General features: G+C 47.6%; 1 protein-coding gene across 2 annotated transcripts; it reads right to left on the bottom strand.

Moving 5' to 3' along the window:
* Positions 1 to 10919: 10919 nt before the first annotated feature.
* Positions 10920 to 34974, bottom strand: MKS1 (MKS transition zone complex subunit 1). Of its 2 annotated transcripts, XM_077836335.1 has the most exons (18): positions 34853 to 34973; positions 34432 to 34550; positions 32948 to 33012; positions 27745 to 27900; positions 26998 to 27095; positions 26552 to 26680; positions 26120 to 26224; positions 25589 to 25697; positions 23121 to 23177; positions 20921 to 20963; positions 20354 to 20416; positions 18326 to 18396; positions 17880 to 17949; positions 17463 to 17570; positions 16638 to 16771; positions 15824 to 15906; positions 15648 to 15745; positions 10920 to 12241 (listed from the first exon to the last, which is right to left on the bottom strand). In XM_077836335.1, the coding sequence occupies exons 1-18, from the start codon at positions 34930 to 34932 to the stop codon at positions 12144 to 12146; spliced, it is 1686 nt and encodes a 561-aa protein (XP_077692461.1). In that variant the 5' UTR covers positions 34933 to 34973; the 3' UTR covers positions 10920 to 12143. The 2 variants fall into 2 exon arrangements, with proteins under 2 accessions (XP_077692461.1, XP_077692460.1); XM_077836334.1 differs by having other exon boundaries at positions 10920 to 15745; positions 34853 to 34974.
* Positions 34975 to 71652: the final 36678 nt, after the last annotated feature.

Raw genomic sequence — 71652 nt, forward strand, 5'->3', positions numbered from 1 at the left:
TATTTTCATGAGAAAGGAGTATGCTTTCTGTTTACAAGGTAACCACAAACTCTCTAAAGAGAAATAAATTAAAAAGCACCAGTAAGTTAGTATTATACTACTATTGTTTTCATTAATAGACCAAATCCTTCTGTCTTCACCATAGGCAAAACTTCCAGTGAATATCATATTAAATATTTAAAGATATTAGCCATAGTTAAGCTCTAATTAGTTTTGAATTACAAGCCAAATTCTTCAAAACTATGGTCCATTTCTACTGATTTTGTTCGCAGCACATATATGTACATGAGGGCAGAAGTTGGCTCCAAATTTATTTTGAAAGTAAAGTAAAGCTAATAATAGCTAGATGAAACAAAAAGTTGAGGTGCCAGTATTTATTTTGGGCATATGGGTAGTGAGTTCTGAGGACAGGATTGAATCAGAGTGTAGGGCTTTGGTTACTAGAACCACCTGTTTATTGATGGTCACTAACAGCAACATGCAATTAAATAGCCAATCAGACTTCTGAGTTTTACTGAGGCCCAATTTTCACAGGTAGGGACCTTAATGAAATGTCCAAATCCCACATTTGGATGCTGAAATAGGTGCTAAGGTGCATAAAGTGAGCAGCATTACATAGTCAGTGGGACAGAAGTAGAGCTGCTGTGTAATTATTTATTAATACTTTATATTGACTGGGTTATCAGGATGGTCACTCTATGGATACGCTGGGTCAGTTTAATAGTGGGATGTGACGCTGTATGGAACATGTGGGACACTTTAGAATATTGTTGATACCAATATTATAAAGTTGCAAGGAATCTGATTAGATATGCCATGTGTGGTGTTTGTGAGATGTTATAATTTTCCAAATATGGTAATCTTGCATATATGTTTGTATCATTTTTGTATTATGAGTTAGACGAGTAGGATCACAGAATATCAGGGTTGGAAGGGACCTCAAGAGGTCATCTAGTCTAACCCCCTGCTCAAAGCAGGACCAATCCACAATTAAATCATCCCAGCCAGGGCTTTGTCAAGCCTGATATATCTGTATTTCCAAACTTGTGTTGTGTTTCTGGGTGATGGCCCATTAAGGGTCATCAATTGTACAATGAACCCATTGAAAGGAACCAGGGAAGACACCTTATGAGTCAGCAAGGCATGTGGTATGCCTGTGGACAGAGAATCATAGAATATCAGGGTTGGAAAGGACCTCAGGAGGTCATCTACTCCAACCCCCTGCTCAAAAGCAGGACCAATTCCCAATTAAATCATCCCAGCCAGGGCTTTGTCAAGCCTGACCTTAAAAACTTCTAAGGAAGGAGATTCCACCACCACCCTAGGCAAAGCATTCCAGTGTTTCACCACCCTCCTAGTGAAAAAGTTTTTCCTAATATCCAACCTAAACCTCCCCCACTGCAACTTGAGACCATTACTCCTTGTCCTGTCCTCTTCTAGCACTGAGGATAGTCTAGAACCATCCTCTCTGGAACCACCTCTCAGGTAGTTGAAAGCAGCTATCAAATCCCCCCTCATTCTCCTCTTCTGCAGACTAAACAATCCCAGTTCCCTCAGCCTCTCCTCATAAGTCATGTGTTCCAGACCCCTAATCATTTTTGTTGCCCTTCGCTGGACTCTTTCCAATTTATCCACATCCTTCTTGTAGTGTGGGACCCAAAACTGGACACAGTACTCCAGATGAGGCCTCACCAATGTCGAATAGAGGGGGACGATTACATCCCTCGATCTGCTCGCTATGCCCCTACTTATACATCCCAAAATGCCATTGGCCTTCTTGGCAACAAGGGCACACTGCTGACTCATATCCAGCTTCTCGTCCACTGTCACCCCTAGGTCCTTTTCTGCAGAACTGCTGCCTAGCCATTCGGTCCCTAGTCTGTAGCTGTGCATTGGGTTCTTCCGTCCTAAGTGCAGGACCCTGCACTTATCCTTATTGAACCTCATCAGATTTCTTTTGGGCCAATCCTCTAATTTGTCTAGGTCCCTCTGGATCCCATCCCTGCCCTCCAGCATATCTACCACTCCTCCCAGTTTAGTATCATCTGCAAATTTGTTGAGAGTGCAATCCACACCATCCTCCAGATCATTTATGAAGATATTGAACAAAACCGGCCCCAGGACCGACCCCTGGGGCACTCCACTTGACACCGGCTGCCAACTAGACATGGAGCCATTGATCACTACCCGTTGAGCCCGACAATCTAGCCAACTTTCTACCCACCTTATAGTGCATTCATCCAGCCCATACTTCTTTAACTTGCTGACAAGAATACTGTGGGAGACCATGTCAAAAGCTTTGCTAAAGTCAAGAAACAATACATCCACGGCTTTCCCTTCATCCACAGAACCAGTAATCTCATCATAGAAGGCGATTAGATTAGTCAGGCATGACCTTCCCTTGGTGAATCCATGCTGACTGTTCCTGATCACTTTCCTCTCATGTAAGTGCATCAGGATTGATTCTTTGAGGATCTGCTCCATGATTTTTCCGGGGACTGAGGTGAGGCTGACTGGCCTGTAGTTCCTAGGATCCTCCTTCTTCCCTTTTTTAAAGATTGGCACTACATTAGTCTTTTTCCAGTCATCCGGGACTTCCCCCGTTCGCCACGAGTTTTCAAAGATAATTGCCAATGGCTCTGCAATCACAGCCGCCAATTCCTTTAGCACTCTCAGATGCAACTCGTCAGGCCCCATGGACTTGTGCACGTCCAGCTTTTCTAAATAGTCCCTAACCACCTCTTTCCCCACAGAGGGCTGGCCATCTATTCCCCATGTTGTGATGCCCAGCGCAGCAGTCTGGGAGCTGACCTTGTTAGTGAAGACAGAGGCAAAAAAAGCATTGAGTACATTAGCTTTTTCCACATCCTCTGTCACTAGGTTGCCTCCCTCATTCATTAAGGGGCCCACACTTTCCTTGGCTTTCTTCTTGTTGCCAACATACCTGAAGAAACCCTTCTTGTTACTCTTAACATCTCTCGCTAGCTGCAGCTCGAGGTGCGATTTGTAAGCTTCTTGTAAGCTTCTTTTTTATGTTTAAGATCCGCTAGGATTTCACCATTAAGCCAAGCTGGTCGCCTGCCATATTTACTGTTCTTTCGACACATCGGGATGGTTTGTCCCTGTAACCTCAACAAGGATTCCTTGAAATACAGCCAGCTCTCCTGGACTCCTTTCCCCTTCATGTTAGTCCCCCAGGGGATCCTACCCATCCGTTCCCTGAGGGAGTCGAAGTCTGCTTTCCTGAAGTCCAGGGTCCATATCCTGCTGCTTACCTTTCTTCCCTGTGTCAGGATCCTGAACTCAACCAACTCATGGTCACTGCCTCCCAGATTCCCATCCACTTTTGCTTCCCCTACTAATTCTTCCCAGTTTGTGAGTAGCAGGTCAAGAAAAGCTCCCCCCTAGTTGGCTCCTCTAGCACTTGCACCAGGAAATTGTCCCCTATGCTTTCCAAAAATTTCCTGGATTGTCTATGCACCGCTGTATTGCTCTCCCAGCAGATATCAGGAAAATTAAAGTCACCCATGAGAACCACGGCGTGTGATCTAGTAGTTTCTGCGAGCTGCCGGAAGAAAGCCTCATCCACCTCATCCCCCTGGTCCGGTGGTCTATAGCAGACTCCCACCACTACATCAGAGAATTCTAAGGCTTTCATGCCATGTGCTGGGCAGCTTGTGTTTGGGACAAAGCTGCATGGCAAAAGACTATAAAAGGCAGCTGCATCGTCTCCATTTGTCTTCAATCCTGCTTCTTACCTCTGGAGTAACTTTTCTACAAGCCAAGCTCTGAACAAAGGACTGACTGACCCATCCAAGCTGTGGATGTGTTCCAGAGGGACTTTCAAGCCAGCAAACTCACCAATACTGCTAAGAATCTGATATAAGGACATATGTATGTATGTGAATGCTTTACCATTTAACAACCCTCTTCTTGTTCTCTTTTTCTTTGTAATAAACCTTTCATTTTAGACACTAAAGGATTGGCTGGCAGAGTGGTATTTAGGGTAAGATCCAAACTAACATTGACCTGGTAACATGGCTGATCCTTTGGAGTCAGAAGAACATTTTGTATAGTGAGCAAAGTTTTCAAATAACCTCTCACTGTACTGGACCTATGTGCTGAGTGGGGGCCAGAGCCTGGAATGCAATGAAGGGGACTATGTGATTCCTTTTTCTTTTTTTGGGGGGGGGGGCGGGGGGGCGGGGGCGGCAGCTTCTTGATAACCAGTGTGGGGAATCACAGTTTGTGACTGGTTGAAGAGTTTAACTTCAGTGTTAACCACCAGTTTTGGGAGTGTCTCCTCTCCCTTTTGCAGCCTTCCCTGACCATGGCATTTCCAGTGAGGGCTGCCCCAGGCACCCCAGGTCACATGGGACATAAGGAAAAATAAGCAGGAAGGGAAGAAGAGTGTCTCAAGATAAGATGAAAAGGAGTACTTGTGGCACCTTAGAGACTAACCAATTTATTTGAGCATAAGCTTTCGTGAGCTACATCTCAGCATCCGATGAAGTGAGCTGTAGCTCACGAAAGCTTATGTTCAAATAAATTGGTTAGTCTCTAAGGTGCCACAAGTACTCCTTTTCTTTTTGCGAATACAGACTAACACGGCTGCTACTCTGAAATCTGTCAAGATAAGATGCCCCTCAGCAAACACTTGAGGGTTGTTACAAGACAGTGGCAGAGCCATTGGCTCCGAGGAGTCTGGCTTAACTTCCTGAAGGACCTACCAAACTGGTTTAGAGAAGCAGGGCTGGAGTTTGGGAAATTACAGGAACAAAGAAACTTGCTGGATAAAAAGGGACTCTTTCTAGGAGGCTATTTGGGAAAACCAGACTAATGCAGGCACCTCCTGGGGTGGCTGAAGAAGATTGGCTTGTGTAGGCCTCCATCATACAAGATTAGGGTTGGAAGAGATCTTAGGAGGTCATCTAGTCCAACCCCCTGCTCAAAGCAGGACCAACCCCAACTAAATCATCCCAGCCATGGCTTTGTCAAGCTGGGTCTTAAAAACCTCTAAGGATGGAGTTCCACCATCTCCCTAGGGAACCCATTTCAGTGCTTCACCATCCTCCTAGTGAAATAGTGTTTCCTAATATCCAACCTAGACCCCACCCCCCACTGCAACTTGAGACCATTACTCCTTGTTCTGTCATCTGCCACCACTGAGAACAGCCAAGCTCCAGCCTCTTTGGAACCCGCCTTCTTGTAGTTGAAGGCTATCATCAAATCCCCCCTCACTCGTCTCTTCTGCAGACTAAACAAGTCCAGTTCCCTCAGCTTCTCTTCATAAGTCATGTGCCCCAGCCCCCTAATCATTTTCATTGCCCTCCGCTGGACTCTCTCCAGTTTGTTCACATCCTTTCTGTAGTGGGGGGCCCAAAATTGGATGCAATACTCCAGATGTGGCCTCACCAGTGCCAAATAGAGGGGAATAATCACAGGCTGGACATGTATGTAAGACTGTTATTCTAAAACCTCTCTTAGTCTTTGTCCTTATGGATAAAATAAGTAACACTTTTATTTTAAGAAGTTTGTCTGGTCACTGTGTCACAGTTACCAAGTCTCATGAGATAAATAGGTTACCCTGCCTTTCAAAAACAAGCCCAAGCTGCCCAAAAACAACCAGCTTGGTAAGAGGTGACTTGAGCTCACCCCGGGCCAGTCGGCCACCTGCGGGCTCTGGCTGGTTCCCCTCCACCTCTTCTCATATCTGCTCCATCACCTCCTGCCAGGTTCCCAACTGCCCACCCCTCACACCTCTCAACCCCTCCCCCATCCACTGCTCACACATCTCCGGCCCCTCCTGCCAGGTTCCCAACCGCCCACCCCTCACCCCTCTCCAGGCTCTCCATCCAGGCTCCCCCATCCACTGCTCACACATATGTGGCCCCTCCCCACAACTGCCCACCGCTGGCTCACTCCTTTCTCTGCTTCCCCACCACCACCACCACCGTAGGAGCGCTAAGTAAACACATGGCCTGCAGATAAAGCGCTATGGTTTTAATTTAAAAGACAGGGTGTGTGGGGGCGGGGAGTAAACTGGCCCCTTCTAGTTGAATTTAGAAACCTGCCAAAGGCACTAATCAGATTAGGTTCCTTTGAAACAAATGGTTATGAAAGGACTAAACCTCCCATGGTTTAGCAGAAAGGGAACTCTGAGCCTTCCTCTGCACCGCATGTAGTCCTCCCCTCGCAGCTGCTAAGGCATCAACAGCATGCCAGGCTCTTTAGAAGGGTAATAAGATCCGGTCCCTGTAGGTTTACAGGAGGTAGGCAACATACCACTGCAGGGAGTTGGAAAGAAAGGCAAGAGAAAGCCACATACCTGAACATCAAAGTAAGGCGCAGTGTCTGGTTAGTTCCCTAATTTTTTTTTTTTTTTTAAACCATGCGTTGGGAGGGAAGTCAAAGGAATGGTGGGAAGATTAGGGTTTGAAGGAAGACAAGCTTATTAAAGTAGGGCATGGAAGAGAGAGTGGGTACATGGCAGCTTGATGCTGAAAGGGGGATCCAAAGAGCCTGGAGTAAGAGTTGGGGCTGCTCCTTTTCCTCCCACCCCTCCCCCAAAAATCTCTATGGCTCCTGAGGGGTAGGACACGAGTGCCTGCAATCTGTCCAGTGTCCCGTGGAGCACCTGGCACCTGCCTGTCTTACCCCATGGAATGGAACCTGCTTGTTGCTGGTTCTCATACAGCGCCTTGCATAATGGGGCCCCTGACTGGGGCCTCTAGGTCCACCCTAACACAGCTTACGACAGCCAGGGCTCAGCAGTTCTGGTCTCACTCCTCGGTGTCCCTTGGCAGGCCAAGGAAAGGGTTTGGATGCAGAGTTCAGATAATAGGCAGAGACCCTGGCCGCCAGGGAGGCCCCCCTACTGCTGAATGGCTCCCATGGCAGCACAGAGAGCCCCTAGCTGTGAGTGGAGCCATGACAGCCAAGATGCAGAGAGCTCCCTGTGCTGCTGCTTCTGCCTCTCAATTATCTCAATGAAATCCATGTCCCCTCTGGTGTTGTCTGGACTGGTGATCTAAGAGATCACACCAACCCTTGACCCTGGGAGCCAGCCTGACCTTGCTTTGCTGTGAGAACCCCCACTCCTGGGCTGTTCATGCTCAGCCTCTGGCATGTAAGCTGCTCCTTGGATTGTGCAACTGAATGACACTAGACAATATCTCCGGTCCCAGACACAATCCTAGGAACCTCCATCTTGCAGTGTCCCGTTATGCCCATTGGACGCTGCAAGCTTATATGAGTTAATCAATTTAACAAAGAAATTGATATGTACCAGGCTTGTTATCCCGAGGGGAGCCTCTGGCGTGGCCTCACACAGGTGAGTCACTGCATTGTAGCTCCCTTGCTGGACAACGGCTGTTGATGGGTTGTTTCACACCCCACCTGGGCATTGGTCACTTTCCTTGCTGTTGCCTCTGGGGAGCTAATATCTGGCTGATTCCCCCAACTTACAGCATGTTTTAGTGACAACCATACTACACAATTCTCAACTTCATATGCATTAATGATACACATCTATGGATAGAGAAATGATTTTCAGCAGATCATGACCTTTCCCCGATACCTTACAAGGCATGCTTTATACACAAGATCACGACTATATGAAAATGAGGAATATGGGGGCTACAGCACGCTCCCCCAAAGGTATAGAATGTCACACCCTGCTATTTGGCTAACTGGGAGAATTCTGCACTTAACTGGCTAATCAATCCTAAGTGAATAGACACCCAAGATAAAGGTCCCTTATATTACTTTGGACAGTAACATAAAAGAACTGATACAGCTGGTGCCAGGGTAGGGCATCCCCTTTCCCAGGTCGCTCCGCAGTGCGGGAGATATGACACTCACCTCCCCCATGCATCTCTGCTGGATGTGCATGGCAGCCATGGACTCTGCCGACAGCAGCACGGAGATGCCCAGCACCAGCTTGAAGCCCATCAACATCCCCCTTCCCCACTTGGCTGCTGAGCATGAGCCCAGATGGTCAGCATGCACACGCTTCCGCTGCCTGGAGCAGGGCTAGCTGCACAGGCCACCCTTGCCAGCACACCAACAAATAGAGCACAGACTGCATCTAGCCCTCCCCCTCCCAGACCAAAAGAATAGACACCAGAGAAAGGGATGGGGGTGGCTGGCCCAAGCAGGAGAGGGGGTACTGCTGTTGTGGGAAACAGCACTATTAAATCAAGCCAAGAAGTTGTTTTGCTTATAAACAGGTGTGTTCTCACATACTAGAACTTACACAGCAGGTAACGTGCTCAGTCTGGAACGGTCTCTACCAGTCTGAGACAACTGGAGGCCATCTAAACCAAAATTCTGGCAGGTGGCCACAAACTGCAAGATTCCCAGTTTCTGGGTGCACAGTGAGAGACAGCTGAGGCCTGGTTTGTAAAAGTGCTGAGTTGCTCACAGCTGAATTCTATTAGGACCATAATTGCTCAACCCCTCCAGCAGTGTACTATAGAGGAATAAGTACAGGGTCGGGAAGCAGGAGGTCCCAATTTCTAATCTGCACCCACTCAGCATGTGCCATCAGGCCGGTCTATTTGTGTCTCCCCCCATAAAACAGGGACAATATTCTCCTCATGTATTGCTGGCAAGCTGTGAGGAGAAGTTAATGCAGGCTTGTGAAGCACTCACATCGTGATAAGCACCATTGAGGAAACAATTCTGAATTCGGAGAAGGGTTTGGAGGGTGTGCAGGACATACAGTTCAGGGCAACACACTGAATGATAGGGATAAAAATAAAGAATAGCTACCCACTCAGGAAGCACTGTCAATCCTATGCATTGAATGAGGCAGCCTCCTTTACAAAAAATAGGATGTGACTATGTCATTAAAGACTGTAACAGTTACACACAAGAAGGATTAATTAAAATTGCCCAGGCAACCTTAATTCTCACATTTCCTAACATACAAGTGCTTTATTTTGAAACTTTAATACCTTTAATGTACTTGTTGGTACGTGATATATTTCGAGAGAGAAGACTGGGCTTGTACCATTCTGACCCAGCCCAGGGAGATTACACCCTCCTTGGTTGGCTGCTTTTTGAGAGAACATTTTCTTCCCTCAAGGCTGTTTGGGAATGGAAACCCTCTTCCAGGGTAAAATCTCCAGGTAGATACCAGATTTGGATCTGGAAGCAGAGCTCAGAACCAGGGTTTTTGCACTCTCCACATAAGCTGAACCCACTACTAAGTTTAGGGCTACCCAGAGCTGGAGCCCACCTTAGAAAACCCAGATGTTCCATTGCCCCAAGGATGTCTTGCACTGGTGATTCCCAATCCTGTCCAAGGCAAAAGCAGAGATGGAGACGGAGAGAGGCCAATCCCTATTTTATAGCCAGCCCATAGGTTGTAGTTCTGTGGCCCATGTGGCATATTTTGCAGAAACTCAGTTTTTTTCTACCTCTCATTTACAAAAAGTTTAACCAGATGGAGCAGTGTCTGCCTGGATTTGTGTGTTCTCCCATTAATCTCATTGCAGAGTTAGCATTAAGGCCTAATTAGGGCCCGTTCCCTTGACTCTGTCACCACTAATCATTTTTGCGGGTGGGATGGGAGTGATGTATAGAGGCACTGGGAGTTCCTGAAGTGAAAGAGGGAAGACAGACACAGGGAAGATGGAAAGAAACAGGTTGATGGTAATTAAGACCAGCAAAGGGCAGAAATAGTGGGATCCCAGGGGGAAGCATGTTTCCACACAGTGACTGATGGGGCACACTCACCTCTCATGAGCAGCTCCAGTCGACTGGCTGTGATCCTGCATTCTTTCCCTTTCCTCCTCCCCCCAAAATCAGCTGTTGCCCTCAACAGGAGAATCTTCAGTGCTTCAGCCCTCCAGCTAAGTCATAAAGTCTAAAATGGATGGACCCCTTCCAGAGTAACACAGTCCAACAAACTATCGGCCCTTTCTGGGGTTTTCAGCCCCATGGCTAGGCCTGTTTAAATTCTAGTCCCTTTCTCAGGCTTTTGGTATCGAGTCTGATCCCCTTCTTGGGCTTAGGCCTCCTTCCTCAGTGGCAGGACCCAGGGATGCCCACTACTCTGGATCTCAACCCAGGGACCCTACAAATAGCAGCTACGTATTATTTTAATAGCTGCTGCAGCATTCTCTGGCTGCTTCCCATTCAGTCCCATCACCTTCTTGCATTCTCTGTCTGTTCCCTGTTTGAGCAGGGTCTCTCCCAGATGTCCTTGCCTGGAGAGCGTCTCTGTCTTTGTCCTGATGTCTCAGGGTCTTCTCTCAGGCATCTCTGCCCCCTTTTTATCAGGGTTCGCTCTCCCAGGCCGCTGCAGAGCTTCCCAGTCCTGTCCCTGCTTGAGCAGGGTTTCTCCCCAGTCTTTTCACCTGGGGAGTGTCACAGCCTCTCAGTCCTCTGTCACCCTTCTAATCCTAGTAAGCAACTGACCTGCTCAGGCCCTTCAGCTCCTTTGGCTCTGATTGGCTGCTTCCCTGCAACCTTTCTAGGCAGGCCTGGAGGACCTACCTTTACTGCTCTTCTTTTGGGCAGGGTGTAATAGGATTGCAAGCAGAGAGCCTGAAAGGGCCCAGTACACCCTGTCACAGTGAGATAGAACAACTAATAAAACGGTGATAACAAACGGCCAGGCAGAGCTCTGCTGTGAACTGAGGGGAATAGGGAGTTCTACATTTATAACCCAGTCCAAAGGTCCTTTCTGCGAACAACTTCACAGACTACAGGGCAGACACACTCTGGAAACAGCAGCATAATGGGGTCTTGTACCCTTGGGAGCTTCAGAGACAGAAGCTAGAGTATGTGAGCCCCAAACCCACTCCTATTGTGATTCTGACTCCATGTCATATTTTTGGCTGGCTTGCAGGTATAACTGGTAGGCAGCAGCACTACACTTGAGAAATGATCCAGTCATAAGGCTCAGGTGGAGGCAATCACTTTTAGTAGCAACAGACTTGGTTTCTACAAAGAACTGTATCACTGCCAACAACTAGCATTTCTCAAGGACCTACCTGCTTACTCATTCAGTTAAACAGAACTTCTGCAATGTCACCATCCTGTGACCTCTAACATCATCCCCCTCACACAGTAGAAAAGAGAACTTATCAGATCAGTTACTAATATAGCCCAGAGATTTGCTGCTTGCTCACTAATCACTATAGAAATAACAAGTGCTCCTACATCCAGTCTCTCAGATGGTTTCACAGCCTGCCCAGCAGGGATGATGGAATGATTGTCCATGGCTTTTAGGCTTCGGCAACAAATCTCTAAATGTGGCCAGCAGTGAGTGCTGCTGGTAAAGAGAACTGCCATGTGGTCAGGAAAAAGGATTCCTCAAGTGTCGTCAGAACCATTCGGGCTAGAATTAACTCTTGGCAATTTGATCAAACATCTCATTTCTATTGCACAGTCCTCACTGTAAACGTACAGCAGGCAGGATCGCAGGGGGTATGACGTGACTCTGACAGTGCAGAGATGCCACTGCCCATCAGCATTCTGCATGCATGCTCTCACCTTGGCTGCGCATCTGTGCTCCTACTGTAACCCCAGCACTCATGGACCTGGGGCCTCCAGCTTTCCCCAACTTGATGGGTCTGAAAGGAGGGGATTGTTGGTACCAAACCCTAGGGGTTGCTGGAAAGGAAGGGGAGGGGCTTGTTTGCACCTATCTTTGGTGATATATGAAACTTCACTTAGGCACTACCCTAGAGGAAACAGGGTGCTACCGAAGCCAGGGCCTGAGTGCCCCTCAAGGCTTTGGGAGGCTCTCTGAATCTCTCCCGTGAGCAAGTGAAAGCCAGAGCTTTACCTCATACCAAACATGGATGGAGTTCTCTAAAACACTGCTTGGACATCAGCACCAGCCATTTTGGTGGGGTGTGCCTCTGGCTCTAGTTTGGAGCACCAGATGGGATCCAGAGGCAGACATCACCTTACAGGGAAGATGCCCCTTTTACTGGGGCCAGTAGGGATGCAAGAGAAGAGTATGGAGGCTGGGCATCCTAGAGACACTGACAACTGCAGTGGGAGGCACTTGCAAAGCCTGAAGGGGCTGGAGCTGAGACTCCTGCTGCACAAGGTGCTTTTAGAAGAGAGGCTGCTGCACCCAGCCAGGCCTGGTGCCAGTGGAGCCGCTGGGAACACAATGCTCATGGCTGCTGCACGGTGGAGGAAGAGGTGCTGATCAGGTCCTGGGGGAGGCTCTCACGTGCTTCCTGCATCCGGCGCCGTGCCCTCTGGAATGCCTCTACAATAGAGCATCCAAGAATGGGCTCAGCACCCACTGACACTCCTGCTAAGGCAGTCTGTCGGGGGAGGGGAGGGATGGGGGCCTGTCTGGCTAACACAGTCGCTCTCTCTCTGGCTGGCTATGACAAACTCTCCCATCCACAAAGCATGAGACCCTGGGTGCTCTCTCTACCTTCCTTCCCCTCCTACCATGACTACACCTCAGCACCCCACAGCCAGCCTGCACGAAATAAATGCCGACTACTTACTTGTAAGTGGTGTTCTTTGAGGTGGACTTGGCACATTCACACTCTTGGAACTTGTGTGGACCAGTGCAGCATGAGGGTAGAACCTTCCGGAAGCAGTGCCTGTTAGGGTGCCCACGGGCCCTTCCCTGCTGCAGTACTCAAGTGCACTCTGAGAAAATGGGTATAAAAGGGCATAGCCCCCCGATGCCAAACTCAGTTGCTTCCACTGCTGAAGCGTAATACCAAGATACTTCAATTTGGACTCCGCAGTAGTAAGGAATGTGAATATGCAGAATCCATCTAGAAGAACTCTGGTTACAAGTAAGTAATCTTCCTTTCTCCTTTGTGTGTCCTCTGCATATTCCCACTCTTGGGATAATCCGGTAAGCAGTACAGTAGATTGGAAGGAGGGATGTGGAGTCTTAATTAAACAGAGACTGGAGCACTGCTTTAATGAACATCAGACCTGTGAGCCAAATTCAATGCATAATGTGTGGTCAATGTCCTCCATGTAGCAGCTTTGCATATTTCAGTAAGAGGAATATGTTTAGCAAATGCCATAGAAGCTGCCGCAGCTCTAGAAGAATGAACTCTAGGCCTCTACAATGCTCTTCAATTTGCTGGCTAACCCATCTAGATAGGGACTGGGATGAAATGGCCTTACTCTTGCAGTTACATACATACGAAAAACAATCTGGAAGAGGACCTAAAGCTTTTAATTCTACCCAGATCTGATCCCAAAGCACCAGATGATACGACTGAGGTAGGGATCTGAGATATGTAAAGAGGTGATTAATTCTTTCTTAGTGAACTCACTGGGTCTTAGGTGCTGGAGATCCTGCTTGCTGGGGATCCTCCTCACTCAACGTCCTGTTTCAGTTTCTTCTTGGGAGAGCAATGCAATACGGGTAGCCATCTGTCTCGGATGGTGTAGACCAGGGGTCTCAAACTCAATTTGCCTTAGGGCCAGTGCCAGTAGTCAAATCCTCCCAGCATGCCAATAATGTCATTCATGCTGCCCAGAACCTGCACCCGCAAACTCCGCCCCCCACCTGCCTAAGGCTCTGGGAGGGAGTTGGGGGGGGGGGGGAGAGTTCTGGGGTAAGGGATTGGGGTGCAGGCTCTGGGAGGGAGTTTGGGTGCAGAAGGGGTGAGAGGATCTGGGGTGCAGGCTCTGGGCTGGGGGTGCAGCAGGAGGGGATGGGGTTGCAAGCTCTGGGAGGGTGGAAGGAGGAGGGGGTGCAGGCTCTGGGAGGGAGTTTGGGGTTGGGATGGGGTGTGTGGGAAGAGGGGAGCGATGCAGGCTCTGGGAGGGGGTTAGGGGGTGCAGCGCTTACCTGGGGCTCCAAGGTGGGGCAGGCCGGCGGGGCCTCTGTGTGCTACTGCCCCAGGCACTGCCCCCGCAGCTTCCCATTGGCTGCAGGGGCGCTCGGGGTGGGGGCAGCATGCAGAGGTACAGCCCTGCCCCAGGGCCACAGGGAAGGGCCGGCAGCCACATGGAGCAAGCAGCAGGAAGCTGCTCAGTTCCACGGGGCTGCCGGTGGTGGGTGGGGCCCCAAGCCATTGTAAATCGCCCAGGGGACACGTAGGGCCAAGGGAGAGATCCAGCCCCAAAACTGCTGGAGCCCCGCGGGCCACACTGGGGAGATTCTCGGGCTGCAGATGGCACATGGACCGGGAGTTTGAGACCCCTGGTGTAGACACAACAATCCTGAAACTTGGCAGGGGGTTAGACTAGGTGACTGTTGGGGTCCCTTCTAACTCTATCATTCTCTGAATATAGCTGGATCTGAGAGAAGATGCAGGTCTGAGTGATTCTGTGCTGTGACTCTGATCGTATGCTGTTGAGCTGCCATGCTTGGATCCGATGGTCTTTTCTTCAGGTTTGAGTAACTGGAACAATCCAGAGATCTAACATTGCTAGATCTCAGATCCACATCTGAATGGTCTGAAGACTTACCTGATGCATGCTTAAATTTAGTCTCTCTTTTTCTGTGGACCAAAGTAGTAGGTTCCAGTAAGTCATCTGAATACTTTGGATGTCTGTCTGGTAGCAGTCCCAAGGGAGATCTTAGAAGTTTTGGGGCCAGATCTGAGGACTGGGGTCCAGTAAGATCAGTCAGCCTGGAACTGAACCGCATCATCAAGGCCAAAGACTTAGTTATTGCCATTTTCTTAGATCCAGATGTATTCGGTGCTGATTCCAGTTTCCTATCCTTGGATAGTTCTAAAGGATCCGAAAATAAGAAGCTTGACTGACAAGGCCTCTTTGTAATAGAAGAGCCTGAAGTCCATTTTGTTTCTCCTTGTAGGCCCAAAGTGTGAATGTGCTACAGGTAGCAAAAACATGTTGGTGAATGATTCTTACCTCAGCATTTTAGACAATGAACATGGATGCCAGGAAGACCACTGGCAAGACACGCAGCTTTTGAACCCTTGTTTCTTCACGCTAGGATCCACCATATTGAAAATATATAAAGATTTTCTTATCTAACTAACCTATAATTTACTCAAAAAACTACTAATGATAAAAACTAATTATGAGCACTAACAGTCTATGAACCTAGGAGACCCAAAGAGGTTCACGTCCTTTTGCGGCTGTGGTTGGATGGAGGACTGAGGTGGCAACCAGTATCACTCCCCTTTTAGACCCAAACTCTCAGAGCACGCTTGAGTGGGGGAGAGGGCACATGGGCACCCTAATGGGCACTGCTACTTACTGTCTTGCTGCACCCTCGGCACAAGTCCAAAGATTGGGAATATACAGAGGACACTTGAACAGCCATTCTCAGCACTGGGGGTTCTATCTGCTCCGACTTCAACAGCATATGACAGGGAGCAGTCTCCTCTTGGGAGTTGGTGTCAGAACAGCTAGTCATGCTGGGTCCCAGGTGCTGGTAGGCCCTGGATAGACAATTCTCTAGCTTTGCTAGCTCAGACAAACTCCATCCTGCCACTTTCTTGACATTCCTTTGCCATTTCCAGCAACTCCCTGTCTCATGGTTTAACCTCTGCCCTGCTGGAGTCAGGCACAAGGAGCCTGCAGGGAGGAGGGGAGATGCAGGGGGAGGGTCAGAGGGGCCCTCTGGAGAATGACAGCTTCTTCACTCCTTATGCAAGGAGCAAGCTGAGCTGTGGGTTCTCCACATGGTAGAGACTGACAGGAAAGAGCCTCACCCAGGACATTGTAGAAGGAGCTCTGCTGGCTGAAGCCCCCAAGTCGGTCCAGCACGCTCTGCATGCGCTTCCTCAGGGCACTGGACTCCAGGAAGGCTCTGCACGGAAGCACAAACATCAGGTCAGGGCTGGGCAGGAGCCACTGGCGCACAAGCTGGAGGTAAGGCAGCACTTACTTGGACTGCTGCAGGCAGTGGAGCCGGAACGTGACGCTCCCTGTCGTCTCTGTGCGGAAGCCAAAGCGGCTCAGGCACTCTCCCTGCGGGGAAAGCACAAGTCAGAGCAGCCCTTGTCTGCAGTCACTAGTGCCAGGCTGACCACCAGGGAGAGTAAGCATGGCCCCTGCAAGAGGGGTAGCGACAGGGTGGGTGCATGGAGTCTCCTTTCCCTGCAGCAGGTCACAAGCACTAAGATCAGACACCCCTGTGTGGTGCTGAGAAGGGCACATAGAGTTCCAGGCCATGCTGGGGCAGGGCTCACTGCTTAGGGCTCCTGATTCCAGCCTCCTACTGAGTCCACCTTGTTTGTTCCCCCACAAACTGCTGAGAGTCTCCAGAGCACATGGGCATCTTGCTTGCCTCTCCCCACAATGAGTCCCATCTCCAGGGAGCAAGCTCAGCTACAGCACAGCTCCATTTCTCAAGGGGAATTGCACCTGCTTTTCTACACATGCAAGGGAATTTAGTGCTGGTGAAAGGAAAGATGCAGGATCAACAGCCACTCTGCAGAGAGCAAGCCCAGAACATGCCAGGGCAGTGCAAGCCTCCTATAGACACCCCATGGTAATGCACCCATGCCCTGGAAAACAAAGTTCAGTCTCCGTGGCCCATTTGATCCTGTTCAGACAGCCAACGAACAGGCTCATGATGGTTCTGGCAATGCCCACTGGGCAGCAGGCTGGAATCTGGTCCAAGTAGCCCCAAGCGTTTCCTGTGAGAGGAGCAGAATCTGACTCAGAGTGAGTGGCACAAGCCCCGAAGCTGAACTCACCTTGAAGGTTCCTGGCACCCTGATGTAGGTCATGTCCTCCAATTCAGGGGACCCACCAATGAAAAACCTCCTCAGCTCAGAGACCGTCCCCAGCTCAATGGGTCGCCAGGTGGGGGCTGTCAGGGTGTGGAACCCTGTTCCAGGAGGACGAGGCCAGTTAGAAAGGTAATGTCCACAAACCCGTTGAAAAATCACAAGGGAGGAAGGTAGGGAGGAAGGACAGATGTCCACTGATTCCCTCCCCCCACAAACAGGCTGGAATAGATCATGTGAGACAGACCTCCCCACCCTGCTCTCACACAGCTAACAATGGAGATACCACATGTGACAGAGCCTACCCTTGCCCCCCCACGCACACACAGCTAACAATGGAGATACCATATGCACTTAATAACTCAGGCCCCTCAGACCAAGCCAAGCTTTGCATTTTCCTGACTAGAACAGTTATATTTCCCTGTTCAACATGAGGGAAATGACCTGTGTTTCTGTAGGGCCTTCTGCCCATGGGCCTCAGTGGCAAACAGCCCCCTGTGGGGTAGGGAAGGGTAACTCCCCTCGTATGGAGGGCGGGGAGGGTGAGTAATAGAAGTATTTTATCAGGGCTGGCTGCCTGATGTTACCAAGGGAACAGCCAGACAAAACAAAGGTCATCTCTGCCTCTTGCTCCCCAGCAGCAGCACTGAATGCCCACGTGACTCCTTCTCACTGTTTCAGAGAAGGCCCACTGTGCCCCCTCAATGCACAGTAGGGGAAATCCTTTCCCAGTGCCTGATGATCAGCTGAGCCCCAGGCCCAGGAGGAGCTGGTCATCTGGGGAGGCTTTACCTGGAGCTGCTGGCAGCACCACAGAGCCATAACCTTCAACACGATGCCTCTGCCAATAATCCAGTGAGAGAACCTCAAAATAGATCACAGGCCACTGCGGAAGAGAACCTAAAAGGAGGGACAGCAATGTCAAATGAGCCAACGAGAGCTCTGCTGGCCACAGAGAACTGAGCACGCAGGACCTTGCTAACAGAAATGTCCTATCCCTGCATATTCCCTGGCAAGGGAAGCGACTGTTCGCCAGACGCCCCAGGTCCATGCGGCATGGGAAGAATGTTTGCCAGATACAAAATTTTGCTCCTCTCTGGGTGAGGGAGAACCTAGGTGCAGGGCTGTCTGCATCAGGCTGTGCAGTGCCTACGGTGTAATGCCCCTGGCAGATTCTGGCAAACAAGGCTTGAGCAGCAAGGGACTCACCTTCTGACTCATCCTCTTGGGTGAAAAACATCTCCAGAGTAAAGGGGTAAGAGAAGTATGCCACATTGTCCTGGGAAAGGGGAACAAGAATGAGATGAGAGGGCAGAGATCAGACCCTGGGCAGGGTCACCAGCATCATGCAGCACATGGCAAGGGCTTGAGAAAACCAGCTGTGTGGGATGAGGATCCTGCTGGGGATTGACCCAGGCCAAGATCAGTCATAAAAGAGGGCATTCAATGTGCTCCCAGCACTGGAAAATCCCCAAGATAATGCCAGGCCTGAGACCTCTACCCACTGAGCTGTATGAGGGACCCCTGTAACACCTCCCACTGTAACACTCCACACACAGAGCCAGAGTGGGCACATGGAGTTCCTCGCAAGCGGTAGGAAGCCCCATCAGCCTACAAAACCACACCATCAAAAAGTGCCCTATTTTGCCCCTTACCCTGCCCAGGGTCTTGGTGGCACAGGTCTGCGTCACCCCAGAGAGCTGCTGGAATGCTGGGCTCGACCAACCTGGCAGAAGAAGAGGAGGCCGTGAGGGGAATGACTAGTGTTGTAAGAAAAGCAGCATGGGCTGTCCTGGAGCAGCTGAGAGGATTGTTAGTCCTCTCCCACTGAGCTCCCCTTAGGCACTTTGTTGCCCTCTCACCTTTCCAGCTGTGTCTCCTGGGAGAGCCCCCAAATTGGGAACTTCGGCGCCAACTTAACTCAGATTTAAGGATCAAACTTACTTAAATCTGACCTGAAAACAGAATGTAGGCAAGGCCTGTATCCCCAGAGAGACAGACAGCCAACTGGGCTATAATCCCATAGAGAGGAGGGACAAGGGCTATAGCCTCACAGAGACAAAAAGCCAAGGGTTTAAAACAAGGCAAGACAAATTAACCCACTAACACTGACCAAAGCCTGCTGGGCAGGCTGCAGAGTGATGCAGCACAAAGCTGAGAGCATCCTGCACACATGACTCCAACCTACAGCGACCCTAGGGCCAGTGGCCTGCCTCTCTCAGCCTCAGGAAAGCAGGATTGATGGCTCACTGTTATTGGAGCACATGGAAACTGGACACCACCAGGCAGCAAGATCTGAGTGGGCCCCAGGGCTGAAGGGGAAGAGGTGTCAAGCTCTGCTCTCTACAGTTTGCTCAGGAGGGGGCTCAGGGAGCCTACATGGCCACAACACTGCAAAGGGTAATCCACTGATCAGCGTGTGTTACATGTCCTTGTGAACCAGGGACACCTTGGTGCTGACTGGCCAAGAGCATAAGGGGTGCATGGGGTTTTAACGGGTTCACCTGGGTCTGACATCTGTATAATAGCTAGCTAAATGGAGGCATATTAGCTCTTTACTGAGAGCCTGTAGCCCACTGGTCATCATAATCACTGTAAAATGTTTATAAGGATGTTATTTAAAAAGCTATGCGTCTATACTGAAAACTATGCTTTTAAGATATGTAAGTTAAGCAGGTCACCACAAGATGATAAACCAATTCTGGTCAGGCAGGGGGTAGTACACACTTATCTCCCTGGCTGTTCATTGTGCATCTAACAGCATAAGTCTATTTTCACACAGAGTCACCTGCTAATCAAGTTTGTGAAGTCAAGAGATCACAACCTACAGGATGGAACACATAGCAGCAGGGTGTCCTGTTTATGATTAAGATCAAAGAAACAGTCTGGTACATCAGGACAGTGCAGAGAGACACACGGTATCCTTCACTGAGCAGACAAGCTGAGAGTGTGACTTTTTTTTAAGAAAAAGGGATCACAGCCTGCCTGGCTGAAAAATGCTGATGAGCAACTCGAAGACATGACAGTACCTAGTTAAATAAGTCTAGGTTCCAGAATGTGTATTGTGATTTTTTTTTTTTTTACTTGTAACCATTTCTTTCTAATATTTCTACTTGCTATCACTTAAATCTCTACACTTTGTTAAATAAACTTTTACTTGTTTTCACTATACTCATATCGAAGTGCTGTGTGTTAAATAGAGCAGTGAACTGAAGGAAAACTGGTAAACTACTGTGTACTGCTTCTTTGGGAACAGCAGATCTGTGAATCCTGAGAGTGTCCAGGACTAGGGGCTGGTCACTCTAGGGGAATGCTCGGAGGAGTTGGGGGTTGCTAACCTGGAGAGAGACAGCAGGAGGGGACTGCTTGTGTTGGGAAGCTGTCCCCCAGCTGGCACAGATAAGGCTTCTTCACACTAAAGTTAGGTGGTAGTAAGCTGCCTCACAACCACAGGTACCCCCAGATGCATCAAGCTTGGCTCAAGCCATAGAGACTCATGCTCTGAAGGTGTCTGGTTCAATCCCCGGTGCCAGCCAAAATGGTGGCCAACACATTGCTTGCTTGCTTGCTGCTATGCTTGCTTTTAGGAAGGACTGATCTGCTGGACCCTATAGCAGAGCAGAGTTCCTAATGCTGCAGTGTGGCAGGGACACTGGCTCAGGAACCAGACCACGGCTACTCACGGCTGGGCAGCTCCAGGAAGAAATGAACATAGAGACGGTCATACTCGTAGCCCTGGGCTGAAACTGAGATGAAAAGACAATGACAATGGTGTCTCCTAACCACAGCCCAAGCCCTCCAGAAACCCTCATTTGCACAGGCTGGGACAGTCCCATAGAGGGTTCCCGAAGGTCCCAGTAAGGAGAGGAGATTACTGCGGATGGTGGGGATGAGCCAGGGTCTTCTCAAAGGGGACTTCCTTGTGTGACTGCAACACCCCTCCCCACCAGCAGCATACTAGCCTAGGAGGTTCTATGCAAAGTTCTGTTCTTTGCTATGGTCTCCATTACTGCCGTTGCACACCTATATGGCTAAAGGCACCCTCCAATATGCAAACACTGCTCCTGGGATTAGTCAGCAGAGATGTGGGGCACTGGCAGGGAATCAGCTCACATCCTTCCCAACAGACAAAGCACTTCTGACCTAGACTGAACTGTCGACCTGAGTCTCCGGGTCTCTGCTGAGTGCAGGGCCCTACATAGCAGCATGCTGCCCCCTTACCAGAGTGAGAATCTATAATAGGCACTCACCTATCTCTCCATTCACAAACAGCCGAAGTGCACCAGGGAGAGTCTATGACAGAGAGAACACAGGCAGAATGGTGAGAAGCAGCTCAGCAATAGCTGATTGATCACTGTGCGCTCGCTTCCCTAGAGAACCCTGCCCTAAGCCAGAGCATCACTGCAGGACACTTCATAGTCACTTACACTAAAAGCCCCAGCCAGGGGATTCTCTCTGCCGGTCATAGGGAGACAAGACTCCCTGGGGTAATGTCCTGGCTTCCCACAGGATCCAGCCAAGATTTCCAAAAGCAACCAGCCAATCTGGGTGCCCACCTCAACTTTCCTTGGAGAGTTCAACCCTCTCTAAAACCAGTCCCCTTACAGCATTTCAAGCTGGTCACAGTCACTAGCACTCAGGAAATCCCGGCTCTCGTCCCTTCCACTCAAGCCTGCCTGTAAAAACGAGCCAGAAGTTTTGCTGAAGCAGAGAAAACATTTGGTTCCCACTCAGCTCAAACACGTGCCACCCACCTGGGGCTGAGACCAAGCAGAAGAGATTCCAAAAAAATGAGCAATAAACATGAGACTGAAAATAGGGGCTTTCAATAGAACACCCTAGGCTCTAGCTGAGCCTTCCACAGCTCTGAGAGCGCAATGGCAGCTGATTCCCAGAACAAAGTGGTGTTCCTTTTGTCTCACAGAACCTAATTCCAAAGCCTACAAAGAGTTCAGTCCCACAGAGACTACAACTCTCAGCAGGCAGTGGGGCATTTGGATCCTGGCAGCTCTGTCTTGGACCAAGGCATGCTGGACTGGTAGTCTCTACAGGCCAAGTATCCATATAAAAGGTAAGGGCTGCTACAATCAACTCCACTTCATGCAAGTCAGCAGACAGAGATCACAGCGCTGCGAGTTGCCAGCATGCTGCCCAAGCCAAGCAATCTTTGGATGCCCTGGCACAATGGCATCCATGCTAAGATCAGGAGAAAATTCAGATACAACGTCCGTGCCCCTTCAGCCATAGCTGTAACCAAGGACATGTCTACACTAGAAATGTAAGTCGACCTATGTTAAATCAACTTACAGCCACTGCAGTAATTACTGTGGTGGTTCTTGTCCACACTACCCTCTTTCTGTTGGTGGTGCGTGTCCTCACCAGGAGCACTTCTCACCAACCTAAGAGGGGCAGTGTGGGGGGCTGAGAACCTGGGCTCTCAGCTTCCCACTGGGAGCCCAGCTGCCCACAGGGCTTCCAGCCCCCTGCCAGCTGTCCCTTCCCCCACTCTCAGCTCCCTGCTCCCCTCTGGGAGCCCAGCTGCCCCCCACCCGCTCTGGATTCCCTGCTCCCGGCTGTCTGGACTCTTGGTTCTGCGCTCCCTGCCGGGAGCCTGGCTGCCAGATGCCCAGGCTCTCAGCTCTATGCTCCCCGCCTTGAGACCAAGTGTCTGCCATCCTCCCAGTGGGGAGCCTCAGTACAGTGGGGACCAGGGAGCCGGGACCCCAAGAGCAGCCCGGTTCCAAGCAGGGAGCCTGAGCAGCAGCCCACCAGAGAGGGTGGAGCCCGGAGGCATCCGGGCTATAGTTGGAACCCCCTACCCACCCTGAGGTGACAGCCTGGCTTTCTTGTCAATTTCACGGCTCCAGCATGACACAAAAATGACAGTCAACAGCCAATGTAAGTTGCAGTGTCTATATGCAAAAAGAAAAGGAGTACTTGTGGCACCTTAGAGACTAACAAATTTATTTGAGCATAAGCTTTCATGAGCTACAGCTCACTTCATCGGATGTAATGAAAATACAGTGAATGCATCCAATGAAGTGAGCTGCAGCTCACGAAAGCTCATGCTCAAATAAATTGGTTAGTCTCTAAGGTGCCACAAGTCCTCCTTTTCTTTTTGCGAATATAGACTAACACAGCTGCTACTCTGAAAAGTGTCTATGTGGACACTGTTTCCCTAACAGCAACAAAAGCCCTACGCCTTTCGTGGAAATGGAGTTATTAGGTCAGTGTACTATAGGGCACTTACATCAGTGGAAGCAAGGCTTAGTGTGTACACTGAAATAATTAGATCAACGTAAGCTGCCTTATATTGACCTAACTCTGTAGGGTAGACCAGGGCCAAGACTGCCCCATGAGACTTGGGGTCACCATTCTCCAAAGGCAATTTATTAACAATTCTGGCCTCAGGTCACTGATTAATTCATTCTTACCACATCTGTTACTCACCATCTCAAAGTCTGAGCCAACAAGGCCATTGAGATATTCCTTGTGCCGACTATACAACTAAAGAAAAACAGTGGATTAGAAAAAGTCCATCATGCAGCAATCATTTCAACTTCCAATTACGTTACAGAGAACAGCCCCAAACTAGGAGACGTATGAGAAAAACGGCATGAGACAACCAGGACCCAGATAAAGAAAACCAGATAAAGAAGCCAGTGCTGCAGAAGTATCTGAAAGGGTGACAGAGTTCCTCAGTTGGGTGCAGCCCATGTGGGAACAAGTGACAGGGTGAAGATACCTACAACAATCCAGTGTTTTTAGGGACCTGGGAAATCAGCTAGAGATGGGCTGGACGTATGAACTTCTCCGCTTTCTGGTGCCTGACAATAGAGGCCATCTGACTCAAGTGCTGAAGGTGTGGAAAGGAGTTTCAGATTCTTGGCATAACGGAATCCCCCCTGAAGTGAGATTGCCTCTTGAATTACAGTCTCTCTACATTAGCAGATAGGGCACCAACCCCTATGCTTAAACAGCAAGGCTGATGATTAGGCAGGCTACAAATTAGGTGGGGAAAAGGGAAAGGAGCAGGCAACTAGGAGCTGCAAATGGGGGAGTTTTGTGCTCAGACTTTTGGGAAACTGAAAGATTACTACATCTCTGCTACCATTTGGAAATAGAGACTACGACGCACACGTACATAAAATTTTACCTGCTTTAACCTCTCAATAACTCATTATTTTTTCTTAGCTAATAAACTTAAGTTAGTTTACTAAAGAATTGGCTACCAGCGTTGTTTTTGGTGTAGGATGCAAATCAACATGGGTGAGTGAGTGGTCTCTTGGGACTGGGAGTAACCTGAAATATTTGTGATTTTTTTGTGTAAGTGACCATCTATCACACAGTCCAGCTTGCCTGGGTGGCAAGATAGACTGGAGGGTCTATGGGGACTGTCTGTGACTCCATTATAAAACTACGGTGGTATTTTAGGAATGCACATTTTGTACTGAGTTGGTGAAATCTAATTATGGAACATACCACCTACTTTTGACAGTTTGTCCTGAGGTAGGCACTCATGGTAATGAGCCTCCAGACAGTGTGACAAGGGGTACGGAACAGCTTCCATATGAGGAGAAATTAAAAAGACTGGGACTGTTCATCTTGGAAAAGAGACAACTAAGGGGGGAATATGACAGATGCCTATAAAATCATGAGTGGTGTGGAGAACGTGAATAAGGAAGCGTTATTTACCCCTTCATATAACACAAGAACCGGGGGTAACTCAATGAATTAGTAGTGAGCAGGTTTAAAATAAATAGAAGAAAGTCCTTCTTCACACAACGCACAGTCAACCTGTATAACTCATTGCCAGTGGATGATGTGAAGGCCAAAAGTATAACTGGGTTCAAAAAGTTCAAGATAAATTGCTGGTGGACAGGTTCATCAATGGCTATTAGCCAAGATGATCAGGGATGCAACACCTGACTCCAGGTGTCCCTAAATCTCCCAGAAGCGGGGACTGGACAACAGGGGATGAACATTGCCCTGTTCTGTTCATTTCCTCTGAAGCATCTGGCACTGGCCACTGTCGGAAGACAGGATACTGGGCTAGAAGGACAATTGGTCTGATCCAGTATGGCCATTCTTGTTAATATTTACTGTACTTCCATGATAATCCAGAAGGGGGAGTTAACCTGAAACTGAAAGTTAAGAATAAGAGTTCAAAATGAAACATTCATGCACTTAAACATCTTACACACACATGCAAGGAGCACAACAACTCTGCAAATGGAAAGAATGACCCAACACTTATATGAGATTGGTGCGTGGAAGAGGGCTAATTTAGCTGGATAAGAGGTTGAGGAAAGCAGCAGGAAGAGCTGGTAAAGGTTGCATCAGCTGCCTAGAGTGCAGGAACACGTCCATCATTTATAACTCTAGTTTGCAATCTGCGTGTTTTCTTAGCTCCTGAGTTACTACTGGACCCCAAGACAGCAGCAGTCCCCAGAGGGTGTCCCCATCTGTGCTCTGCTAGAAAAACATCCTTTCCCTCCAGATACATGACTTTACTACTGTCCAGGCCTTACTCCCCTCCAGACTGGGCTGAGGCAATGGGCTCCACAGCAAGACCATTCAGAAAATGAAGCTAGTGCAAAATGTGCCTGCCTGCTTATCAAGCTGTGTCAGAGCACATGAGAGCTGTGCTTCGAGGCCTTCTGTAGGCATCTCAGTGGAACTCAGGGTGCTGGAATTAGCCTAGCTTAAGATCTGGTTACCTGAGAGACCAGCTGTCAGTGTGATGCGGCACAGTTACAGTCAGTGAAGGGTTTGATCTGGAGCTGCCTCCATTTGAACAGGAGGGAGCTAGAGGCAGGGCGTTTTCTGGGAAGGTCTCTCCACTTCAGAAACAGTTTGTGATGGAATCAGTCTCTTGAGCTGAGTCCCCAAGGGCCTTAGCCAAAGCTGATCCTTACATCTCTGAACATGCGCTGCTCCCGCTCCTCCTCCTCTCGCTGCACCTGGGCTGAGGCATTCTCAATGGTGTATCTCCACAGCTCCCGCTTCTCGCCATCCAGCTCAATCCTGCACATCCCCAGAGCACCATGGGCAAGATTCAGAACAGGACAGGCAGTGCTCGCAGCAGCTATACCACCCCTAAGGCTGAGGTGATGGCTCCAGGAGCAGCCATGCCCCACCACACACACTCTGGGGGCTTGCCCAGCAAGGGATCATTAAAGAAACCCCCAGGATGTCCCTACTCCTACATTTCCTACATGCCCATGGGGGTAACTGCCTGCTCAAGAGGCTCAGCAGATCCCATGATGTATCAGAGAGGAGCATGCTATGATCCTGCCTGGGGAGTTCCGGAGCCCATGCTTCCCATTCTACGTGCTAGGTTTCAGGGTCCCCCATTCCACAGTATATAAGGTAACCCTGGGAAAAGTGATTTCAGCCCCTCTGCACCAATCCCACCTGCAGCACTAGCCCCACACTGCCTTGCTCACCTGTAAGCACCTTTAGTGCCCGTGAAATCAGGCTTCACTGTAATCACCCCATTGCCATCCACCTTGACTGTGCAAAGAACGTGTTCGTACTCCCTGTGGCCGAGCCTGAGGGGAGAGACCATAAAACAGACACCCAGTTTTAACCGAGTCCATGCGCACTGCTGCCAGTGGACTTATGGCCCTGCCTGTGGACGTGGGGGATGGGAAACAAACCCAGTCATACCCCCACTGATCAGAATAAGAAGGTTGGGGTGGGGGGACAGTATAACGCTTCCCACTGAGATAAGGGATAGAAGGCAACAGCAGCTGGAATTGCTGATGATCTCGGAATTCTCCTCCTGGGACTGGTGCCAAGGGATTGTGGTTTCATAAGGGAGTGGGAGAGACGGGTTTTCCATCCAGGTCACCAGATTATTCCGAGTCTTTACTTACATCCCATATGGTCCCAAGTCTCCCATGATGTACATGGTCTGAACAGGGGTGTTGATGACGTGGTTATTCTTAATAAATTCTTCTGACGGCTCCCAGGTGATGACTCGGGACTTCAGAACACTTCCTTCTCTGCCAAGGAAGCCACAGCACAGTATTACCCATGCTCTTCAAGGTGCCAGGTACAAAATCCCACAACGCCAGTGCAATACAGCCCCAACAAAGAGGATAACATGCATGGTGGGATCCACACACTGGGGCACCAGAGCAAGGAGCCACAATCCCAGGCTCCAGAAGCCAGACCCTTGGGGGCACCCATGCTGAAATCCACACCACCAGCTTCCCCGGGCAGGGGTACTCAAACTCCCCAGGCACAGGTGCTGGCAATCTTGCATTAGTGAGTTCTGAGGCGGGGCTTAAGTGAGCTCTGAGCTCTTCTCTGCACTTACGTTGGTCTGTGGTCCTGCCTTCTTCTCCTTAAATTGGCCATCCTCTCTGCCAGGAACGAAGGCGCCTCCTGTTCTGAGCTGGTCACTTTCTGACAGTGCTGGAAGAGAGGGCAGGGAGTGGAACTATTACAGTTATAGACAGAGCCTCTCCTTCCCCTTGGAAAGGCCGGGGCATTCACACCACAAGAGATTTCTCCTTCCCCTTTCCTAGCTGCAGGCAGACCTGACTTCAGTCCTGGAACAGGCACATACATGTGTCCACAGCCACACATGCACACAAAGCACCCTTCTCAGCTGATCCAAAGTCAAAGTGAATGTGGGAGGGCCTTTGACTGGCTCCCCTCTTAGGGGAGAGCCCAGTTCCTGATCTTAGCCATAAAAGTGCTATCGATCCATCCTCCATTCTTTGAACAGGGCACATTTGAGACTCTACGTGTTATGGCAGCGGCCATTATAACAGGGAACAAACAGTGGAGTTTGGACTCTTGACAGCTTTCTCTAGACTTTCAACGTGCATCTTTCTGAAAGGCCCAGAACTCAGCCTGGAGTTGGGACAGTGGCTGGAGGTGTCTTGCATGAAAATGTATTATGCTGCCCTTGAGCTGGCCTCTCACAATCCTCATCTTCAGTTCCTTGAGCCCACCACCTGGTAACGTATCCCTCTTTCCTAAAGACTGAAGACCTGGCCATGTGGAGAGCTACCACTGCACAGACAGCAGCAGCTTAGGCACAATTAAGAGCAGGTACCTCCTCCAGGTTGGTGAATCGGTCATGATCCGTGTAAGTGAAGATGCGGTAGTTCTTCCGGCCTCCTGACTTCTCCAGCTTCAGTATCTCCTGGTGGTACTGCCGGTCCAAGGGGGTCTGACAGGCTGACTCATGTTGGTACAGATCCACCTCAAACTGAGAACAGCACAGAGAAATATAAGGGCTGCTTTGGCATAAAACATATCGCAGAGATCAGAGACAGGAAGGGCCTTTAGGCTGGGATTCTTAAAGGATCCTCAGGGAGCTAAGTTCCTTTTAAAATCCCAACCTCCAGCCTTACTTCCAACCTAGTCAGAGATTCATAGAATGCAAGCCCAGAAGGGTCTACTGGGATCACCTGGCCTGATCTCCTGCACAACACAGGCCAGAGATCTTCTCCAAATAATTCCTGTTTGAACTAGAGCATACCTAGTCCATCCTTCAGGGGCTGACATGAGTTTAATAGATTCCAAGACCAGAAGGGACTGTCTAGTCTGACCTCCTGTATAACACAGGCTAGAGACTTGCCTCATAGTACTTCCTAGAGCAGAGCTTTTAATAAAACATCCAATTTTGATTTAAAAATGGTCAGCGATGGAGAATCCACCACGACCCTTGGTGAATTGTTCCAGTAGTTAATGACCCTCACTGTTAAATATGAACACCTTATTTCCAGTTTGAATTTGTCTAGCTTCAACTTCCAGCCATTGGATCATGTTATACCTTCTCTGCTAGACTGAAGAGCCCATTATAGTCTGTTCTTCATGAAGGTACTTACAGACTTTCTCTTTGTTAGACAAAATAAATTGAGCTCCTTGAGTCTATAACTATAAGGAATGTTTTCTAATAATCTTTTATGGCTCTTCTCTGATCCCTCTCCAATTTACTAACATTCTTCCTGAATTATGGACACCAGAACTGGACGCAGTACTCCAGTAACAGTTACATCAGTGTCAAATACAGAGATAGAAGAACTTCTCTATTCTATTGGGGGGAGGGATAGCTCAGTGGTTTGAGCATTGGCCTGCTAAACCCAGGGTTGTGAGCTCAATCCTTGAGGGGGTCATTTAGGGATCTGGGGCAAAAATAGGGGATTGGTCCTGCTTTGGGGGGGTTGGACTAGATGACCTCCTGAGGTCCCTTCCAACCCTGATATTCTACGATTCCTACTCAAGATTCCTACTTATGCATCCAAGAATCGCATTACCCCTGTTGCCCAAAACATTGCACCGGGAGTTTAAGAGATTATCAATCCCCACCCCCAAACCTTTTTCAGAGTCACTGCTTCCCAGGATAGTGTCCCCTATCCTGTAAGTATACACTATATTTTTTGTTCCCTAGATGTATACATTTATGTTTAGCTGCATTAAAACACATATTGTCTGCTTGTGCCCAGCTTACCAAGCAGTCCTCTTTACTATTTCTCACTCCCCCAATTTGGGTGTCATCTGCAAACTTTGCAGTGATGGTTTTGTTTTCTTCCACATCACTGATAAAGATGTTAAATAGTGTGTGCCTGGGGTCACACACAATCAGTGACAGAAATACAAACAAAACCCACTTAGTATCTGTAGCTCAGTCTTGACCTTTAACCCCCCACCCCCCATGACATGTCCACTCCCTCCTGGGCTTGGTCTGGTTTCATTATTAGTGTGCACCAAAAGATCCAGCATCCCCCACTCCCCTGGGGTGTGATTCCGCAGTGTGACACACCTCCCTGCCAGGTAGTGGTGCTCTGCATTTAGCCTCCATTTTCCCTGTCAGGTTTCATCCTGTCACTCCTTGTTATATGCCCACTTTTTTGGGGTGGTCCTTACAAATTTTATATTGGGAGTACTTGAGGCCTGATCCTGCAGATACATGAGTAACCTGACTCATGCAGGGCATCCCATTGATATCAGTGGGACTACTTGCTTGAGTAAAGCTGCTCATGTGTTTTTGCAGGATTGGCCTTTAGGTAGGTCTGGTGCTTTACTTTCTAAAATCAGACAGACTGCATAAAATCTCTGTAGTATTAAATTGGGGGCCTCCTCCAGTTGGAGGGTGAAGATTGAGTTGGAGCCTGTAGTGGGCAGTCACCCCGCTCCAGTCAGAAAGGGGGTTAAAAGCAGCCAAGGGAGGCTGCTTGGATAGTCAGCCCCAGGTGTGGTTGCACCCAATTAGGGCACAGCTGGCCCTGATAAAAGGGCAGGCTGAGCAAGTGAAAGATTCTTGCTCCAGCTGGGGAGCAGAGAGGACCAAGCTGCCTGGGAGATCAAGCCGGGTACATGAGGCAGACCAGGGCTAGGGAAGGATAGGCAGAGCTGAGGAGCTCTGTGGCCTGGGGAGTCCCCAGGCTGAGGCCTTGCTAAAGGCCAGGGGAGGTACTAGGGCTGCAGGGAGGCAGCTGGGGCTAGAAAGGCAGCAGGTCCAACCCCTTTTCTGGTGGCCATTACAGACTGCAGTTTGCCCCTGAGAAAAGGGGCTAGATGATGACTGGCAGTAGTCACTGAGGCAAGGTGGGTATAAGGGATTGGGGCCCCTCTGGGGGGGAGACCCAGAGTGTGGGGGCACTGCTGTGGGGCAGCACCCCAAGATAAGGGGCACTGGGGTCTGGGAGTGATGTGGGGCCTGAAGGACTACAAGTGGTGGAGATTTAGAGAAAGCAGATACCAGTAGGAAGACACCAGCCAGCAGGAGGCACTTGGAGGCTGGAATCAAACTAATTCCTGCATGATCAGCAAGAAGTGCTGTGCTGGTGTGTCAGCACTCTGCTACAGAGCCCTTTTAATAAAACACAGTTCCAAACAGGATGAGATCAGTATGGAATGTAAGGGCTACACAGCAATTGGTTAACATTCAAGGGAATTCACTGTGGCTAAATATGTAAATAGAGGGTGGTCACTTGCACTAGTTGCAAGGAAACATTAAAGATTTTCTGCACACATTGACACACAAGATTTCATGGAAATCAAACTGCATTCTTATTGTTTTGCTTCTTCCAAAAAATCTTTTGCCTCTAAATTGGTCTGTAAATAATAAACCTGCCAGAATGACCATGTTTGCTTTTAATGTGATATTGGAGTAATTAGTGTTATTTTAATTTTTTTATGAGACGTAAGCCCTAAATCAGCAACTACTTACACATATGACTACCAATGGACCACTCAAGTGTGTAAAGCTACTCACATGCATAACTGTTTGCAGGATTAGGGTTTAAGATTGCTGTGGTTGTAGCTATGGGGCCACAGATTGCTATTCCCGGAGCTGGATCCTGGACAGACAGTAACCATAATGCTGTTTCTCTCTCTTGGTTCAGAGTCACTTCCGCAGCTTTTATGAGTACTGTCTGGATGAGATGGCACAGGAAAGCAGCTGGGATAATTCTAGATCAGAAACATGCTGCATTTTCTCCTCGTGTTTCAAGACTACAGTCGCCACATGAGGTTAGAGAACACAGACCCCTTTTGAATTGTATCAGCGAGTGCCATATCTAAGGGTATGTCTAACCTTAGAGTTTTTGCACTGTAAGTTTCACCGGTGATAGGGAACCAATGAAAGTAAAGTGCTGGTTTGTGTACTCATTCAATTCCTCAGCTGTCAGAGTGTTTACACTACCAGCACTTCCATCGCCTGAGAACAGTGCTGTAGGGCAGCTATCCCACAGTGAAGCTCTCTCTATAGGTCTTGTGGGAAGCAGGGGGTGAGCAGAAGGCATTCTGGGTCCCTGCTCAGTGCCCCATGCTGCCTTGCTTCACGTCTCAGGAGCTCCATTACTTCCTGGTTTCTTCATAGGAGGTTTTAAAAAAAAAAAAAAATGCTGTCTGGCTGCTTTCCCCGCCACATTTACAAACAAAGGGAAAAGGCGCTTCAAAGCGCTTCCCAGGGCTTACAGGGGAGAGGGGGAGGTCCGTGTGTCAGAGCAGTGGAGATGCTGGCCAGAGTGCTCACTTTTTGGGAGACAGGCCAGTTCTTGCTTACAGACAGCCCCCCAACCTGAAGCAAATATTCACCAGCAACCACAAAACAAAAACACTAACCCAGGAACCTATCCTTGCAACAAAGCCCGTTGCCAACCCTGCCCACATATCTATTCAAGGGACACCATCATAGGACCTAATCACATCAGCCACACTATCAGAGGCTCATTCACTTGCACCTCTCTACCAATGTGATATATGCCATCATGTGCCAGCAATACCCTTCTGCCATGTACATTGGCCAAACTGGACAGTCTTGACATCTGATTTGTGTCCATTTATTCTTTTGCATAAAGAATTATAACATTCAAAAAAACAGTTGGAGAACACTTCAACCTCCCTGGACACTCAATTACAGACCTAAAAGTTGCAATTATTCAACAAAAAAAATCAAAAACAGACAAATGAGAAACTGCAGAACTGGAATTTATTTGCAAACTGGACATCATTAAGTTAGGCTTGAATAAAGTTTGGGAGTGGATGGATCATTACACAAACTAAAAACTATTTCCCCATGCTAATTTTCCCCCTACTGTTACTCTCACCTTCTTGTCAACTGTTTGAAATGGGCCATCGTGATTATCACTAAGAGGTTTTTTTTCTCCTGCTGATAATAGCCCACCTTAATCAATTACTCTCGTTAGAGTTGGTATGGCAACCCCCATTTTTCGTGGTCTCTGTGCATATATATATCTTCCCACTGTATTTTCCACTGCATGCATTTGATGAAGTGAGCTGTAGCTCATGAAAGCTTATGCTCAAATAAATTTGTTAGTCTCTAAGGTGCCACAAGTACTCCTCGTTCTTTTTGCTAATACAGACTAACACGGCTACCACTCTAAAACTTTTGAAACTATGGGATATCCTCTGGAGGCCAAAGGGCGTTTACACTGCTAGAACGTGTCTTCACTTTCATAGCAGTGCAAAAAGAACAGCAGAAGAGTTGTACGCCTCTTGTGAAGGTGGTTTTCTTTTTGTGGTGAAACTTCTGAGTTTCACAGCAAAAAATCATTAACTAGTTTAGACGCTCCCATGGTTTTAGTGCAAAAAGGGGACTTTTGGGGCTTTAAAGGGTAAGTGTAGCCATACCCTAAGTGGAACAGGCCCTCCCTTTCTCTTTGGGATCTGGAGATGAAGCCAGGGCCCCTTGCATTAGTTCCAACAGGGTACTACACTACCCAGCTGTGAAATTCTGAGTATTATCTGCCACTCAAAGGGTCACTCCCAGCCTTCCATTTGCTCACCTGGCTGAAGAGTTTTTCTTGCCAGCCAATCACTGCCTTCTCTTCATCATCAGGACAATAGCCACCTGAAAGACAAAAGGGTGCTGGTCACTTCTTCACACCTGTGCCTCTTTCCCCCCCAGCAAAGAGCACTGTGCAGCACAACAGTCCTGCCAGCATCCTCTCTTCTGTTTCAACAGCAGGACCTGGAATCCAGAAGCTAGCAGCCTTGCTATACATGGGATTCCCAAGTCACCTGCACCTAATGAACAAGAAGTTTGACACTCAGCTTCCTGCAGGCCTTCGTGAGGGATAGTGCAGCCATTAGCATCAATGGCAGCAGTGGGGGGGCAAAAATATTATACCACCAGCCCCTCCCAGGATTGGGGAATGAATGAGTGGACTAGATCTGCAAGGGGAGAGTAGAAGTGACACAGACAGGTCAGAGTCTTTCCTTAGCTGTGTTACAAACACTAGCTTAGATAATCAGTTCTCAAGTTATAGGCCACTGAAAACTAAGTAGTTACTGTACCAGCTCCTTCTCATCTTTGCCAGATGCATTAAAGAAGCTACAAATGCAACTCCTTACAAGTCCTATCCTAATATCATTTTTCCAGGTAAGCAATTGCTGTAGCTGTAACAGGGATGTTAAGAGATAGCAGATGGAGGTGGGCAGAAAACTGTTTGATAGTGGATGGTAGGGAAAGCGTCCCCATGGTTCATGCTATTGAAGTGTTTAGGAACCCCCAACTTAGTTATTCCAAGGGAATTTACTTTTCCTCATTTATGATTTGCTTTCTACAGGTCTCTGGGTTGAGAAGTAAAAACCAACCAGGGGGTTTCACTTCACATCTGCTCAATAAGCAGCAGCAACCAAGAATTAACAGAATGTTAGGAACCATTAAGAGACGGATAAGACAGAAAATATCAGCATGCCACTATATAAATTCATGGTATGCCCACATTTTGAATACTGTGTGCAGTTCTAGTTGCCTCGTCTCAAAAGAGATATACTAGAAGTGGAAAAGGTATACAGACGGGCAACAAAAATGACTAAGGGTATGGAATAGCTTCCCTATGACAAGAGATCTAAAAGACTGGGATTTTTCAGCTTGGAAAAGAGATGAGTAAGGGGGAATATGACAGAGGTCTATAAAACAAGGTAGTGAAAATGAGTAAGGAAGCGTTATTTACCCCTTCACATAACACAAGAACCGGGCTTCACCTAATGAAATTAATAGGCAGCAGGTTTAAAATAAACACACGACCCACACTCAACCTGTGGAAATTGTTGCCCAGGAGTGTTGTGAAGGCCATAATTATAATGGGGTTCAAAAAAGAATTAGATAAATTCATGGAAGATAAGTCTATTAGCCAAGATGGTCAGGGATGCAACCCCATCTCTAGCCTCTTACTCCCAGGGCTCCTGTACAGTGGCAGAAACCTGAGATGGCCATTGCGAGGTGGGTCCGCACCAGAACAGGCGCTGGCCATGAGACACCTACTTGCCGCTGGGTGGGAGCTGAAGGCGGCCAGGCTAACGAGCTCCTTCCCCTGCCGGCCAGCGGGCTGCTGGAGCTGCTGCAGGAGCAGGCTGGTGGAAGTGACCCTCTGGATGTGAGCCCTGGCAGGGGAGAGGAAAAGGCAGTGGTCACCCGGCGGCCAGGGAGCGCAGAGGCAGCTACTGTCTGCTGCCAGCGGCGAGAGGGGCCGCCTGCCCCAGGGGCGAAGATCCCGGGGCTCTGCCGGGGGGAGCAGGGGCCGCCCGCCTGGGCCCCACCCCAGGGCCCCAACCCGCTGTGCGGCAGCAGCGCCGCGCGGGGGCCGGGCCGGGCCGGGCCGGGCCCGGCTCCCCCCCAGCCTAGGGCTCGCTCCCCCACTCCTGAGGGTCAGGCCCCGCCCCGGAGAGCCCGGCCGGGCCCTGACCGGATGCGCAGGTTCCGCACGGGGTCGCGGGACCGATACACCGCCCCGCCGGTGTCCGAGCTCCAGCCCGCCTCCTCCATGGGCCCGCGGCGCGCCGGGTCTGCGCGTCCCGCCGTAAAGCGCGTCTGCGTCACCATGGAGATGGGCGGGGCTTCCCACGTGCCCGCCCATGCGCATGCGCGGGGTCTGTCTCCCAGGTGAGCGTCTCCTGGCTGGGCAGGAGCCGGCGCTCGCTGCGGGCGGAGCTGTGCCCCTAGTTCAGTGGGGAGGGCTGCCCCGCCCCCCCTTGGTCTTGACCCCCCTTGGTCCTACCCCTAGCCAGACTCTGATAAAGGATCAGCCACACCCGCATCATCTCACAGCTGGGGAAACTGAGGCAGAGAGGGGGACGTGGCTTAGCCAAAGTCACTTAGCAACCCAGTGGCATAGGTGCTGGAATTATGGGTGATGAGGGTGGAACAAGTTTCAGAGTAACAGCCGTGTTAGTCTGTATTCGCAAAAAGAAAAGGAGGACTTGTGGCACCTTAGGGACTAACCAATTTATTTGAGCATGAGCTTTCGTGAGCTACAGCTCACTTCATCGGATGCATACTGTGGAAAGTGTAGAAGATCTTTTTATACACACAAAGCATGAAAAAATACCACTCCCCACCCCACTCTCCTGCTGGCAATAGCTTATGTAAAGTGATCACTCTCCTTACAATGTGTGTGATAATCAAGGTGGGCCATTTCCAGCACAAATCCAGGGTTTAACAAGAATGTCAGGGGGGGGGAGGAAAAAACAAGGGGAAATAGGTTTGAATAGAGACTGGGAGAGGCTAAGTCATTATGCAAGGTAACCTAAGTTAATTGTATCCAATTTGCAAATGAATTCCAATTCAACAGTCTCTCGCTGGAGTCTGGATTTGAAGTTTTTTTGTTGTAATATTGCAACTTTCATGTCTGTAATCGCGTGACCAGAGAGATTGAAGTGTTCTCCGACTGGTTTATGAATGTTATAATTCTTGACATCTGATTTGTGTCCATTTATTCTTTTACGTAGAGACTGTCCAGTTTGACCAATGTACATGGCAGAGGGGCATTGCTGGCACATGATGGCATATATCACATTGGTGGATGTGCAGGTGAACGAGCCTCTGATAGTGTGGCTGATGTTATTAGGCCCTGTGATGGTGTCCCATGAATAGATATGTGGGCACGACCCCCTGCGGCTGTTAAACATGCACACTGTCTTACAGGGACCGTGAGTGGGCAGTATATTGCCAAATGGTTGCTGGCTCTACGGGCAGAAAACATTAAAGCAGAGGTGTTAAAGAAACCCATAGTCTGGGTAGCTGGATTACATCTGGCTGGCACCCCACACAAATGTGAAGCCAGCCCAGGTAAAACCCAACATCAGGTGTTTCAGGCGGCTAACCCCAACCAGATAAAGGAGGGGACACTGGTGTGGTTTTTGGATGGAAGTTGTAGGTATCGGGGGGATATAAAACTGCAGGCTTAGCTGTTGTGGGAATCAGAGGAAATGAGAGAGTCAGCACCGTTGGTTTCTCATTAGAAGCAAGGTCAGCTCAGGAGGCAGAACTGGCAGCCTTGCTAACAGCTTTAAATGAAGTGGATCCCAAATTTGAGCCAGAATGTTGGGTAGAGGTAGATTCAGATGATGTATTTCGTGGGGCCACATTAATGCTGAGATGGTGGGCAGATAATCATGTCAGGGCAACAGACGGCTCCACAATCAAGCATGCTACCTGGTGGAAGCGAGTGGAGGAGCTGAGTCACTGTTTTACACGGATCAGTGTGGTAAAGGTGAAGGCATACAAGAAAACAGGACCCCAAGCAAAGAGAAATAATCTGGCCAACGCAGAGGCCAAGCGGGCTGCAACAGAGGCACCCCATGGCCCTGGGAGCCAGAAGAGAATGTGCCTATAGCCGTGATAAAAGAAGCAGGATGGATACAGATCGGGGAGGGCGAATTCGAGAGTTGCAGGAATCTGACCCAGGACTGGAAGGCATCATGAAACTTGGGGACAGGCATGTGCCAAAGGTGGAACTAATGGAAGGGATTTGGTGTGTCTTAATAGCTGAGGGAGCAGTAATGCTGTGCCTTCAGGGAAGCCAGATAGCTTAAGCTGGGTGCATGGGAGCTTGGCAGGGGGACACCCCTGGTTTGAGGAGGCACTGAGAACTTTAAAAAGGTTGTGCTGGTGGCCCTGAATGGCAGCTGATTTAAAATCACATCTGTAACGTTGTTTGGACTGTGCCAGGCACAGCCCACCTCACAAGGTGCTAAGGGGAGAATTAATGAGACAAGCCCCAAGGGGACCGTGGGAAAGAATACAAATTGATTACACAGGACCCCTACCACCAGATCACAGGAAAAACCGATTCATGTTGGTGGTAGTGGATGCTTTCAGCCGGTGAGTGGAAGCTTTCCCCACAAAGTATCAAACTGCCCGGGTAACTGCTGCAATACTGGTAAATGAGGTATTCACTCGCTGCGGGGTCCCAAAGGTGATTGACTCAGACCAAGGAGCAGCTTTCCAGTCAGATCTGTTAGGGGAGCTATCGGCCCTCACTGGAATCCATATTGCTTATCACCCCCAGGCTGCGGGGCAGGTGGAACGCATGAACCGCATCATTAAAAGTGAGCTAAGAAAAGGAGTGGAAATGGGAGGAAAAAACTGTTCACAGTTACTGCCCTTTGTCTTAATGAGAATAAGGGCCCGAGAATCAAAGGGCACAGGATTTTCTCCATTTGAGGCTTTCATGGGAAGGCCCATGGAACAGTGGGAAAATCTACTTACCCCAGTACCTGGGGAAGTCACTACACACAGCTTAACATTAGAATGGATTTTAACTCTAATCGACCATGTAAAACAGATACAGCAGGCGGTGGCCTGGCGAGACAAGCAAGGAGCAGCAAGAGTCAAAGCATGGTATGACCTGCCTGGGGAGCGTGAGCTACCCATGGTGGGAGATCTAGTGATGTACAAGTTTCCACGTCAACGTCATCAATTCCCAGCTCCTAAATGGAAGGGCCCTTATCTTGTCCTTGACCAATTAGGGCTGAGTCTGCTATTACTGGGTACAGAGAATGGAGGACAGGAGTGGGTTCACTGCACACAAATAAAAAGGTACAAACAGGGGATTGGGAAAGGGGACGTGTAAATTTTGTTATGTGTATATTACATGTTAATTCAAAAAGGAGACAAGGATGAAAACTCCCTGGCCTTGGCTGGAACAATTACTAGTGCTAATCACAATTGTCACATTTACAAATTCTATTCAGATCCCACGATGTGAAGTGTCGAAAGGAGGAAACACATGGACAGCTACACATGCAACCTGTGGTAATAAAGCAAATGAAGACTATGAGAATCTCCCCATAGAAAGATGTATCACTAATATGCCAATAGGAATTTGGCAGTGTCGGTATATGGTTTATGGATTAGATTGGGAAATCCCAACCCAGTGGAGAATATCAAATTTATCAGGAAATATTGCATGGTACTCCCTGGGTGCTGCCATGATTAATCACAGTGGAAAACACAGTTACCCAGCTATTTGGTTTGTTACAGAGGGTCCAAAGAATATAACCCTCTGGTCTCCTGGAGCAAATGAACCCTCTTGGGAAAACAGGGCTCCACATTTAGGGTGTGATGTTACCATATGTAACCCCAATGGTACTTCCATTGAAGATAATCCCCGAGGGTGTGATTGTTATGTACATATTACATTGGGCATAAAATCCCCTTTGGGACGCTGGGGGTACGATGAGTTAACCATTTTACAGACTGTAACCCTGCAGGTGATATGGATGCCAAGTTGGAAGAATCCAAATTTAAAGTGGCCACAGCCTGGAGCTGAGAATATTCCCCGACGAGCAAATGTATGGAAGCCATTGTGGGAGCAGGTATAGCCAGCACTTTTTGACATGTCCTTTCACTCTGTTCCAGGGGTGGGACACCCCAAGGAATGGTGGGTGGACCAAATGCATTCTAATTGTAGTATGTACATCGAAGGATTGAAACAACAATTCAATGGGTCGGTGAGGGGACACACCTGGAATCATCATCGGAAAAGGGGATTGTGGGCACCAGGGAACACTATGCTGGGTACATGGAATCTGGGGGACGAGTGGGTAACCAAACAATTAGTAAGACAAAATGTGAGATTTCAACAACAAATTAATGAATTAATGGCACAGCAACTATCAGCAGTTGTCACAAGGTGGAAGAGAGCAGTAGAGCTAAACTTGCAGTTAACTCATTGGGCAGGGGACCTGGTGACATGGGTGGGGATGGCTTCAGAAGATTAACATGGGGAGAAGTGTGTGTAGGTATTCAAAATGCTCAGTTAATAATGTTAATGGATATTATGATAGATGCTTGGTCAGAACAATGGCCTTCAGTATTAAATTGGGAGGCTAGCCCATATTTATCCACAATTGCAAAAACATACCCATCTACCTGGAAAATAACATCCCCGACCTGTGAAGAGAGTTCTTGTGTAATTATTACTATGATACCATAGGAAGGAAATGCAAATAAGGTGGTCCCCTTGAACTCTATGGGAGTAACTAGGGAAGGGGGAGCGCGTTGGGAGCCACAAGGAAATAGATGTGATGGGGGGGGGGTGGAATGGGGTAAACTGGACTGTCATCACATTAAGCAGTTGTATATCCAGAGAAGGAATATGGATGTGCCCCTCTCCTATGACTATGGAGGAGCACGATCAATGGCCTATTGCAATGGGGGGGGGCATTTAGGGATAATGTATATGGGGTATGGTGTATTCTGTTGGGAATGTTTCGTTTCAGAGTAACAGCCGTGTTAGTCTGTATTCGCAAAAAGAAAAGGAGTACTTGTGGCACCTTAGAGACTAACCAATTTATTTGAGCATGAGCTTTCGTGAGCTACAGCTCACTTCATCAGATGCATACCGTGGAAACTGCAGCAGACTTTATATATACACAGAGAATATGAAACAATACCTCCTCCCACCCCACTGTCCTGCTGGTAATAGCTTATCTAAAGTAATCGTCAGGTTAGGCCATTTCCAGCACAAATCCAGGTTTTCTCACCCTCCACCCCCCCCACAAATTCACTCTCCTGCTGGTGATAGCCCATCCAAAGTGACAACTCTTTACACAATGTGCATGATAATGAAGTTAGGCCATTTCCTGCACAAATCCAGGTTCTCTCACTCCCTCACCCCCCTCCAAAAACCCACCCCCATACACACACAGACTCACTCTCCTGCTGGTAATAGCTCGTCCAAACTGACCACTCTCCAAGTTTAAATCCAAGTTAAACCAGAACATCTGGGGGGGGGGGGGGGTAGGAAAAAACAAGAGGAAATAGGCTACCTTGCATAATGACTTAGCCACTCCCAGTCTCTATTTAAGCCTAAATTAATAGTATCCAATTTGCAAATGAATTCCAATTCAGCAGTTTCTCGCTGGAGTCTGGATTTGAAGTTTTTTTGTTTTAAGATAGCGACCTTCATGTCTGTGATTGCGTGACCAGAGAGACTGAAGTGTTCTCCGACTGGTTTATGAATGTTATAATTCTTGACATCTGATTTGTGTCCATTTATTCTTTTACGTAGAGACTGTCCAGTTTGACCAATGTACATGGCAGAGGGGCATTGCTGGCACATGATGGCATAAATCACATTGGTGGATGTGCAGGTGAACGAGCCTCTGATAGTGTGGCTGATGTTATTAGGCCCTGTGATGGTGTCCCCTGAATAGATATGTGGGCACAATTGGCAACGGGCTTTGTTGCAAGGATAAGTTCCTGGGTTAGTGGTTCTGTTGTGTGGTATGTGGTTGTTGGTGAGTATTTGCTTCAGGTTGCGGGGCTGTCTGTAGGCAAGGACTGGCCTGTCTCCCAAGATTTGTGAGAGTGCTGGGTCATCCTTTAGGATAGGTTGTAGATCCTTAATAATGCGTTGGAGGGGTTTTAGTTGGGGGCTGAAGGTGACGGCTAGTGGCGTTCTGTTATTTTCTTTGTTAGGCCTGTCCTGTTGGGAATGTATGCAATCCTGCAATATAACACTAGGAGGCAAAATCCTTCCAGTGTATGACCAAATTATGAACTTCTATACACTGCCACCTGGACTATGGTGCACCAATGGATCAGGGGACTTAATCGTTGTAAACAATCGAACCAGCACCTACTACCCCATGCCATACCAAGTAGTTGAATTGGTTTGGACAATACCAAATTTCACCGTGGATATTCAATGGACACACAATATGGACAAAAGTACACAAAGATTACAAGAGCAACTTGCTGCAAGAGCCAACAGCTGGACACACTTACAATACACACTACAGGATGGCACTGACAAAATTTTAACCCTATCAAAGGAGGAGAAGCAGTGTTCATGGTGGTGGCCAGGATGTTGGACCATACTGCAGTGGTCAGGACTCTCAGTGTTGCTGTGGATTATCATAGCAGCTGGTGTATTGTTAACTGTATTTGTGTTACATTGCATATGGAAACAATCAAGGGGGGCACAACCCCCTAGTGAACAGCCACTAATTATAACCTATAAATAATGTAGTAAGCCCTCCCCCCAGTGTACTAGACAACCCAGACCCAACCTTCTCGGGCCCACTATAATGGGAAGTCTGGAACACTAATTGGAATAGGTGTGGTATGCCAATATGAGAGAAGGTGTAGGACACGGTACTACACAAGGGGCAGTGGGACAGATAGAGCTTCAAAACCTTCCACCTTGATGCCTGGCCCTATCAGGAAGTGTGTCACCATATGTCCTCTGCTTTTCCAGGGATACCTTGGCAGGAGGATCCCAAAATTAAAAAAAAGGGGTGGAGTGTTAGGATACAGATATTCAAGCCTGTCTGTAAAGGCCTATACTCAGTGATGAGCTGCCAAAATCTTAACAACCGGTTCCCTCCTCACCCCACGAGGGGGTTGTTGCCCACCCCCGCCCCCCGGGACTCCTGCCCCATCCAACCCCCCACGTTCATTCACGCTCCCCCCCGACCCCTGCCCCATCCACCCCCCTCCCCTGTCTGCCCCCAGAACTGGGCAGGAGGGTCTTGTGGGCCACTGTAGTGGGTGCCCACCCCACCCCTAAGAGCCAGAGAGACCTGCCGGGGGGCAAGGCGGGGAGTCCTGGCGCTGCTTACCTGGGGCAGCTGCCAGGAAGCATCTGGCAGGTCCCTCTGGCTCCTAGGGGTGGGGTAGCATAGGTAGGGGGAGAGCAGGGGGAGCGGCTGCTCCCCCCACTGATCACATCAAAAGTGGTGCCTTAGGTGCCGACTTCGTGGGTTCTCTGGCGCTGGAGCACCCACAGGGAAAATTTGGTGGGTGTAGAGCACCCACCGGCAGCTCCCCACCCTGTGCCCAGCTCACCTCACCTCCACTCTGCCTCCTCCCCTGAACGCGCCGCCCCACTCTGTTTCTTTCCCCTCCCCACCCCCGGCTGCCCACGAATCAGCTGTTCACGCGGGAAGCCGGGGTGGGCTGAGAAGCAAGCAGCGGCTTCATGCTCAGACCCAGGGAGGCAGAGGTGAGCTGAGGCAGGAATGGTTCCCCTGCACCCCCACCGGGTTACCTGCTGCGGCACATGCGGCTCTCCTCGCGCCCCCTCCCCCCCGCCCCAGCTCACCTCCGCTCCATCTCCACCTCCTTGGGCCTGAGCGCGAAGCCGCCGCTTGCTTCTCAGCCCTCCCCAGTTTCCCGCGCGAACAGCTGATTCGCAGGAAGCCGGGGGGAGGGGGGTGTCAAGGTTCCTCCCCCACTCTGAACGCTAGGGTACAGATGTGGGGACCTGCATGAAAACCTCCTAAGCTTACTTTCACCAGCTTAGGTTAAAACTTCCCCAAGGTACAAATTAATTTTATCCTTTGTCCTTGGAATATCCACTGCCACCACCAAACTCTAACTGGGTTTACTGGGAAACGTAGTTTGGACACGTCTTTCCCCCCAAAATCCTCCCAACCCTTGCATCCCACTTCCTGGGAAAGGTTTGGTAAAAATCCTCACCAATTTGCATAGGTGACCACAGACCCAAACCCTTGGATCTGAGAACAATGAAAAAGCATTCAGTTTTCTTACAAGAAGACTTTTAATAGAAATAGAAGTAAATAGAAGTAAAGGAATCACCTCTGTAAAATCAGGATGGTAGATACCTTACAGGGTAATTAGATTCAAAACATTGAGAATCCCTCTAGGCAAAACCTTAAGTTACAAAAAAGATACACAGACAGAAATAGTTATTCTATTCAGCACAATTCTTTTCTCAGCCATTTAAAGAAATCATAATCTAACACATACCTAGCTAGATTACTTACTAAAGTTCTAAGACTCCATTCCTGGTCTATCCCCGGCAAAAGCAGCATATAGACAGACACAGACCCTTTGTTTCTCTCCCTCCTCCCAGCTTTTGAAAGTATCTTGTCTCCTCATTGGTCATTTTGGTCAGGTGCCAGCGAGGTTACCTTTAGCTTCTTAACCCTTTACAGGGGAGAGAATTTTTCCTCTGGCCAGGAGGGATTTTAAAGGGGTTTACCCTTCCCTTTATATTTATGACAGGGGGCGAAGAAGCAGAGCGGGGCGGAACGTTCAGGGGAGGAGGCGGAGGCAGAGCGGAGGTTAGCTGGGGGTGGAGGTGGGACGGGGAGCTGCCGGTGGGTGCTCTGCACCCACCAAATTTTCCCCTTGGGTGCTCCAGCCCTAAGGCACCACTTTGGGCCGGTTGTTAAATTTAGAAGCCTTTTTAGAACCGGTTGTCCCTCGCAGAACAACCGGTTCTAAAAGGGCTTCTAAATTTAACAACCGGTTCCAGCGAACCGGTGCGAACCTGCTCCAGCTCACCACTGCCTATACTTTAAGAATTTAGGTGTATGTTTATCATTTAACTAGTTATAGAGGTATAAAAGAAAGAATCTGTGTAAGGGCCTTCTCTCACTGTGACAGTCTAAGGCCCTGTTCTTAGGCCAATGCCTTTGGCTAAGCAGCAGAGGCAGCCATAAGCTGGGAAGCGAACGGTCACCTCCTCACATTCCAAACTAGTCACATTGAAATAAGGCAATCTGGGGCTGTTAGGAAGGTGATCCGATCTATCACCTCCAAAGAAAGGGAAGAGCCTAGAAGATGTAAAAGGAAATTTAGTTTGATTGTTTTCTGTCTGGTAAGCACTCACTTATCAATAGACACAGCTGGGAAACCCTTATGTCTTTATAGCTGTAGTTGTGAAATCCTCACTTCTGTATTGTTTTGTCCCACTTTGCTAATGTTTATTTGCATGGTCTCTGTCTGGTTCTGTGATCATTTCTGTCTGCTGTATAATTAATTTTGCTGGGTGTAAACTAATTAAGGTGGTGGGATATAACTGGTTAGCTAATCATGTTACAATATGTTAGGATTGGTTAGGTAAATTTCAGTAGAATTATTGGTTAAGGTATAGCTAAGAATATTACTATATAAATAATGGGCAAACAGGAAGTAAGTTGGGATTTGAAAATAAGGAAAAAGGAACTTGGATTTAAGCTTGCTGGACGTTCACCCCAATAAACATTGAATTGTTTGCACCTTTGGACTTTGGGTATTGTTGCTCTCTGTTCATGCAAGAAGGACCAGGGATGTGAGGGTGACGAAATAAGCCCCATAACAAGGGTGTCTCGCTCTGCCAGGGAAGGGTTGTGGTGTATGTACCCTGGGTAGGATCAGACCGAGTAATATGGAGGGAGGCTTAGCATTTCTCCTTCCGGCCCCGCAAAAGGGAGGGGGGGGGACATTGTAAGCCCTGGTGCCGGTGTGGGCAACGTGAAATCTCAAAGTGATTAAAAGACCTTCAGAGTTGTATTAAGGGATTGTGAGAGCACGTTCAGGAAACAGAAGGGTACAGCTGCGGACTCGGGAGTCCCGCAGTCATGGGCGATGGGTTCAAGGCCGGATGTATGGGCATTAGGGAGCGCGGACACGGTAGTCCAGCTGCCTGGTCAGCTGGTGTCACGGGAGGCAGGTGGACCTGATGCCTGAGCCACGGGGGAGGCAGCAAAGAGGGACGGGACCCTGCTGCCTCTTTCAAAGGAGGGGTAGGGTGAAGACAAGGGAAAAAAATCTAGGGGCAGCTGTGGGATTAATTTGGACTGCAGCAGCTATGTGGTATCAAATGTTGTCGGGACAAAAAGAGGAGTTGGGGAAAAGGAAAGAGGTGTGTACCCGACAGCTGTTGGAAATGGAGCAACTGAAAGCGCAGATTACTAACCAGGCTGCAACCCAAGCCTATGCCCAGAACAAGTTGCTATTCACGCTCAGCATACACCACAACGGCAGCTTGCTCACCATGAAAAGAAAATTAAACAGTTTAAACGTCAGTTGGCCATGTGTTCAGTCCAGGTGGTGAGCCTCACGACAGATGAATCGGGTGACCCTTGTGGGGGTTTGATCTCTCCCTTTGTGAAGATCCTCAGTTTTGGGTGGAATCTTGTTGCACCCCTATAGCAGCCCTCATTAAGACCGAGGAGAAGTCCAGTGGGTGAAGGGGGAGAAGGCCATATGTAAGGCACCCCCAACAACGAGGAGAGCACCGTGTGGGGTGATTATGAAGAGGAAAGGAACCAGGAGGGGTGGGGGCTAATTATGGAGCCCACCTTCCTTGCTAAATTGGTAGTGGAACAAAGCCTGTGCCCATGGAAAGGGATGGTGCATTGAGAAAAAAAGGATTGGGCCCAGACAAGCAGGCAGGCAACAGATAAGGAAATTGGAAAACCAGTTGGAAGCCCTAAGGGCAAAGTCGCAGGAGTAAGGGAAGCAGTAAATACAGTCATGGAAAATTCAGATCCCTGAAATAGTACTTAGAATGGTAAAATCTGAGTTGATAAAGGTGTCATTTTGGGAGATAAGCAAGTGATTTAAGGAAAGAGAGTGAGAAGTTAACTCTGCAGAGGCTGGAGGGAATTAAGCAGTTAAACGTTGTAACAGTGTTAAAAAGGAAAAGTGTTATAGAAAGAAAATTCTTGGTTTCTTTGCAGCCATTCTGAAAGGAGAATGGGCCCTTTTCCAAAGGAATGTCTGTAAATAATCCAGGCAAAGAGACTATCTAATTGAAATCATTTGACTATGGACAATTTAGTCAAATTTGTTAAAAGAATATAAGGGGGTTCTGTTGAAACTTAGCTGCCCCAAATGTATAAATGGAATGTAATTTATATACAGCTATGTAAAAACAGAGCAGTGTATATTTTAAAAGGGGTAAAAGAAATGCAAACATAAACACGCTACTTAATTAAAATCCTATTAGGGCTTCAAGAGCCACAATAGGCTGTGTTTTCTTTTTCAAATTTTTGTATGTTTTAAAAGCAGGAGTTGAGAGTGAAAAGTAATCAAAACTCTGGTGAAACTTGATTGTGTCCCTTTTAAGACAGAGTCTATGAGCTGCTAATGGCTTTGAATCCAAAAGCAAGCCAGAAAGCTCTGTGTTAATGCAAATTACCTAACTGATAAAGGTAGAAGCCATTGAAATCTGGCCTGCCTATAGAACAAGCAGGGTAATTCCTCTGTTTTGCCTGCAACCAGCAAGGGTATTTGTAAAAGAAAGGAATATTTTAAGCAATAATCTGCCACCCCCAAAGGGGTAGAAATATGTTTTTCTTGTCTTTCAGAACAACAGAAAAAGCTAATGCTGGCTGAAAAGCAACCCAGAATACCATGAATCTACTGTCACAATAAAAATTGTGTTTTGTGTTCTATGGTTTGTCTTGTGTTGTTTGTCTTGTTGCTAGCACTGTTGTGTATCAAATGTAGGGATACCTCCTCAGATAGCAGACACCATATTAGGAGAAATTGGTTTTGGAGCAGTGATCATAAATACTGTAGACCTAGAGGTGATTAAGAATAAATTAAGCTCTCTGTCCCAGCTACAGGACAGCCTAATACAAAAACAAATGAAAAGGAAAATCATACTGCTATTGCACATGGGATGTACTGGAATGCAGATACTTGCTTTGTTCACCTTGGAACATAAAATGTTTTGGGTAATATCAGGATACACTAAGGTTTTGATACACTTGCTAAAGCAAAGCAAAAGATCACTGTTTGATACTTATCAATACGAATGGATGCAGTATGTTTCTGGCATAGTAAGGCCAGACCTTTTAATTGGGGAAATTGTTGTTAAAAATGCACACCAACAAGCTCTGGAAGCAAGGATATGGAAAGTTAGCCCACTCCTCATATGGCACATGGAATCTTTCTGGCTACCCCAGTCCTTGAGCCAGTGGGCTGAGAAGGGAGGGAAGCTATTGGACACCAGGGATTGTACCGAGTGGACTCCTCACAAGTGGGTGTGCTTGTCTTTGCCTGTTGCTCCAGAGCCTTGTAGTGACGACATTTCACTAGGATCCTGTATGTAGGATGAATTGGATAATGAGACCAAAGTACTATATAATGGACAATGTGTATGTGTTAATTCCTGGAAAGAAGTGTTTTGGCAGGATGGAAGTGTTAGCAACCCGCTAGTAGACAGATGTAAATGTAATGTAAGTACTGTGTTTACCAATAATCACATTTACTATTTGCCACAACCAAAAAAGTCTCAGCTTTGCCCAATTGAAGGAGGAGCTATGTGAAACCCACAAAGCCGTAGAGACTGCGTTAGATAAGGAAAAGGCCGAGCGTAAGGGGATCATCGTTAAAGACATCCGGGGATGGCAAATTAGAAACAAGGTAATGTTGCAAAAGCTGGGGAAGGCAGCCCACAATCTGGACATCAAGTGGGTGGGTCCGTACCCCATAGTGAACTGCATCTCCCTGGTAGTGTACCAGCTTCAGCTACCAGGCAAACTAAAATGAGTGCAGCTCAAAACATATGCTTCCCCCTAGGTTTCTGGTCATGGCGTCGTGGGCCTTGGTTGTGGACCAGCCACCTGCCAGGACCATCCGGGTTTCCAGCTTTCCATGGGATTATCTGGATGATTACAATTATCAGGAGAAAAAATACCTCTTCTGAATTCCACGGGGATGAACCCTGTTCCTCTTGCGGTGGCCTGGAGTGGAAATGGAATGGGAAACCTAATAGCAATTACTGATCTCGGGATGTAATATTGTTGTTGTAACCTCCTAAACCAGACAAACAACATCCATGACAAAAGCCAGGGAGGGCTCTAATGGGACAACTAATAATTTAGGGAGTTTTTCCATCTGTGCCTCAGTTTCCCCAATAGGTGCATTTATGTTGTTCTCTTTCTTTCCCTTTTGCTTTGTTAACAGGACAAGGCAGTATTAGCGAGAGCCTAGGGACACCCTGAACAGGAGTGGTGGGACCGCTCTTGCTGCTTTGGGCCTGCAGAATTTGTTAGTGTGATACAGTGTCTGTATCATGGCACATATCTATGGGAATCCTCGGGTTGCTGATGCTTTTGTCCTCCTTTGTTAATTTTACCACTGTTCAGAATTGGCCATGGTGGAAGACAAGGTCAATTATCCATTGGCCGGAGGTGGGGGGGGGGCAATTGTGGCTTAGCATCCTGGGAATGTGGCATCACGTATTATAGGGAATTGTGTGGTCCATCACGACATGGGTGAGTTGGCTCCCCCCAGTGACATGGCTAAGGGTTATGTGTTGACTACATCTTCTATCAGAACATATGGATTGCAGAGGGCAACACCTGGCAATTATGGCCTATGGAGCCCCTTCAAATGATATGTAAAGAAAAGGCGATGCTAGGCCGCTTTTACGAGGTGGGTCAACACATCTGCTGGGAAGGGGAGGCATCGCGATATGCCCCCACTAAGGCCCATGTGTTTACCAATACCTCTGCAGGTGTTTGGAGGACCACCTACCCCAGGGTGCCCCTTAATTTGCGGTTACACTCTCAGGCACAAGGTTTTTTGGTGCATTGGCCCACCATTATACAAAGTATGGTCAGTATCTCTAACTGTGCTGTGTTTAATTTTTCATGGATTACACCCAATGTTTTCCTGCCCTTGATGCACACCCGGGAGCAACAGATCTTATTCCAGACAGATGCCTCCTCCTTTACAGTGCTGCAGCACACGTTTAATCTGGAGAAAGCTGCCTTTGCCACAGCCATCTGGATGGGGCATCTATGTCAACAGGGGAACGGGTTATCCTATGTTACTAATGAAGCCAGAAACCATTACTGGCTAGTGTATGCAATTGTTGCTGCCCTGATGATTTTGTTTATGCTATATTGCTGTTTGTGTAGGAGACCAACAGTAACCCTAGCCACCATATAAGAGGGAGGATGGAAACCTAAGTGGTGACCCCTCACAACAAAATGTTGATTCAGGGTCGGGGAGGGGAATGTCACACCCCCACGGCCCCCCGCTCAGGGGGTTCCCTGGGAAGGCAGATCAGCACTGCATGTTGCTAATGCTGTTGCAAGCATCGCAAAGCATTTTGGGGAGGGTCAAAGGTGTGAGTGGGAAGTGGAAGATTCCTTTGCAGGCTGCGAGAGGCCAAAGGGGGAAGGAGGGAGAGAGCAGAGAACAAGTTAACTCAACACTTTGGCTAGCTTGGTCCGAAGATAAGATGCTGGCTCCAGCTCGAGGCCACAGCACAGAACCAACTCTCAGCGGCCTGCCAAGAAAGACGGGGGCGGGGCCTGGATTCCAACTCCGACCAGCCACGCGAAAAGATGATTCAACTGCATAAACCTGCAGCGGCTGCAAAACTGAGCGAGACAGTGAAGGCCGACGAGGGCGAAAACAACGTAGCATCCCTAAAGCCAGGATGTTTTGGAAAAACCGAAGAAGCCATAAAAGGCCAGCTTGGACTGGTACAAAGAGCATGGTGGGGGACAGACATCCCAGACCAAGATGCCCCCAAAGGACCCTAAGGTTTAAAACCCTCCCTAGAGCTGAAGCAAATTGAAGATTGGCAGTGGACCCTGGACGACCTGTGCATACAGGACAGAACTCCCGTCCACCCCTCCCCTTCTTCTTATGTTACACCCAGGCCTGGCCAGCCTCGGGTAGTGCTGGTGTGAGTATGAAAGTGGGTTAGGGCTTGGGGCACTAACGCTTTCTTCCTTCCTCTGAGTGATGTGGGAAGCCCCTCCCCCCCAACACTCTCCGCTGTTATTTTATTATTTTATCAATAAAGCTTTAAAACTTAGACACTTGGTGTGTTCCGTCATCTCCTCCCTTAATGATCCTGTGGCCCCAGCCTGATCATCTGACGCCTCAGGCAGCTTGGTAACAGAAATTTGTCACAATATGGATATCAGATGCAAAGCAAAGGAGGTGAGGATGGATTAAGAATGATAGTATGGAGAAAACTCATGATGGCGGGAGAACAAAAAGAGGAATGGAATGGGAAACCCACAAGTGAGTTACTGCAGAGGGTTGCTTCTTAAGAGCCCTTTTGGGAACCCGGAACTTCTTGAGGGATTTCATTGAAGTGTATGTGGACAAGAGTTGCCCACTGTATTTTCTCCTAAAGAAAGGGCGGCAGTGGGAGTGGGGGCCTGATCAAGCAAAGGCATTGCTGACCCTGAAACAGGACCTGGCTCAGGCCCCGACCCTAGCATACCCAAAGGTGGGAGAACCATTTATCCTGCAATTGGCTAGTACTGATATAGCACTGGGAGCAGCGCTATTACAGAAACAAAGCACGAGGAAGTTACAACTTGTGGCTTATGAGTCCAAAACACTTAATTATACAGAGCAAAATTTTACCCCCTGTGAGAAAGAGTGCTTGGCCTTAGTGTGGGCCTTGCAGCATTGGAATATATAATTGGAGGATCCAAAGTCATAGTACAAACAATACATTCCCCATTGAAATACATAATATAAGGAAAAGCACAGGAAGGGCAGGTATCTAATCCTAGGTTGGCAAAATGGACTTTGGCCCTTGTAAATCGAGGGATAACTGTAGAAAAGGGAAAGGTACTGTCCCTGTACCATATGGCCTTGTAGTGCAAGGACAAGACCATGAGTGTCCTCTCCCAGAGCATAAAAAGCTGGAGTGGCCAGTGAAATCAGAACTCACCCTAAAGAAAGCCCAGGAGAAAAATGCACAAATATAGTTCATGGATGGGTCTACCTATTTTAATGCTGGGAGAGCTAAAACAGGATGTGGAGCTATAAAGATAAATACTAACCAGGAACTAAAGGGACCAGTAAAGCCACACTCAGCACAAGCTGCAGAAGTGGTGGTGGCCTGCTTGTCTGGGCTGAATTCTGCCTTTCTTGTAATACTGTTCTGAAGGTGAAGGAGTACTTGTGGCACCTTAGAGACTAAACAATTTATTTGAGCATAAGCTTTTGTGAGCTACAGCTCACTTCATCGGATGCTCACGAAAGTTTATGCTCAAATAAATTGGTTAGTCTCTAAGGTGCCACAAGTACTCCTTTTCTTTTTGCGAATACAGACTAACACGGCTGTTACTCTGAAACCTGTTCTGAAGGTGTTAGAGGTGGAGGCTCAGGAAGCCACCCTGGCAATATTTACCGATTCGGACTGTGTGTGCAGAGCCATAGTGGGGTGGCTACCCATTTGGCCAGCTAGGGACATGTACATGGGAGATGGAAAGCTAGTAGCTCATGCACAGTATTGGGAGCAAATGGTGGCTTTAATAAAGGGTAGAAGGGGGGGATACTTATGTAACACATGTGAAAGCACATCAGAAAACAGGGAGTGAGGAAGGACTTTGGAATAAAAGGGCAGATGTGTCAGCCAAACAAGGGGTCCTGTTAACACAAAGCAAGGAAGAGAAGGTAATCAGTGTAGTAACCAGAACACAAAAACAGGTGACGAGCCCAGAGATGTTGGATTTGCAAACCCTGCAAGAAGGGGACGAAGAAATTAAACAATTACTGAAGCAAAAAACAATCAGAGGAAAATGGCATGTACAAAAAGACCGACAAGGGGTAGTGTGGGTCACAAAGCATGACTCAGACCTTGGGAAACAGCCTACAAGATTACTAGTACCTAAGAAAGTTAGGACTGAATTGATTCAATATATGCATGAGCAAGGGCATTTTGGGATGGACAAAACTTTGGAAAGGGTCAAAGCTACAGGGTGGTGGCCCACCCTAAAGGAAGATGTAAAGCAATGGTATAATAATTGTTTGCAATGTGCTATGGTCAATGCAGACCCACAGGTACAAAAGGGTCCCATTGCTCACCAAAGGTTTGAGGGTCCATGGGCCCGGTTACAAATAGATTATATTGGACCTTTATCGGTTACCCCCAAGAAACAACAAGTATTGTTTGCAAAAGGAAAAGGAGTACTTGTGGCACCTTAGAGACGAACACATTTATTTGAGCATAAGCTTTCGTGAGCTACAGCTCACTTCATCAGTGGAAAATACAGTGGGGAGATTTATAATTTGGTAAGTGTAGATCCCTTTACAAAATGGATAGAAGCCACCCCAACAAAGACTAACACAGCTTTGACTACAGCCTGGCAATTGTTTAATATGGTGTTTAGCCAGTGGGGGCTGCCCAAGGAAATCAATTCAGACCAAGGGCCACACTTCATTGGGGAAACTCTGCAGGAAATGTGTAAATTATTAGGCATTAAGCAAAGGTTCCATATTGCGGGCCACCCCCAATCCTCAGGACGAGTGGAACGAACTCACCGCACTCTAAAGGAGGCTTTAAGAAAAATGGTAAAAGAAAATGGAAAAGATTGGGATGAAAAACTGCCTCTGATTCTAATCGCCTTAAGGTCAGTCCCAGCAAGTCACGGGTATACTCCTTTGTAGCAATGACAGGAAGAGACATGCGAACACCCCAAGAGTGGTGGCTAGATGTAGATATTCCAGATGGGTGGCAACCCAAAGTGCTAAGTGACCAGTGGATCCAGTCCCTTTGAGAAGCGCTAACAGAAACCCACAAGAAAATAGCAGACCAATTGGGCCTTAATGTAAAAAAAGATGGATAAAAGTCTGGGCTGGGTGAAGAAGCCCGGTTGAGTGGGAGGTTGGGGACCAGGTGCTGCATCGGAAATGTGCAGAACAAGCTCACTCTTTGGGTATGAAATGGGAAGGCTGCAGGGAACACTGTGGAGAAGGCCAGCCCAACAGCATACCAGGTAGAAATCTGGTCAAAAAGGCTAAACAAGCCATAGTTAAAATAAAAAGAAAAGGAGTACTTGTGGCACCTTAGAGACTAACCAATTTATTTGAGCATGAGCTTTCATGAGCTACAGCTCACTTCATCTGATGAAGTGACAGGTGACAGGTGATGAAGTGACAGGTTTCAGATCACAGATGAAGTGACAGGTTTCAGAGTAACAGCCGTGTTAGTCTGTATTCGCAAAAAGAAAAGGAGTACTTGTGGCACCTTAGAGACTAACCAATTTATTTGAGCATGAGCTTGACGAAAGCTCATGCTCAAATAAATTGGTTAGTCTCTAAGGTGCCACAAGTACTCCTTTTCTTTTTGCGAATACAGACTAACACGGCTGTTACTCTGAAACCTGTCATAGTTAAAATGGTTCCATTCTTCACAGCTTAAACCATGGAAAGGGGATTCTAAGCAGAAATCTCTAATTGTTATCACCATCAAGGGGGGGTGGGGGGTGGTTAGAAAAATGTCTATTTTGTCTTTCAGAGTTCCAAAAAAAAGAAAAAAAAATGGCTGGTGCCAGCAGAAGATCACAAGTAACCCGGACACCCTAATGAAAAAGCTTCTGTCACAACTCTCTGTGTGTGTGTGTGTGTGTGTGTGTGTATTTTATGTTACATGTTGTTTGTCTGGTAGCCAACCCTATTCGCTGGCCTGTCGACATCCATGCAGTAAACGTATGGAAAATAATTTCTGAGTGATGGTACAATGTTGGCTTAATCCATTAGTATTCAATCACACCAGCTGCTGCTTCTTTTGGGAAAAGGGGTTTGCCCATTACCATAACAAAATGACCAGCGGGCTATCACCAGATGCCCCATCCAAATCTAGGTTGTCCTTGATGACTGGATACTCTAACATTATGAGGGGAAATTGTATGGGCCTAAAGCCACAATATATAATATTGATTGCCTGAAGCTAGTGTGGGAATAAAGAGGGGTCAGTCCTTTTAGGGTCCCTGTATTCACCCCAACATGTGGAATACTGAAGATCATGGAGTTTGCTTGGCAGTCAGGAGGGGCCATTGACATTAGAATGTTAGTGGGGTTCAATGAGCCTCATCTGCTTCAAGACTGGGAACCAAGGCCCAGCACACTCACTATTCCCCCAGGGCAACATGTGCAAGTATCACGAAACTGCACTAACGCGCCTTGGCAGGTGGCTATCTGGGACACAGGGGAACTATGGATGAATGGACTATAAGATGGATAGAAAGTTGGCTAGATCATCGGGCTCAACAGGAAGTGATCAGTGGCTCTGTCATAAATATAAAGGGAAGGGTAAACCCCTTTAAAATCCCTCCTGGCCAGAGGAAAACTCCTCTCACCTGTAAAGGGTTAAGAAGCTAAAGGTAACCTCGCTGGCACCTGACCAAAATGACCAATGAGGAGACAAGATACTTTCAAAAGCTGGGAGGAGGGAGAGAAACAAAGGGTCTGTCTGTCTGTCTATATGCTGCTTTTGTCGGGGATAGAACAGGAATGGAGTCTTAGAACTTTTAGTAAGTAATCTAGCTAGGTATGCGTTAGATTATGATTTCTTTAAATGGCTGAGAAAAGAATTGTGCTGAATAGAATAACTATTTCTGTCTGTGTATCTTTTTTGTAACTTAAGGTTTTGCCTAGAAGGATTCTCAATGTTTTGAATCTAATTACCCTGTAAGGTATCTACCATCCTGATTTTACAGAGGTGATTCCTTTACTTCTATTTACTCCTATTTCTATTAAAAGTCTTCTTGTAAGAAAACTGAATGCTTTTTCATTGTTCTCAGATCCAAGGGTTTGGGTCTGTGGTCACCTATGCAAATTGGTGAGGCTTTTTACCAAACCTTGTCCAGGAAGTGGGGTGCAAGGTTTTGGTAAGTATTTGGGGGGAAAGACGTTTCCAAACAGCTCTTCCCCAGTAACCAGTGTTTGTTTGGTGGTGGTAGCAGCCAATCCAAGGACAAAGGGTGGAATATTTTGTACCTTGGGGAAGTTTTGACCTAAGCTGGTAAAGATAAGGGATCATGGGGATCATGCAGGTCCCCACATCTGTACCCTAGCGTTCAGAGTGGGGGAGGAACCTTGACATGGTGGCAGAGTGGTGGGATTAACCTGAAATCATTTTGAGATCCAGTTGAGATTTTTTGAACTAGAAATACAGATTTTAAAAAGGAAATTTTTTTTTCCTTTGGAAAGGAAGTCCAGAAAGCAGCTGAAACTGAAAGCAGCTTGAAGAAAAGGAGTACTTGTGGCACCTTAGAGACTAACCAATTTATTTGAGCATGAGCTTTCGTGAGCTACAGCTCACTTCATCGAATGCATACCGTGGAAACTGCAGAAGACATTATATACACAGAGACCATGAAACAATACCTCCTCCCACCCCACTCTCCTGCTGGTAATAGCTTATCTAAAGTTGGGCCATTTCCAGCACAAATCCAGGTTTTCTCACCCTCTGCCCCCCCCCCCGCCCCAAACTCACTCTCCTGCTAGTAATAGCCCATCCAAAGTGACCACTCTCTTTAAAATGTGTATGATAATCAAGGTGGCCCATTTCCAGCACAAATCCAGGTTTTCTCACCCCACCCCCCTCCAAAAACCATACACATTGTGAGGAGAGTGGTCACTTTGGATAAGCTATTACCAGCAGGAGAGTGAGTTTGTGTGTGTGGTTTTTGGAGGGGGGTGGGGGCAGGTGAGAAAACCTGGATTTGTGCTGGAAATGGGCCACCTTGATTATCATACACATTTTAAAGAGAGTGGTCACTTTGGATGGGCTATTACCAGCAGGAGAGTGAGTTGGGGGGGGGGGGGAGAGGGTGAGAAAACCTGGATTTGTGCTGGAAATGGCCCAACTTGATGATCACTTTAGATAAGCTATTACCAGCAGGAGAGTGGGGTGGGAGGAGGTATTGTTTCATAGTCTCTGTGTATATAATGTCTTCTGCAGTTTCCACGGTATGCATCCGATGAAGTGAGCTGTAGCTCACGAAAGCTCATGCTCAAATAAATTGGTTAGTCTCTAAGGTGCCACAAGTACTCCTTTTCTTTTTGCGAATTCTTAGAGGGTGTTCCTGAGGAAATAGAAAGATACATCCTAGATGGGAAGCCCAAAACTGTAATCGAGGCAGGAGAGATTGGAGCCAGATGGGTGGAGGTGGCCGAGAAGAAGAAAACTGGTCGCAGTGGGAGCGGAGACCAGAAGGGACAACCCCAGACCACACCCTATTACCGGGGGCCGCCCAAAGCCCCATCTACCTCCCAAAGAACCCTCCAGACCCCTTATCGTCCCACCACCCTATTCTCCAGCAACCCTCCTCGCCCCAGTGACCCGTCAGCTGGACGATGTTTTAAATGTAACAAGCTGGGGCATGTAAAGGCCAACTGCCCCAAGAACCCCAACAGATTACAGTTCATTGCACCGGAATCACACCAGAGGTCCGCAGGCCCAGATACCCTTGGAGCGGAGGGAAACTGTGAGTGTGGGCGGGAAGAAGGTCACCGCGTGGAGGGACACCGGAGCACAAGTGTCAGCTATCCATGCTTCCTTAGTGGACCCCAATTTAATCAACACAGAGTTCCAAGTGACAATTCAACCCTTCAAGTCCAACTCATTCAATTTGCCTACAGCCAAGTTGCCTGTCCAGTACCAGGGCTGGTCAGGAACATGGACTTTTGCAGTCTATGATGATTATCCCATCCCCATGCTGTTGGGGGAAGACTTGGCCAATCACGTGAAGCGGGCCAAGAGGGAGGGAATGGTCACCCATAGCCAGGCTAACAAGCCATGAGGCCTAGCTCTATTCTGGAAACTTCTATCAGGACCCAGTCAGAGGTGATGGACCCGGACCCCAGGCCAATGTCTGCAACAGCAGTAGTGGATCCAGTCCCAGAGACCCAGATGGAACCCATCCCAGAACCGGAACCAGCCGAACAACCAACACCAGACCCCGTGTCAGCACTGAATCCAGTACTTGCAACCTCAACACCAGAGGGCCCCACCGAACCTCAACCAGCAGCAGCCGATAACCCTACACAAGAGGCTCAGCCGGAGCCTGAATCCCAACATAGTGCACCAGCAGAAAGCGGTTTACAGTCAACAGAAACAGCCCCATCCCCTACATCGCTTCCAGAGGGACCAAGCATAGGTCCACAATCCAATGAGGAACTGATGTCTCCAACATCAAGGGAACAGTTCCAGACTGAACAGGAAGCAGATGAAAGCCTCCAGAGATCTTGGACGGCGGCACAGAGCAACCCACCACCTCTCAGCTCTTCTAATCGATCCAGGTTTGTTGTAGAAAGAGGACTTTTATACAAGAAAACTCTTTCTGGTGGACACCAGGAAGACTGGCATCCTCAGAGACAGTTGGTAGTTCCAACTAAATACCGGGCCAAACTCTTGAGCTTAGCCCACGATCACCCTAGTGACCATGCTGGGGTGAACAGGACCAAAGACCATTTGGGGGGGTCATTCCACTGGGAGGGAATGGGCAAGGATGTTTCTACCTATGTCCGGTCTTGTGAGGTATGCCAAAGAGTGGGGAAACCCCAAGACCAGGTCAAAGCCCCTCTCCAGCCACTCCCCATCATTGAGGTTCCATTTCAGCGAGTAGCTGTGGATATTCTGGGTCCTTTTCCGAAAAAGACACCCAGAGGAAAGCAGTACATACTGACTTTCATGGATTTTGCCACCCGATGGCCGGAAGCAGTAGCTCTAAGCAACACCAGGGCTAAAAGTGTGTGCCAGGCACTAGCAGACATTTTTGCCAGGGTAGGTTGGCCCTCCGACATCCTCACAGATGCAGGGACTAATTTCCTGGCAGGAACTATGGAAAACCTTTGGGAAGCTCATGGGGTAAATCACTTGGTTGCCACTCCTTACCACCATCAAACAAATGGCATGGTGGAGAAGTTTAATGGAACTTTGGGGGCCATGATATGTAAATTCGTAAATGAGCACGCCAATGATTGGGACCTAGTGTTGCAGCAGTTGCTCTTTGCCTACAGAGCTGTACCACATCCCAGTTTAGGGTTTTCCCCATTTGAACTTGTATATGGCCGTGAGGTTAAAGGGCCATTGCAGTTGGTGAAGCAGCAATGGGAGGGATTTACACCTTCTCCAGGAACTAACATTCTGGACTTTGTAACCAACCTACAAAACACCCTCCGAACCTCTTTAGCCCTTGCTAGAGAAAACTTACAGGATGCTCAAAAAGAGCAAAAAGCCTGGTATGATAAACAAGCCAGAGAGCGTTCCTTCAAAGTAGGAGACCAGGTCATGGTCTTAAAGGCGCTCCAGGCCCATAAAATGGAAGCATCGTGGGAAGGGCCATTCACGGTCCAGGAGTGCCTGGGAGCTGTTAATTATCTCATAGCATTCCCCACCTCCAACCGAAAGCCTAAGGTGTACCATATTAATTCTCTAAAGCCCTTTTATTCCAGGGAATTAAAGGTTTGTCAGTTTACAGCCCAGGGAGGAGACGACGCTGAGTGGCCTGAAGGTGTCTACTACGAAGGGAAAAGTGCTGGTGGTGTGGAAGAGGTGAACCTCTCCATGACCCTTGGGCGTATGCAGCGACAGCAGATCAAGGAGCTGTGCACTAGCTACGCGCCAACGTTCTCAGCCACCCCAGGACTGACTGAACGGGCATACCACTCCATTGACACAGGTAATGCTCACCCAATTAGAGTCCAACCTTACCGGGTGTCTCCTCAAGCTAAAACTGCTATAGAACGGGAGATCCAGGATATGTTACAGATGGGTGTAATCCGCCCCTCTGGAAGTGCATGGGCATCTCCAGTGGTTTTAGTTCCCAAACCAGATGGGGAAATACGTTTTTTGCATGGACTACCGTAAGCTAAATGCTGTAACTCGCCCAGACAATTATCCAATGCCATGCACAGATGAACTATTAGAGAAACTGGGACGGGCCCAGTTCATCTCTACCTTGGACTTAACCAAGGGGTACTGGCAGGTATCGCTAGATGAATCTGCCAAGGAAAGGTCAGCCTTCACCACACATCTCAGGCTGTATGAATTTAATGTACTCCCTTTCGGGCTGCGAAATGCACCCGCCACCTTCCAAAGACTTGTAGATGGTCTCCTAGCGGGATTAGGAGAATATGCAGTCGCCTACCTTGACGATGTGGCCATATTTTCGGATTCCTGGGCAGACCACCTGGAACATCTACAAAAAGTCCCTGAGCGCATAAGGGAGGCAGGACTAACTGTTAAGGCTAAGAAGTGTCAAATAGGCCTAAACAGAGTGACTTACCTTGGACACCAGGTGGGTCAAGGAACTATCAGCCCCCTACAGGCCAAAGTGGATGCTATCCAAAATGGCCTGTCCCAAAGTCAAAGAAACAGGTTCAATACTTCTTAGGCTTGGCCGATTATTACAGATGATTTGTACCGCAATACAGCCAAATCGCCGCCCCACTGACAGACCTAACCAAAAAGAAACAGCCAAATGCTGTTCAGTGGACCGAAAAGTGTCAGAAGGCCTTTAACAAGCTTAAAGCGACACTCATGTCTGACCCTGTACTAAGGGCCCCAGACTTTGACAAACCGTTCCTAGTAACCACAGATGCGTCCGAGCGTGGTGTGGGAGCAGTTTTAATGCAGAAAGGACCTGATCAAGAATTCCACCCTGTAGTGTTTTTTTCAGCAAAAAACTGTCTGAGAGGGAAAGCAACTGGTCAGTCGGTGAAAAAGAATGTTACGCCATTGTCTATGCTCTGGAAAAGCTACGCCCCTATGTTTGGGGATGGCGTTTCCACCTGCAAACAGACCATGCTGCACTGAAGTGGCTTCACACCGTCAAAGAAAATAACAAAAAACTTCTTCGGTGGAGTTTAGCTCTCCAAGATTTTGATTTCGACATCCAACACATCTCAGGAGCTTCTAACAAAGTGGCTGATGCACTCTCCCGTGGAAGTTTCCCAGAATCAACTGGTTAAAATCGTCCTTGAGATGTGGAAAATATTGTTAGTCTTTATGTACTTGGTAGTATATTTAGAGATGCATGTGTCTTATTAACTCTGTTTCTCCTACAGCTCCAGTAAGAAATCCCAGCCAGTGTTTCACCCTAGCTGAGATTTGGGGGGCGTGTCATAAATATAAAGGGAAGGGTAAACCCCTTTAAAATCCCTCCTGGCCAGAGGAAAACGCCTCTCACCTGTAAAGGGTTAAGAAGCTAAAGGTAACCTCCCTGGCACCTGACCAAAATGACCAATGAGGAGACAAGATACTTTCAAAAGCTGGGAGGAGGGAGAGAAACAAAGGGTCTGTCTGTCTATATATATATGCTGCTTCTGTCGGGGATAGAACAGGAATGGAGTCTTAAAACTTTTAGTAAGTAATCTAGCTAGGTATGCGTTAGATTATGATTTCTTTAAATGGCTGAGAAAAGAATTGTGCTGAATAGAATAACTATTTCTGTCTGTGTATCTTTTTTGTAACTTAAGGTTTTGCCTAGAGGGATTCTCTATGTTTTGAATCTAATTACTCTGTAAGGTATCTACCATCCTGATTTTACAGAGGGGATTTCTTTACTTCTATTTACTCCTATTTCTATTAAAAGTCTTCTTGTAAGAAAACTGAATGCTTTTTCATTGTTCTCAGATCCAAGGGTTTGGGTCTGTGGTCACCTATGCAAATTGGTGAGGCTTTTTACCAAACTTTGTCCAGGAAGTGGGGTGCAAGGTTTTGGGAAGTATTTGGGGGGAAAGACGTTTCCAAACAGCTCTTCCCCAGTAACCAGTATTTGTTTGGTGGTGGTAGAGGCCAATCCAAGGACAAAGGGTGGAATATTTTGTACCTTGGGGAAGTTTTGACCTAAGCTGGTAAAGATACGCTTAGGAGGTTTTCATGCAGGTCCCCACATCTGTACCCTAGCGTTCAGAGTCGGGGAGGAACCTTGACAGGCTCCATGTCTAGTTGGCAGCCGGTATCAAGCAGAGTGCGCCAAGGGTTGGTCCTGGGGTTGGTTTTGTTCAATATCTTCATTAATGATCTGGAGGATGGTGTGGATTGCACCTGCAGCAAGTTTGCAGATGACACTAAACCGGGAGGAGTGGTAGATTCACTGGAGGGTAAGGATAGGATACAGAGGGACCTAGGCAAATGAGAGGAATGGGCCAAAAGAAATCTGATGAGGTTCAACAAGGACAAGTGCAGAGTCCTACACCTAGGAAGGAAGAATCCCATGCACCACTACAGACTAAGGACCGAATGGCTCGGCAGCAGTTCTGCAGAAAAGGACCTAGGGGTGACAGTGGACGAGAAGCTGGATATGAGTCAACAGTGTGCCCTTGTTGCCAAGAAGGCTAATGGCATTTTGAGCTGTATAAGTAGGAGTATTGCCAGCAGATCGAGGGACGTGATCGTTCCCCTCTGTTCGTCATTGGCGAGGCCTCATCTGGAGTACTGTGTCAGTTTTGGGCCGCACACTACAAGAAGGATGTGGAAAAATTGGAAAGAGTCCAGCGGAGGGCAACAAAAATGATTAGGGGTCTGGAGCACATGACTTATGAGGAGAGGCTGAGGGAACTGGGATTATTTCGTCTGCGGAAGAGAAGAATGAGGGGGCATTTGATAGCTGCTTTCAGCTACCTGAAAGGGGGTTCCAAAGGGGATGGATCTAGACTGTTCTCAGTGGTACCAGATGAGATAACAAGGAGTAATGGTCTCAAGTTGCAGTGGGGGAGGTCTAGGTTGGATATTAGGAAAAACTTTTTCACTAGGAGGGTGGTGAAGCACTGGAATGCGTTACCTAGGGAGGTGGTGGAATCTCCTTCCTTAGAGGTTTTTAAGGTCAGGCTTGACAAAGCCCTGGCTAGGATGATTTAGTTGGGGATTAGGTCCTGCTTTGAGCAGGGGGTTGGACTAGATGACCTTCTGAGGTCCCTTCCAACCCTGATATTCGATGAATCTATGATTCTATGAACTGAGGCCCCCAGAATGGATGCAAGAAACCCAGGGCAGTGAATGTACCAAAAAACAGCCTAAAGTTCAACTACAATATCAGTGTCTGACAAATTTTCATAATATCCCTGCAGAAGTAGGTGAATATGTTGCAAAATATCTGGGTAAAATTAAACTTGGAAGTAATTGCCACTGAATCTGATATGCAAAAATCAAGAAGACACCCACTGAATGGACCACATGTGGTAAAATTGGATCACAGGGAACAAGTTATTGTAATACCAATATGATCTCTAAAACACATTGATCTGGACCTCACTGGGTTGAATGTATCCAAGGCCGTAGCTCAATGCGCCCCATATGTGCAAACTCTCCATAAGGGGTTGGCAGCATGGTTAAAATTATGGTATATCGAAAAATCCATAAAAAAAAGGACTGCAAGGGGTGTATTGGAAATTGCTTTGGGTGGAACTGGATTAGGAGTTGGAATACTGGATGCTACTAACATAGAGGTATTGGCAAACAAATTAAGTTATGTTACAGGTGCAATACAAGAATTGGGAAAGCCCATCAGTATATCCTTGTCAGAATTAGGAATGGGACAACAATTATTTTCTAAAATACTGCCAGTATGGCAACAGCAAGGGGAAAAGGATCTGTTACTTTTAGCAGGGACCATGGATACAATACAAGAAAATGTATTGTTAGCATTAGCCTGTACACAGGCCCCGGGAATGAGTCAGCAATTAGTTATTCAAATAATTCAGGAAGGCATGCAAGGAAATTTGCCTTTGGAAAAAAAAAGTTGTGGGAAAATGTTATGGAAGGGGAGAAGCAATTAATGGTGTGGTGGAAATTGGTAAACTTTACATTGAATAAAGATCAGATGGTCCTACGGGCATATGTAGTAAGTAACTGTACACCCCAGCCTGACTACTGATATATACCCATTGGTACATGTGGAAATCCACCTAATGGAAAATTTGGTTATGTATTCCACTGATCATCACTCATGGGCATATAAAGAAAACCAACAATGGAAAACCATTGACATGTTTCAGTGTGTGGCTCATGAAAATCTGGGATATGTGTGTGAGGATCAAAATTTACAAGAAAGAGATGAATGTTTTTATGTAAACGACAAAGGAACCCAAAGATGTGTGTTTGATATAGTCACTGAACAAAAGTCAGCTGTTGTGTATGTGGGAAAGGGATGTGTTTATGTTAGAAGTCATTGTCCTATGATAGACATAGAGGATAATGAACTGTATTTTATGACTTATTTAGTTAATAGATGTTTTTGCAATATTAGGAAAATTATAAGTTGTGATTTTGAATACTATGTACCTGTATGGACTTTAAACTACTTGAAGTTTAAACCACAGTTGTATCATAACGTAATGCTTGTAACTTTAGGCAAGAATATGACCATGATAAGAAAATTCTTGGTCCATCTTATGTTATATTCACATTTACAATATGTTGCACAGACAGGAAAACAAATACGTATTGAAGTACAACATAATATGAAAATCAGCCAAGTGCTGAAAACTACTGCAGATGCAGGACTTCACTCTTGTTGGGAAATGTTATTAGAGTGGTTGCCTTCTGCAACTGGTATGCTAAATATCATGGTTCACCCCATTGTGGTGATCATTGGAATCCAATTGGCTTTATTAGTGAGCATAATAGTTTTGGCTTGCTGGACGAAAAGAACAGTTTGAAAACTACAGGAAGCTGGCATGCAAAGTCAAATAAGGCCCTTGTTAATTATACCCAGGAGGCAAGCTCAAGCTTAGCCGGTCTGAGTATTGGACTCCTGGAATAGTAATGACGGCTTTGGTAAAAGCGTCATTAAGGAGGGGACTGTAAGGATAAGGCCTTTGTCTGCAGCCATATTGTAAGGCGTAAGCCTAAGGCCTTTGTCTGCAGCCAGATTTAAAAGAGCAGTCAAGCAGCAGCCATTAGCTGAGAAGCAGGAAGTCACATCCTCACATTCCATCTAAATTACATTAAAACAATGTAATATCAATGTAATATCTGTTAAGAAGGAGACCCCGTCCTAATGGCCCCCACTATCACCAGATAAAGAAACAGATCTTAAGATGTGTCATAAACATACAGCTAAGGGTAGCATAAAACCCCTCCTTTACCTGTAAGGGGTTAAAAAGCTCAAATAACCTGGTTAGCACCTGACCAAAAGGACCAAAAAGGGAAGAAGATCCTTTCAAATATGTGGGGGGAGGTTTTGTTTGTGTGGCCTTTTGTTGTTCTCTCCAGGACAGAGAGGGACCAGGGCAGGAAAAACCATCTCCTAAAACCCTACCTGAAATAAGCATCCAAGATGACAAAAATCATAAGTAATAGCAAGGAAATGCATTAGCTTATCTTTTGTTTTAGCTTGTGAATTTTCCCTATGCTAAGAGGGAGGTTTATTCCTGTTTTTTGTAACTTTAAAGTTTTGCCTAGAGGGGAATCCTCTGTGTTTTAAATCTTATTACCCTGTAAAATTATCTTCCATCCTGATTTTACACAGGTGTTTCTTTTACTTTTTTCTTTATAATAAAGTTCTGTTTTTAAGAACCTGATTGGTTTTTAGTGTCCTAAAAACCCAAGGGTCTGGTCTGTGCTCACCTTGTTTACCTACTTGGTTGGTATATTATTCTCAAGCCTCCCCAGGAAAGGGGGTGAAGGAGCTTGGGGGGATATTTTGAGGAAACAGAAACTCCACGTGGTCCTTTTCCTAAATCTTTGTCTAACTCACTTGGTAGTGGCAGCGATTCCGTCCAAGGGCATGGAAGAATTTGTACCTTGGGGAAGTTTTTAACCTAAGCTGGTAGAAATAAGCTTGGGGGGTCTTTCATGTGGGTCCCCACATCTGTACCCCACAGTTCAGAGTGGGACGGGAACCCTGACAAGATGGTTAAAGAAAACTTAGTTTGATAGTATTCTGTCTGTCAAGAAATCACTTATCAATAGTTGTGGTTGTGAAATCCTCATTCCTTTCATTATGGTCCCCACTTCCCTATTTCAGAGTGGTAGCCGTGTTAGTCTGTATCAGCAAAAAAAACGAGGAGTACTTGTGGCACCTTAAGAGACTTAACAAATTTATTTGGCATAAGCTTTCGTGGGCTAGTGGCGTTCTGTTACTTTCTTTGTTGAGCCTGTCCTGGAGTAGGTGACTTCTGGGTATTCTTCTGGCTCTGTCAATCTGTTTCACAGGCCAGTCCTCGCTTACAGACAATCCCCCAACCTGAAGTAAGTTAATTAGGGTAGTGGAATATAATTGGTCAGAGAATTATGTTAGGATTGGTTAGGTAGATTTAAGCAAAATGATAAGGTATAGCTAAGCAGGACTTAAGATTCACTATGTAAACTGGGGTCCAATAAGGAGACCAGCTGGGAAGAGAATAAGAAGGAAAAACCCGGAAGAAGAAGAACTCGCCCCCAAGACTCAGCCTAAGAGCAGAGCTGTTAAGAATCCTCTGCATGACCGTGCAGCAACTAGGACCCAGATGAGACCAACCTTGTCTGGCCAACAGGGAAAGTCCACCTGCGTGATCAGGATTGGTGAGCATTGTATGCTTAATATGTGTATTCTGCTTGGTAATTGTTAATAAACAGAGAATCAGGATATTACTGTGTAGGGCTCTTTCACTGAAAAAGGTCCTGCACATCTGCAGAAGTAGTATACACCCGGAGACCTTCATATTGGGAAAGGGTGTGGGTACTTAAATTAATCAGGTTAGTTACACCCTGAGCCCTACGAATTGCGTACAGGTGCCCTGAGCCCTACGGATTGGGTAAGGGCAGGTGCTTTTCACCTGGAGCCCTACGTATTGGGCTGCATTAAGGAGGCTGTGTTGGTGAGTATCTGAGTGTGTGTTTGTTGTGAGTATCTGAGTGTTTGACCGTGTGCTTGATTGGTTGTTTGAAAAGGGCGGGAACTGGGAGTGCTTTGTTCCAGGTGAGCCTTAAGTGGGCCTGACTGTATAAAAAGCCAGTCAGCTGCGAACCAGCACAGCAGCGAACAGAAGGAATTTGCCTGGGAGTTCGCCTGGGGAGAGCCCACTGAGGCTTACATCTTGCCGGATTCTCTGAGTAATTACTACAACTCCTGAGGAAGCTCGTAGAAGGAAGGTAATATGGATGGGGGGTGTTCAGCTGTTGTGACCTGCAATGGATGTGCCATGTTTGTCTTTCTTCCACAGGACAGAAGCGACTTTGTCTGTACAAAGTGCAAGCTGGTCTCCATATTGGAAGAGAAGGTTCAAGGTCTGGAGCAACAGGTATCGACCCTGTGTTGCATAAGAGAAACTGAAGATTTCCTGGACATACGTCAGGATATGCTTCTACAGGCACAAAGTTCTAAAGATTCAGAGCAGGCTGCACATCGGGGACAGGAGGACGGTGAAGAAATTTGGCATCATGTGACCTCCAGAAGAAAAAAGGGGAACGTCCATGTACCAGCAACGCAGATACAGGTAAGTAACCGTTTTCATGTTCTCTCCACAGGTACTAATGCGGAGAGTGGACCAGATGATACGTCTGAGGGAAGGGAGCAGAAGGAGATTCCACCAATTGGAAGGCATCAGATGCACTGTCCTAGGGTTGGGGGTTCCACGACCACCGCTCCCAAGAGAAGGAGGCGGGTGGTGGTGGTCAGGGACTCTCTCCTCAGGGGGACTGGGTCATCTATCTGCCTCCCCGACTGGGAAAACCGAGAAGTCTGCTGCTTGACAGGAGCTAAGATTCGTGATGTGACGGAGAGACTGCCGAGACTCATCAAGCCCTCGGTCCGCTACCCCTTCCTGCCTCTCCACGTGGACACCAATGATACTGCCAAGAATGACCTTGAGCGGATCACTGCAGACTACGTGGCTCTGGGAAGAAGGATAAAGGAGTTGGAGGTGCAAGTGGTGTTCTCGTCCATCCTCCCCGTGGAAGGAAAAGGCCTGGGTAGAGACCATTGAATCGTGGAAGTCAACAAATGGCTACGCAGGTGGTGTTGGAGAGAAGGCTTTGGATTCTTTGACCATGGGATGGTGTTCCAAGAAGGAGGAGTGCTAGGCAGAGACGGGCTCCACCTAATGAAGAGAGGGAAGAGCATCTTTGCCAGCAGGCTGGCTAACCCAGTGAGGAGGGCTTTAAACTAGGTGGTTCACAGGGGGAAGGAGACCAAAGGCCTGAGGTAAGTGGGGAAGTGGGATACCGGGAGGAAGCATGAGCAGGAGTGCGTGAGAGGGGAGGGCTCCTGCCTCATACTGAGAAAGAGGGGCGATCAGCGGGTTATCTCAAGTGCCTATACACAAATGCACGTAGCCTGGGAAACAAGCAGGGAGAACTGGAAGTCCGGGCAAAGTCAAGGAATTATGATGTGATTGGAATAACAGAGACTTGGTGGGATAACTCACATGACTGGAGTATTGTCATGGATGGATATAAACTGTTCAGGAAGGACAGGCAGGGCAGAAAAGGTGGGGGAGTTGCACTGTATGTAAGAGAGCAGTATGACTGCTCAGAGCTCAAGTATGAAACTGCAGAAAAACCTGAGAGTCTGTGGATTAAGTTTAGAAGTGTGAGCAACAAGGGTAATGTCATGGTGGGAGTCTGCTATAGACCACCAGACCAGGGGGATGAGGTGGATGAGGCTTTCTTCCAGCAACTCGCAGAAATTACTAGATCGCAGGCCCTGGTTCTCATGGGAGACTTCAATCACCCTGATATCTGCTGGGAGAGCAATACAGCGGTGCACAGACAATCCAGGAAGTTTTTGGAAAGTGTAGGGGACAATTTCCTGGTGCAAGTGCTGGAGGAACCAACTAGGGGCAGAGCTCTTCTTGACCTGCTGCTCACAAACTGGGTAGAATTAGTAGGGGAAGCAAAAGTCGATGGGAACCTGGGAGGCAGTGACCATGAGATGGTCAAGTTCAGGATCCTGACACAAGGAAGAAAGGAAAGCAGCAGTATACGGACCCTGGACTTCAGAAAAGAAGACTTTGACTCCCTCAGGGAACTGATGGGCAAGATCCCCTGGGAGAATAACATGAGGGGGAAAGGAGTCCAGGAAAGCTGGCTGTATTTTAAAGAATCCTTATTGAGGTTACAGGGACAAACCATCCCGATGTGCAGAAAGAATAGTAAATATGGCAGGCGACCAGCTTGGCTTAACAGTGAAATCCTTGCTGCTCTTAAATACAAAAAAGAAGTTTACAAGAAGTGGAAGATTGGACAAATGACCAGGGATGAGTATAAAAATATTGCTTGGGCATGCAGGAGTGAAATCAGGAAGGCCAAATCACACCTGGAGTTGCAGCTAGCAAGAGATGTTAAGAGTAACAAGAAGGGTTTCTTCAGGTATGTTAGCAACAAGAAGAAAGTCAAGGAAAGTGTGGGCCCCTTACTGAATGAGGGAGGCAACCTAGTGACAAAGGATGTGGAAAAAGCTAATGTACTCAATGCTTTTTTTGCCTCTGTCTTCACGAACAAGGTCAGCTCCCAGACTACTGCACTGGGCAGCACAGCATGGGGAGGAGGTGACCAGCCCTCTGTGGAGAAAGAAGTGGTTTGGGACTATTTAGAAAAGCTGGACGTGCACAAGTCCATGGGGCCAGATGCGTTGCATCCGAGAGTGCTAAAGAAGTTGGCGGATGCGATTGCAGAGCCATTGGCCATTATCTTGGAAAACTCATGGCAATCCGGGGAAGTCCCGGATGACTGGAAAAAGGCTAATGTAGTGCCCATCTTTAAAAAAGGGAAGAAGGAGGATCCTGGGAACTACAGGCCAGTCAGCCTCACCTTAGTCCCCGGAAAAATCATGGAGCAGGTCCTCAAGGAGTCAATTCTGAAGCACTTAGAGGATAGGAAAGTGATCAGGAACAGTCAGCATGGGTTCACCAAGGCCAAGTCATGCCTGACTAATCTAATTGCCTTCTATAACAAGATAACTGGTTCTGTGGATGAAGGGAAAGCAGTGGAAGTGTTGTTCCTTGACTTTAGCAAAGCTTTTGACAGGGTCTCCCACAGTATTCTTGCCAGCAAGTTAAAGACGTATGGGCTGGATGAATGGACTATAAGGTGGATAGAAAGTTGGCTAGATTGTTGGGCTCAATGGGTAGTGATCAATGGCTCCATGTGATAAAGAAAAGAACCAGAAAACAACCCTATAATCATGTAAAGCAAGGCCTCTGTCTTTTTTCTATGCTTATCTGTCTTCTCTCTAAGGTTATGGGTGGAAGGAATGTGAACTGTGTGTAACCTGTACTCCCTGTTTTGGGGAAAGAATTCCTTATACAGATAAGCCTCCATGTTTATACCTACCCCAGAACTTCAAACAGACTGGGTTAACCGGCTTGAACTGGAAGAGATATCACACTGTATGTTGAACCAGGCTATAAAAGCCCATCTCTGTTCTTTGTTCAGGGCTTCACCATTTTCCTCTGTAAAGGAATTGGTGAGCCCTTCAGCTGTCGTACTTGCTAGCATTAAAGTGCCTCACTTTATCAAAGAGCCAAGACTCTGTGTTTTGTTTGGCTAATACAGAAGTCCAGGGAAGGCTACCCTCCTAACCCTAGATGGGAGGGAAAACCTTTATCCCTAACACATGTCTAGTTGACAGCCGGTATCAAGTGGTCGGTTTTGTTCAATATCTTCATAAATGATCTGGAGGATGGTGTGGATTGCACCCTCAGCAAGTTTGCAGATGACACTAAACTGGGAGGAGTGGTAGATATGCTGGAGGGTAGGGATAGGATCCAGAGGGCCCTAGACAAATTGGAGGATTGGGCCAAAAGAAATCTGATGAGGTTCAACAAGAACAAGTGCAGAGTCCTGCACTTAGGAAGGAAGAATCCCATGCACCGCTACAGACTAGGGACCCTATGGCTCGGCAGCAGTTCTGCAGAAAAGGACCTAGGGGTTACAGTGGACGAGAAGCTGGATATGAGTCAACAGTGTGCCCTTGTTGTCAAGAAGGCCAATGGCATTTTGGGATGTATAAGTAGGGGCATTGCCAGCAAATCGAGGGACATGATCGTTCCCCTCTATTCGACACTGGTGTGGCCTCATCTGGAGTACTGTGTCCAGTTTTGGGTCCCGCACTACAAGAAGGATGTGGATAAATTGGAAAACATCCAGCGGAGGGCAACAAAAATGATTAGGGTACTGAAACACATGACTCATGAGGAGAGGCTGAGAGAACTGGGGATGTTTAGTCTACGGAAGAGAAGAATGAGGGGGGATTTGATAGCTGCGTTCAACTACCTGAAAGGGGGTTCCAAAGAGGATGGATCTAGACTGTTCTCAGTGGTAGCAGATGACAGGACAAGGAGTAATGGTCTCAAGTTGCAGTGGGGGAGATTTAGGTTGGATATTAGGAAAAACTTTTTCACTAGGAGGGTGGTGAAACACTGGAATGTGTTACCTAGGGAGGTGGTGGAATCTTCTTCCTTAGAAGTTTTTAAGGTCAGGCTTGACAAAGCCCTGGCTGGGATGATTTAATTGGGGATCGGTCCTGCTTTGAGCAGGGGGTTGGATTAGATGACCTCCTGAGGTCCCTTCCAACCCTGATATTCTATGATTCTATGAAAAGGTGGGGGTGCCTAAATTAACCGGGTTATGCCTGGAGCCCTACAGACTGGGAAAAGGCAAAGTGCCCTAATGTGTGCAGGTAACCGTTTAGCAAACAGCAGAAGTTCTGAGGGATCTCTTATGCCAATGTGATGTGGAGCTTATTAATTGTATGTGCTCCTGCAGAAATGGTTGGGCACATTTAAAAAAAAATAAAGTAAATAAACTAATAAAACAGAAGAAATAACTAAGAAGCAAACCCATGTATCTGAACTCCCTTCTACAATAGAGGCAAGGAGTACTTTTCTGCAGTTTCAAGGCAATGTGTTCCATCACATTTTAAGAACTGATTCTGATCAAGGAGAAGTTTCAGAGTAGCAGCTGTGTTAGTCTGTATTCGCAAAAAGAAAAGGAGTACTTGTGGCACCTTAGAAACTAACCAATTTATTTGAGCATAAGCTTTTGTGAGTTACAGCTCACTTCATCGGATGCATACTGCGGAGCTTTAATCTGGAAAAAGTCTATTTCGCTTAGCGTCTCTTTTGCATCTCAGTTTAAAATAAATAGGAATTTTGAACAACTGAAGAGTTCCTGGGTTCCTGTTAGATTGATTAACTTCCTTGCAGGGATATTGGGGACAGCCGGTACAAATTTACTCCTGGTGAATCTTTTTTCTCCCTGAACATGGATTAGACATGATCAGCATAGCATTACTGTCTTTGAGACTCAGCACACACAAATTGTTCCTCTAGAAATGAGTTTTCTGCCAGCCATTCTTTACCTCTTACATCCCAATCTAGTAAAGATGTCAGACTGAGTGAAATCGCATGACTGAGGCAAACAAAGTCAAATATCACACAACTGTAACAAAATAAACACTGCTTTGGCCACTGCTTTGGCCACAGATTATTACCATTCTGCTGAAATGGAATGCTCTCTCCCTGGAAAAGTACATGTGATGCTTAACTCACAGCTCTACAGGAAGAAAAGGAGTTCTTGTGACACCTTAGAGACTAACAAATTTATTTGAGCATAAGCTTTCATGAGCTACAGCTCACTTCATCGGATGCATTCAGTGATGAAGTGAGCTGTAGCTCACGAAAGCTTATGCTCAAACAAATTTGTTAGTCTCTAAGGTGCCAAAAGTCCTCCGTTTCTTTTTGCGAATACAGACTAACACGGCTGCTACTCTGAAACCTCTACAGGAGTTTCCACTGACTAGGAGAACCTTGTTT

The sequence above is a fragment of the Eretmochelys imbricata genome, chromosome 17 (genome assembly GCF_965152235.1).
Source record: "Eretmochelys imbricata isolate rEreImb1 chromosome 17, rEreImb1.hap1, whole genome shotgun sequence".
NCBI classification, from domain to species: Eukaryota; Metazoa; Chordata; order Testudines; family Cheloniidae; genus Eretmochelys; species Eretmochelys imbricata.

Bases quoted from the DNA above. Each gene is read 5' to 3' on its own strand.
- MKS1 (XM_077836334.1), bottom strand. From the start codon at position 34,932: ATGGAGGAGGCGGGCTGGAGCTCGGACACCGGCGGGGCGGTGTATCGG. The intron at 23,178-25,588 runs GTAAGGATCAGC...GTTTTTCTTTAG, and splicing joins AGCAGCGCATGTTCAGAGAT to TTGTATAGTCGGCACAAGGA. The intron at 15,746-15,823 runs GTAAGTGCTGCC...GCTTCCGTGCAG, and splicing joins CACTGCCTGCAGCAGTCCAA to AGCCTTCCTGGAGTCCAGTG.